We start from the raw sequence: 72,089 nt of genomic DNA, 5'->3' as shown, positions 1-72,089 counted from the left end.
ATTTATAAGCTCTAATATTTTTTGGGCAATTTTTGCTTTGGCGTGGTTGGTTTAAGGCCATTAAGTTGATATTGATCTGGCTTAGTAATCCTTATTCTTTAATAAACAAAATTAGAAAAGGTTTACTACTACTAACAGTTAATCTGATATAAAGCCTAATATGTCATTTGGAACATATATTTTTGTAATATTTAAAAAGTATTACTAACTAATATTACTTTAAGTTGACACTTCTAGTCATATTATGGCAAACAACGTCTCTATTCGGTATGATTATACTATTAATGATGATCACATTTGGTTATAACAGATTGCCATGATTTCTATTTTCATTGTTCATATTTAATAGGAACACTATCTTAGATTTGATCACAATAAAAAACAACCTTAACATCCCAAAATGCGCAAAAAAAAAAACCATACCTAGTTTTATCACAATAAGTGTTGGTTATAATAAGAAAACAATTTTCAATACTTAGGAACATGTTGATTCATCATAATTATCAAGAGTAGTTTGGTCTGCATGATTCTTACTTCCACCAAAACCTTGAGATCTTAGGTCCTCCTTTTGCTTTTTAATCCATTCAATTAACATTGTTTGTGGTGCAGATTATGTAATAATTATCTTAGCATTTTCAATTGTTGATCTATGTGCAATTGTCTTTGCACCTAACTAATAATACCAATGCGTTTAATTATCAGTCATAAGTGCCAGCTTTGTAACAAATGCAGTATAATAATGGACAATAATTAATAGACCTCTTGTGCTACAGTTAAGTACTCCTTGGTATGAAACATTCTTAGTACTTGCTTGTCATGACAAATTTGATGTACCATATATCCATGATGATAGTTACCAACATCTCCAAGACACCTTCGTTCACCACAATATCTTTCAATTAAAAACAATAGGTGTTTGCCTATGAACAACATGACTTATGTTGGATAGACTGTTGTATCTAAATCCTAAAGAAGTCAGAAGAGCAATGTTATCCAAATTTGCTCATACTATGAAAACCATTTAAGCTAGATGACAAATATACAAGTACCTGAGTGGAAAAAATAAGGTTATGGCATTCCTCATTGAGTAACTTTGTGACATTAGCATTTGGTAATTTTAACCATGCAGTTCCATATTCATCATATACTTGAGCTATTAATGAATAATTGTAAGTTAATGGTGTGTTAGTACTAACAAGTTCAATATGGTTGTAAAACAACACATATTAATGTATTATGTATACCTAGGAATGATTGAAACACTCATTTCAGTTTGGTAATGTCTAGTACCATTATATTCTACCAATTGTTGGCCATGTTCTAACTCCCACCAAGGTTTATTATCCCTGAATCCAACAATTTTGGCTCAAACTACACATAAACTATCCTTCACAAAAAAAGCACCACATGTACATATTATTAAAGTCCATATTAACCACTTCAACAATCCAACTAAACAGTAAAATATCAAAGAGTAAAAAAAAAAAAAAACTCATCCAAATAAATGCAAATTTGCAGTTCTTTTTTGGCCATTAACAATTATGAATTTGAAATACATGTCCTTTGTCATTAGTGACATATGAATGCCACAGACATTGTCAGGCCTGACTCTGATATAATACATGTAATGCTAATGTTCAACCAATACATATTTGACCAATGATAAAGGCAATACACATTTGCACAAAAGCACAACTAAAGTTTCTACACAATGAAATCTATACCTTATTCCAAAATTAGGCATGGTTGGTAAGTTTGGATTCAATATAATGTTGTTGACATTAGCCACGGTTTCAATATACATTTCACCTGTTTCATTGTCATGTATTTTGTTAATTGCCACTTACATATGTATGTTGTCTAATTCCAAATAAAACCACTTTAAACCTTAATAGTAATCTATATCATGAGTCAAGGCACCACATCCTCCCAGTCTGTTATATTGAATTGCCAAAAGAAGAGGACGAACATTACTATCTCTTACTAAGTCTATGATAACTTTGACATATTCATCATAAAAAACACACTCAATAGTATTTTTGTACAATAATACATAAAATGGACTTCTAGCTAGTATATAAAATGTAACTTTAAGAAAAGTGAATCATACTCTCCATCAGTGAGGTGAGCAAATATTCTTTGAATAGTGGTGTCATTTTTGACAAATTTTTCAACTGGCGATATTGTTGAAATCCACCTAGCTATGTCTTCAATACATAACATATCCAACAAATTAAATCACAAATTTTTTCATAACATATGGACTAAAGCCTATAATACAATAAGACAACTACTATACCTATGTAATACGCAGAAATTTCAAAAGAATCAGTAAAGGCTTCAAATGGAATTGGTTTCAAGCAAGATAGTTGACTTAATGATTCAGAAAGCATTGAGGTAACAACGAAGAATCTTGTTAGTTTAAGCATATATTCATGATTTGCTAATTGGAATTCAACACCATTCCTCATGACACTGAAATTCTATAAAATATAGAGCTTTCCTTCTTCCATATTTAAACACAGTAGATTCCAAATATCTTCTGTTATAGATGTTTCTATTTGATCACCCTTATTCTAGATAAATATGAAAGTTGGTATAAGGCATAAAGTAAATTCTTTGAGATAATTCCTACTTCTAATAATAACAATACCAATAACACTACTTAAATAGATAACCTATAAACTTAATAACTTCATACCTCATTGTCAAACAATATCATTTCAAAATTGTCAATTGTACTTCCATTAATATGGTCAACTGTTTTCCATAGCTTACTGACTTGAGCCTTTACATCCCAACAAGTAATAGAAGGAGTAATAGCCTTGATTGGCATTAATATGAATTTTGAAACCGCCATCAACTAAGCACAAGTGTATCACAAAGACAACTCTGGTGTGTGCTTGCTACATTTCACTTTACATGAGTTGCTGAAATTAGTTGCTAAGATACAAGATTATTGTTTTAGTAATCATTGGTATTAGTGGAATTGTATGGGGAAGGTAGCTTTACTCTATGCTTTCTAGATCTCAATTTCCTTCAGCAATATGTTTTGCAGTCTCGAGAGTGTCAACCTATCATTTCTTAAAGACAAAAGTTAGTAGCTTCTATTAATAGGTACTGTTGCAATATAGACCCATCCAATACAAAAGATTTTCGTCTGCACATGTGTACTTATCAAACCAGTAGTTGTTATTGCCATATATAATCAGTACCATCTGATCAATCTGATTTAAACTATCACGCCAGGTCATTCTTTACCCAATGCCATTACTGCCAACTATAATAAAAAGTATTGGATCCTTCTTGTCAAATTTTATTGTCAACCAATTGATGACATCTTAACTTATCAATTATCAATTGATATATATTACGTTTGCTTACATTATCTTAAGTTATCAAACATTTTAAGCACACCTTAAGTTATCAATTGATACATATGTTGATAGTTTAACCGTGGACCAAATGACAAACAACAGTAAGTTTGACATTATTTTTCAAGATATATTAATTTTTTAAAATCCAACAGACTTGTATATTTTCAAGGTATTTAACACTGTGTTAAACAATGATAGCCTTTTATCACAACACAGTCCTTAACACAGCACTTAACAACACAGGTGTGATAGTGTGCTCAAAATAACCAAAGTACTTAATACATTGATCCAAATACAAAAAAAAAAAGTTAGCAACATCAATAGTGTTTCATGGTCATCACTCAGTATTGATATGTTTGGTCACCCTAGTAGAGGAAAGTTGTATCGATGATAAATCTTCAAATGGTATGTCATCCAATTGAGTATGAGACAGGGGCATGTTACGCTTAATTGGTGTAATGGATCCCAGTAAATATGGATCAGACTCAGCAGTGGTTGAGAAGCATTACTACATCCACATATGATTTGTATTCAATTAGTCATACAACATTCTTGATAGGTTAAATAACAATTAAACCAATGAGTAACACCAAATAATTTACACTATCAATAACATCATTATTCTCATGCATCAACGATATAGATGGCTCAGCTTCATCCTTAATAATATAATAACCAAGGTAGTTAGTAACTAATAGACTGAATATTTAATAGACAACAACTTATTAAACCTTACCTGATGCTCTAAGGTTAGAAGTTTAGCAAGAACAGGGCTGATTAATGTCTCATCTTCAAATAACTGAGAAATGGAATGGCATGTATTGTCAAGGACTACCTTGAATCTAAAGGCTAATCTTTTTCCCTATACATGATCAAGAGCTTCCAGTATATCTCTTGGATCAAAAACTGATTCCTATGTAATTAGATATATGATACCATTAATATGGCACTACAATATTATCCATGTGAGAGGAATACAGACACGTGCTAGTAGATATAATATGTTTTACCTCATCAATAATTTTCTGCTTAATATCAGTTGTAGTCTCATTTATCAGAGAATAACATTCACAATCCTAGAGTGTAAAAATGGCAGATTCGTGAGGTTGAGCTACTCTAACATCTACACAAAACCTATGGTACAACTTGATGAATGGAGACCTATACACAAAAGTAATAAAATTCATTCCATAAAAATTGTTATTTACACATCAGACAAGCTCAACTTACCTTGGTATTGTACTTGCACTTTCGTTACCATAGCTAACACAAATGAAAGACAAAGCCTCTCCATCAACTTTTTTGTTACATCTGGGACAGACATCATAAATCCAGCCACTGTCTACCAACAACTTGGTTATAGTAGCCCCAATCACACACATACACTTCTACAACAAAGTCAAGACATTAAAAAAATTGAAACCCAAAGAATGCATTAAATATTAATTCAAACCTTTTTCACTTGGCTAACTTCATCAAAACATTTGACACGTGCATTATGCAAAAAGTGATCTACAATAGAATATAGTGAAGATCCAAAAATCTGACTTCCTCTTTGGGTACAGGGAATCGTTGTTAGTTGACTTGGATCCTTTCTGAAATAAGGAAAGATATGTACTGATAAGTAAACTTTAAGTACTAATAAATACATCATAACAAAGATTTCATCAGTAAGAAGTAGCCAACCGAGCCTTGAATTCTAGAATTTCCTTGATGTCGTTATTCACAAATATTTGGGAACCATACATTAAATTTTGTATTGCTATGGGATAAGTGCTTGTATGAAACGAATCAATATTTACATTAATCATTGAATACTTAGAAAAATGGCTCCAAATTGGTAGGTCAAAATGAAATCTATGTTTAGAAAACTCAAAGTTTGGGCAAAAATAAAGTACTACTCCACAAATAAAGTACATGTACTCACAATTTTTTTTTGCCACAAAGGGTAGTCCAGTATAAATAAAATAGAGCAATTTCACAAGGCTAGACAAAAAAAAAGTTTAGAAAACTCAAAGTTTATTTGGGCATTTTATCAAACACAACTTGCAACCCATCTGGCAAAAAAAAAAAACTAGAAAATGCATATTGAAAGGTAGAACAAAGAAAAATACAAGATACTAAAAATTAGAGAGAAAACATGAGTGAGAGAAGTAAAGAATAACCTCTAGCTTCTTTGATTTTAGTCATACTCAACAACAACACTACCGGCCCAACAACATGCCTATCCAAACACTCCTTAAGCTCCATAGCCAGTCCCTCCCACAAAGTACAACTGATGATACTTTCACTGTGTCACATTAGGAATGAAACATAAATGCAGGTAACATTAAACAACGACTTTGGTTTCTCTTATTGTAACATTAAACTAATGAATACCATTCATTTATCATTGTAAAAACCACTTTCTTTGGCTTGCCATGCAGATTCCAGTGACCAATTTCAACAACCTCACCAATAACATCTTCAAGGAAAAACCAAAATTAAACAACATAACGACATTAACATGTTAAGATTATCCTTTTTCAAATATTAAAAAATTGTACCTATTAAATAGTCAATGTTGGCAAAGCCATTTACCATGTCATCAAACATTGTGAAGTTGTACATTGTTCAGGTATTTCAGGTAATTCGTGTGGCATAGTTTTAGTTGCTTTCACAAAGTTAATTTTAAAAGCATGGTGTGTAGCCTTATACTGACCACTATTCTTCTCTACTTCAAAGTTCTAAATAACATAAGTTTGACCAACTTGAAAAAATAAATTCTCCATGTGAACATAAACATTCTTGATTTGAGCTAGAATTTTATCAACCTAGACAATCAACATACGAAGTGATAGTTCACAAAAATATTTGTTATAAACAACTAACAACAACCAATGGATACAACATAGCCAGAAAAAAATAGTTAACCTGACCTTCTTGTCAACTAAAATTTGTAGAAGCAAGGCTTCATGGTGAATGTGATTCAAAGGTGTTTTGATGATAACAATGATGACAACAAAAGATAATGACAAAGGTGATGAAAAAAAAGCTCAAAGATCAAAGAACAACTCAAGTGAATCAAAGAACATCTCAAGTGAATCAAGATTCAAGATCTCAAGAATCAAGATCAAGATTCAAGACTCAAGATTCAAGAATGAAGAAAAGACCCAATCAAGATAAGTGTTAAAAAGTTTTTTCAAAACTTTGAATAGCACATGAGTTTTTGACAAAACCTTTACCAAAGAGTTTTTACTCTCTGGTAATCGATTACCATATTGTTGTAATCGATTACCAGTAGCAAAATGAGTTTGAAAAAGTTTTCAAATTGAATTTACAACGTTCCAATTATTTTCAAAAGGCTGTACTCGATTACAATGTTTTGGTAATCGATTACCAGTGCCCTTGAACGTTGAAATTCAAATTTAAATGTGAAGAGTCACATCCTTTCACTCAAAAGCTTTGTGTAATCGATTACACTGATTTGGTAATCGATTACCAGTAACTATTTCTGAAAAAATCAAAAGATGTAACTCTTCAAAAAGGTTTTGACTTTTTCAAATGGGTTTTAAGTTTTTCTAAAAGTTATAACTCTTCTGAATAGTCTTCTTGACCAGACATGGAGAGTCTATAAAAGCAAGGCTTTGTTTTACATTTCAAACATCTTGAACACTTATTTCATACAATCCTTTACAAGCCTTGAATCTCTTTGAACTTCTTCTTCTTCTTTGTACCAAAAGCTTTCTGAAGTTTTCTAGTTTTCCAAACCTTGAAAACTTGTGTTATTCATCTTTTCATTCCCTTCTCCCTTTGCCAAAAAGAATTCGCCAAGGACTAACCGCCTGAATTCTTTTTGTGTCTCTCTTCTCCCTTTTCCAAAAGAACAAAGGACTAACTGCCTGAATTCTTTTGTGTCTCCCTTCTCCCTTGTCAAAGAATTCAAAACGACACAGTCTGAGAATTCTTTTGATTCTTCCCATTCCCTAATACAAAAGTATTCAAAGGACTAACCGCCTGAGAATTCTTTTGTATCCCCATTCACAAAGTATCAAAGGTTTAACCGCCTGAGATCTTTGTCTTAACACATTGGAAGGTACATCCTTTGTGGTACAAGTAGATGGTACATCTACTTGGGTTGTTGACTAAGAACAAGAGAGGGTACATCTCTTGTGAATCAGTTTTAGTTGAGGGTACATCCACTAGGTTCAAAGAGAACAAGGAAGGGTACATCCCTTGTGGATCTTTGCTTGTAAATGGATTTTTACAAGGTTGAAAGAAATCTCAAGGACCACAGGTCGCTTGGGGACTGGATGTAGGCACGGGTTGTTGCCGAACCAGTATAAAAACTTTTGTGTGTTTGTTTCCTTCTTCCCTACTCTTTTACTTTCCGCTGTGCATTTAATTTCCGCTTTTACTTTCTGTTAAGATTCTCTTCTACTCCTCATTCTCTTAACAATTTAGTAAAAGCATTAAAAGAGTAATTTTTTAATTAGTAAAGGTTTAGGAATAATTAATTCAACCCCCCCCTTCTTAATTATTCTGAGGCCACTCGATCCAACAAAATTAGCTCAATAATAAACTTAGCTAATCTTGGTATAGTCCACATGTTTATAAGTCGAACAACAACCTTCCAAGTTTCCTTGTGGTCATTTATTTTGGCTATGGAATTCAATCTACGAAACAGTGCTAAACAAATACACAAATGACAATTATTTGTAAATTTCACAATGGTTTCTATTATGAAATATATTAATGGCAGTTATTTGCAAAAATAAGAACCACTACATTACAAAAAATAAAAAATTAACAGGTTTAAATCCTTACCAATGGTCATTAATCTTTGCTCCACAATTGCAAAGCTTAAAAAAAGTTTAAATACTTAAAAAAACAGAGAAATGCAGAAAGAAGGTTGTTAACAGTCATTAAAACGCCATTAATCTAACTATAAAACAAAGCATGAGACGATAGATAGAAAAAATGTTTACCAAGTGAGGTGGGGTTGTTGAATTTGCATAGGTGTAGAAGCTTCCTAGAACGGAGAATGAAAATGCAGAAATGAGGTGAGCTTGCTTAACATGCAGTTGGAATGGTGATGCAAAAATCAACTGAGCTTGGAATGAAAATGCAAAAATGATATTTGGTTGGGATTTTTTGTTATACCGTGCAGAAGCTGAGCTCGGGGACGTGACCTCATAGGTCTGGAGATGTAGAGCTAGGTACCGTAATGAGTGGTTTTTTAAATTGGAATTAAAAAAAAAAAGAGTAAGGAAATAGAGGAAGAAAGTTGAAGCAGAACTGAAGCACAGTTACTGAAGAGAAGGATTATTTTATTGCCGAAAAATCTACTTATCTTAGTAATAAAACAATTGTTTCATTACTAAGATATAGATAAAATGCAAATTTTTTCGTCGTCACGACATCAAAGCCGACAATGACATCACCATAATCAACCTACTCTTCCATTAATAATGTTGTGTTCTCCCCTTTTCTCCTTCATTTTTTCTCAAAAACTTGTGACGTTAAAACAAAAAAAATAAAGAAAAGGGAGAGAAAATGATGAAGTCATGAATGCTCATATATCTTTACTCGATCCACCACAACTTGCAATGTCTTTCACCTCTCTCTCCATGGATACAACACCAAGGAAGTGTTGGAGTGCAAGGTTGCAATTCTTGATGTCATCGGTGGGATCAGACAACCCATTTCACTTCTGATGAAGTTGAACTCTCTCATTCTGAATCTCTCCCTTTATGATATTGTCGAAATCCCCGACATAGTTGTCAATGTCAACCAACCAAATCCGCCAAATTTGAGGTACACCATATCCACCCTCGTAACCCACTTTTTTTTATCTTTTCTTTTTATAGTTTTTTTTCTCAAATGTGTAAGATTTATTGTGTTTTTTTTTCATCTGGCCATTTGTGAGGTCTATGTAAAGTTGCAAACTCTATGGAGTGTGCATGGTTTCCTATTGGTATCAAAAGCCTCATTATTATAGCACTTTACCATTTTGTTCTTCAAACTTGGCGGAGGAAAAGGGTTTGTAAAGGGTTGGAATTTTGGTCGAGTTTGATTAGGTGTTAATATTGTTGGTGCAATTCGACTTCGACGGATTTAGTGGGTTCAGGGTCAGACGATCAAAGCTTTCACTCCTTTGTCATTGTGATGAAGAGGTGGGGTTAGGGTTTCAAAGTAGGGAAAAGGGAAAATTTCAAGTGAAACGATCACAAGGGAGCTGGAAAAAGAGGGTAAATTGAAAAAGAAAAAAAAATATTAACTTTTAGTTTAAAAAAAAATTGGTGTATGTAATTGTAATTTCTTTCCCACGATAGGAGACTTACAAAAATCTCCCACACTAGAATTCATCTGCATGCCAGTTGGTAGAACATAAAGTTAAAACCAACCCATGCATCACGCTAGTAATTAAACCATTATTTTAGGCCTTCAAAATAAATATTTTTATTTACAAATAATATTTTAAAAATAAAAACTAATCATTACATGATACATACACTAATTTATTAAGAATGATTAAATATTTTTCTAAAAAAAACAACCACATTATTATATTTTTCTTCAATGTATTCATGTCCACATCTGTCCCATTAGCACTCGGCTTTTCACCTTGCTATCTAGAACTGAGAAAAATAACAAATTGCGCGTATCATCTCACATCTCTAAAATTTTACCCTTGCCCTATATCAAAAAAATAAATCTATAATACTTTTAATAAATTATTTTATTACTTTTTAAAAAATCTCATCTCTGAATATTTTATGCATAAATAAACATTAGGCCGACCTTGATATAAACACGGGATATTGATGAAGTAACGTGCATGTTAAGCTCTTAAAAAGGGAGAAAGTATAACTTAAAAGAAAATAGAATTAATTAGTGAAAGTGATATAAGTGAAAATCCTTGAAGACAAGGAAAAGAGAATGAAGATAATCTCCATGAAGTAGATTAGTCCAACTTTTGAATGCCATAGCTATGGGGAACACAACTAATCTGATAAGAACCATTATTGCCTAAAAGCTACAGCATGTGGACCAAAAAAATGAAGATATGATGTGGAAAAAGATCAAGAATTAATGTGATGAAATTTAATTTGAAGATTATACAGTTGAAACTTAGCAGGTATATATATTTATCAGTTCCTCCCTTGGGTATTTGAACTTTCTGAAGTTATAACTACTCCTCCTGCTGTCTCGGAGGAGGCACGCTGCTGAGTCTGTGAATCTGATCATAATCAACCATAATAAACAATAGTCACATTGTTGTGAAGAATATATATCAATATAATCAACTAATCTCTATGCATTAAGCTACAGATTGATCCCACTCTATACATGAATTTGTTTGACATTTAAGCAAATCATATTGAGAGGACCTTCCATTAGTGTTTGTTTGTGGGAGGAAGTGAAAATGAAAATTCCAAAAATTGATACAATACAGTGAGATAGTAACAGTTTTGATTTTCACTAGTTGTTTGATAAAACACAAATTTAACTTTAACTCATTTTCATATGGTAATAGCAAACAAAATTTATAAAGTACATGTGAGTGGTAATCTATTTTCATCTGTGATGTATATTTTACGACTAATTATATAAAAAAATCATCCAAAACTTTTTCTTTCTCCTATGTATACAGAATATACATGGGATTTTGTAGCACAAGTTGTACTCAAACAGGGTAAGAAATTCGAAAACAATTAGAGGTTGATATAGCTGAAGAAAAATCAAGTAATTTGTTTTGGTTACTACATTTGTTTAACATTAAAAACTTACAGCAGTGGTAGTATGAAACATGCACTGTGGGCCAATGCAAGTATGCAAGACCATTTGACTGGTTCTTTAAACAATTTAACCACCACAATATTATTTTTTTCCTACTGAAACCACATGCATTCACTGTTACTTTACATGATGACCTCTCCCTCTGTCATGACTTTCTTCCACATTGACCGATACATTATACGGTTCATGGCACAACCGGGACAGCTCATTCACATGGGGCTGGGGTTGCCCATGTGGACCCCTATGGCCACATGTTACAGCCAAATCATAATATATATTGTGTGTCAGTAAGTGCATCACAATTCATAAATCTCTGTGCACCCCTCTTTCACCCCACTCTCCTGGCCATGTGTGTATGCATATATTTAAGTGACACACACAAATTAAAAATCATGAATATTCACTACCGAAAGGGTAATTGAACTTAGAATCAACATGCATTAACAATGTAACTTTTTTTTTACATTTTTGTTTAATTTCTTTTACTAATGAAAAAAGTTAAACTTTAAAAAACTTCGTACCCCATTGCCCGGAGGCTCTTCGCTATGCGAAGATATGGGGGAGGGATATTGTACGCAGCCTTACCCTTACATATGCAAAGTTAAACTTTAATATAAAAAAATTACAATAACTAAATTCAACTAATTGAACTAATATTTGTAGACATATCGTCTAATTATAAATCATACAAAAAATTTATTGATTTCTATAATAATTTTCTTAAAAATTATTCTAAGAATAGTTTCTGATTGGATGGAGTAACATGCAAAAACTTTAACATGGACCATATATGATATATGTCAACTAAACTTTTAAATTTGAATTAAATCAGCTTATTAGAGAAGAGAAAAGAAAAACTACCACTAGGGGAAGGAGGGGGTTGCCTTATTGGAAGTTGTTGCAATTGAGGTGGTGGACGATAAGCAGAGAAAGAGCTTTCCATGGGTGTAGGGTAGTATAGATAGGAGGGTCCAGCTGGTATGCGATGTGGTTGGGTTGAAGAGAATGTGCCCCTTGGTGCTTGCACAGAATAGCCATAGTAATAAGGGGAACCCATGGTGGAAGATGATGGTCCGTAGAGTTGTTGGTGGTAGTATTGTGGTTGCTGAATTTGTGGGTTATACAATGAGGCCTGTGCTCAACACAAAATTTGCACAATCAATCATTAAGCCAATGTTACACAACTGTTCTCCATTATAATTAGTAACCAGCCCTGACATCATTAAAAGAAAAAATACATGTTCTAATTAATTGATTGATTGGAGGGAGAAAAAAAAAAGATGCTTACTTGGTGGTACCCATAATCAGGGGTGTAGGTAGGGTAGCTGCAAAGAGAGTTAAAAACAATTTAATCACTAAGCAAATATGGAAGGAAAATACATTAATGCTTTGGTGCATTTGTTTCTTTGAGAAGAAATGGCTCAAAATGGAAGACTCCTATTGTTGTGGATTGGCACTGAACTTAATATATGTAGGGTTTTTTTTCTCGGTAATAAATTAAATATGTGAGGAAAAAGAACATTAATATCACTAGCTTTAGTTGTCATGTGGGACCCCCAAATTGATCAGTGTGTAATGAGAGTTAGTGCTTGCTTTGTGGTATGGTATGGTGTGCAATGCATGGTCCTTAAGATTGAATTAGTCATGAGTGATTCAGTGATAGGGGTCCTTTTTTGTGGCTCGGGCATTATGAACATGTTGTTGCCCCCATCAAGCAGAAAAAGGAAGGAATAAAGCGATGTATATAAAGAATGGTCAAGGTGGCATCCAATGATATGAAATTTTGCATGCACATAAAAGTATCAACTATGCAGTCCGGTTGCAACTGACAGAGTGGAGTTTAAGGAAGGAAATTTCTGATAGAACGTATAAAGAATTATCAACTGTGATAATTGGTAGAAGTTTCTAGGCGATTCAACAAGTTGAATGACCAGTTCAAAATCTTAATATTTTATTATTTTGCAATAATATCTTTATAGCTTTACGGTAAAGAAGAGACAAAATATCTCTCTATAGTAAAATTTAATATCCTACAATATTGTATAAACTTAGCAGAGAAAAGATTCGGCTAATGTTGATAAATCCCATTCAAATAAACGTAATTAACTTTAAAAAAAATGGTAAGTTTTTTACGATAGAAGAAAAAAGGTTGAAACACCTGAGAGTTTATATATAAGGATAAAAGTTGTAAATAGAAACAAATAAAGTAACACCGTTTATCTTCTACACTTCTTTGTATTAGCTTTCTGCGGTTCCATTGTATACAAAACTAAAATTTATATTATGCCTTCTACATCCCTCAGAAAATAAGCCTATTTTGAAAAAAAAAATATATAAGAGTAATTTCCACTCTGTTCTTTTTTATACGTTCATCATATTCTGAGAGTACGTTTCAATTTACCAACTAATACAACTCATAAGGCAACAATAACATTGCTGGTGAGAAAATGACTTGATGGTACAGGACATGCAAAAGTACCGAGAGATGAGGGATTTTATTATGTACAAGATTATAAAACAAATTTATTAACGCAGGACCACTAATATATGACACATAAAAAAATTTACATCGACGGATTAAATATTCATTGATCTTTACCTATTGTCACCAGCATTTCTACTATTACCATAGTTGTATACATCAATTACATAAGTTACAAAGGTAATGTTTCTCATCGATAGGTAAAATCTAAGGGTACCCTATCTTCTTAGGCCTCTTTAACTTATGACATTAATAACTCAACAATTTCCCTCACTCCTTCTCCTTACCGCACAAAAATAAAACAGAGAAACCTAATCTATCTCCATCTCTTTTTTTTCCCTATGTAAAGTTAGTTTTATTTTGTTCTTTGAGGTTTCAACATAAAAAGAAAAGTTCAAATTACCACATTCATTAAACAATACTATTTGACTTTTTTAACCATCTAATGTGAAATATATTTTGATTTTATCGATAATTAATCTATTATAACCTTGACTCTGTATAATGGTCAGAAGTTTTTCTTTTGATCACCTTTTTCAATGTAATAAATATTTTTGTTTTTATTGTATTTACACGTTCATGTATAAATATGCAATGCAGTGGTTGATCAACAACTCATAAGAATGGAGGAAATGCAATTGATTAAGCTTTATGGGGGGGTAGTAGTTAAAAAACAAGATGAAGCAAACTATAGGGGGAAGGAAATGCACATGATGGCTGTTGAAAATTTGGCCTTGTGTGTACTTTTAATGGTGATATGATACGTGAGGACTTTCACGCTGTCACCAAGACCTACTGTAATTGGAGGGGGGAGCAGTCAAGCGACATATGTAGACAGCAATGTGTGCGTCTATATGCAGTTCTCAATTAATGCCATGGACCAGTTCCCCTTTGACTGTGAGTGACAGACATGGGTAATAATAAATGCCCACAGTAAATGAACAAAGCTAAGTCACTTACCCATATGGCGGGTACACTAGCGGCGGTGGCGGCGGCGCCAGTGCCGGCGGCCCAGCCGCCGGCACTCCACCGTAAGACGCTGCTGCCGTCACTGGTGCTCCTCCTTGGAATGTACCTCTTCCTGCATTACGACCCCACAAGACACAACCTCAAATTTGATAAAGGAATTAACAAAACATTATGTTACACTTATTATATACACATATCCTAAATATAATAATTTATGATGTGATGGTAATGATTATGTTTGTTCATAACATTGTAAGATACAAAATGCAAATAAAATAAAAGAAAGTGAAATTAATTAACCTCTAGGTGGTGATGGTCTAGGTCTTCCTAGAGAAGCAATGTTACAATTTGCTCTTCTTCCATCTATAACTGGGTTTGGATCAGCACATGCCCTTCTAGCTGATTCTGGATCACGGAATGTTACCTGTTGTTTATTGTGTTTATATATAGGACACGTTTTTGTGTAATGAGGATCAAATCAAACAACACAACACACGTTGAGGTGAAAAAAGAATCAAAGGCAAAGTGTGTGTGTGGGTGAGAGAGAGAGAGAGAGAGAGAAACATACGAATCCGTAGCCTTTAGATTTTCCTGTGCTCTTATCAGTGATAATGACAGCTTCAAGAATGTCGCCAAACTGCTCAAAATATTTGCGCATTTCTTCGGTTGGAGTCTCCCAAGCTAGGCCTCCAACGAAGACCTTAGTGAACGTTGTGTCTCCGAACTGTGATCGGTAATGCGGGTAAGCCATAGTGTCTCAAAGGAAGAAATAAAGGGTGCCCTTGTTCATGCATGAAAAAAGCTAGTTAAGCTCAAAAGGGTGTGTCTGTGTGTGTCCTTGTTTCTTCTTCTGATCTCTAATTATAATTAACTTGTCTCTGCCATTTTCTTCTTCTTGTGTCTTGTAGTTGTAGTTGTGCTCCACCATTCAACAACACCCCCTTCTTCTTCTTCTTCTTCTTCTTCTTGTGCCTTGTAGTTGTAGTTGTGCTCCTCCACCATTCACCACAGAAGAATCATTGAATTTGAGAAGAGGGGCTAAGGGGAAAAGGGTGGTGGATGGTTTATGATGGTGTGTGGTATCGTTATTATTTGATGGTTGTTTGTGACAGAGAAGTTGGTTAATTAAAAAAATGTAGAAAGGAAAATAAAAGGAGTTGTTAATTTTTAAAGTATTTTAAGAGAAAAGGAAAAGGGAGTGAGAAAAAGGGTGGTGGTGGTGGAGGAGAGAGAAAGAAATCTTACAGCTGCAAACTCTAATTTGCTGGCCAAAGAGAGAAGAGGAGGGTTGTGGGCTTTGTAGTTGTAGGATATCACACAAGTGACAGCTGCGTTACTATCTCACTTGAAGTGTTTCCCCTCTGTCTCTGCATTAATATACTCTCCCACCATCCAATCAATTTTCCGTTTTGACTTAAACTAGTCTTATTTCCTTGTACTTTTCCTTCTTCTCAACCCCATTTCTCATTCCCTAACACATTACACCCCAGCCTAGCCTATGCTCATTTTTAAACAAGCATATTATTCTCTTCTTTGAGAAAAAAAAAATGATTATCCATGCTAAGAAACAAAAGGGTAGGAAGGACAAGTCATAACAATAATATCACAAATTAAGGTTTGAGTTTCAATTAAGAGAAATATTTATATGTAGTAGTGACTAAAAGTTTTTTTTATGATTAAAATGGTAAAATGAAAAAACACTTCCAATATTATTGAGTATGCATGGCACCAATGACATGGTGGGCTGCCAATAAAAGTCCACCTAGAAGATTATTGCACAAGCCGAACTGAACTGCAACCGGTTTCACCCAGTTGTAACCACTCAACTAGTCCTTGGGCATAAAAGGATCTTCCTTAAGAAGGTTGCCCACCAAGTAGCGAAAGTGGTACCAAGGAGATTTGAACTCACATCCATGGAAAAGATGAAAGTTTTTTCTTAATCCTTAACCACTTATACCAACACATATTAATGTCTTATAGTATTTCAATCCGTATTGTTTAAAATAAAACAAGAGGATAATTGCTAGGACACTAATATGCTAAAAGGAACTAAAAATTATTTGATAAACTTATATGCCTTATTTTATTCATTCTTGTGGTATGTATAGTGAATTACAAAGGATAATTCGATTTAGAGAATTATAATAACAGATTTTGTAATATGTTTCTAGGTGGTTATAACAAAATTGTGGTCAAGGTAGTGGGGAATCTTCCTCAACAGAATAGTGAGGAATCTTCTTCAACGGAATTAGCAATTCTATCCTCATCCCTTTTACACATAATCATTGAGGTGAGCTAGTCTGTTGATGGATTTTTTGGGCCTGCTAGCTTGAGTGGTGTTGTTGCTATCAACACCCCCAGCCAGAAGAATAACCTTGTTCTCAAGGTTATAGGTTTTTTGCAGATCATTCCAATTTTCCTGAGTCTTTAGGGGCCAAGCCTAGCCACTAAACAAGCATCAGTTTGGAGAAAGGTGATGTAGTGGAGTCTCATTTCCAATCCAGGATAGTAATGGGTTCAACCACTAGATTGTTGTCTGAGGAAAGGGGGGGCAAGGGTCCAGGAGAATCTGATGGTGTTCCTTGGTGCAATTTCAATAAAGAAACATGAAAAACAGGATGGATTTTGGAAGATTTTGATAATTAGAGGTGATAGGCCACTGAACTAATGTGTTCTGTGATTCGAAAGGGTCCAAAATAACGTTTGGATAGTTTGGTATATGTTGGAGAAGAGATGTTTGGTGGTATGGATGGAGACAGATATACACCTAGTCACCAGCATTATAGGAAACATCACGATCATGAGCATCAACAGAATGCTTCATAGTTGTTTGAGCCTTAAGGAGAAGACGTTCTAGAGTAAAGTGAATAGTAGTGTGGGCAGCCATTAATGAATCAACAACTTCTATTGGGGAAAAGCCCTGCAAGTAAGTAGAAATTGACGGGGGAGGTTTGCAATAAATCACTTCAAATGGTGATACACTAGTGCCGAAAATGGACCGAAGTATTATACGACCATTCTACCAAAGCTAGGAACTTGAACCAGAGGGTTGGCCTGTCATGGATGAAGGAACGAAGATATTGTTCCAAGGTTCAATTGAGAACCTCAATCTACTCGTCAGTTTCTAGGTGATAAGAGGTACTCATCCATAACTTGGTGCCACTCAGGCAAAATAATTCATGCTAGAATTTGCTAATGAACAAGGGGTCCGTGTCAGACACCAAGCTTCGTGGAAAGTCGTGGAGCTTGCAAACCAAATTCAAAAAAAGTAAAGCGATAGTGTGGGCAGTATATTGGAAGGAAGGACTCCCAAGTGAATGCCCTTGGAAAAACGATCAGCAATCACCAAAATAACAGTGTGCTTGTGTGATTGCGATGACCCGGTAATAAAATCTAAAGAAAGGTCCTTCCATGGAGAAGTTGGAATGGGCAGGGGTTGAAGCAACCTTTGTTGGCTTCCTGGTCTGATACTTTGTCTGTTGACAGATGAAAATTTGAGACACGTAGCGGCAAACGTCACAACGCATATGTGGCCAGAAGAAGTTGGTTTGAAGCCTATGAAGGGTTTTGGAAACCCCATGTGACTGCTCAGGGGGGGTGGTGTGAAACTCGGCCAGGAGATTTGAAATGAATGGACTATCTGAAGGAATCCATATCCTTTCCTGAAAAAAGACAAGCTTGCGGTTTACCTTGAAACCTGAATATTGCGCAAGGTGTTGTTGAATATTCTGCAACAAATCCAAATAAATAGCAGAAGAATGAAGTGATTTGTGTAACTGCTCCAAGAAGTCGAAATTGAGCATCGACAGAATGAAGAGTTGACCATCCAATAGTGGGACAACACGGGACAAGGCATCTACCATAACATTACTAATGCCTAACTTGTATTGGGTGGTGTAGTCATAACCAAGAAACTTGTATAAATAAATTTTCTATTCAAGATTTTGGATAACCTGCGACATGATTTCCTTTAAACTCTTGTGATTAGTGAGTATGGTGAAGGGGTGGCCAAGCAAGTAATGGCGCCATTTGTGAACTGGAGATGTTATGGCGTGTAATTCATAGACATGTATGGAAGCCCATTAGAGGCAGGGGCAAAACAACTTGCTATAGAAAGCGATTAGGTGTGAGCTCTGAATAAGGACAACTCTTATGGCAGAACCAAAGGTGTCGGTTTCCAGAACAAACGGAATAGCAAAGTCCGGGGTAGCAAGCACTGGTGCCTCGTTCATGAGTTGCTTGAGTTGTGTAAATGCTAACTCAACATCTGAGTTCCAAAGAAATTGATCCTTGCGAAGCAAAGTAGTCAACAGGCCAGCAATGGACGCATATCCCCTGACAAATTTGTGATAAAAGCCGGTTAAACCCAGAAATCTGCGCAGTTCTGTGGGAGAGGAAGGGTGCGGCCAATCAAGCATAGCTTGAATCTTATCAGGGTCAAGAGCAACACCTTGATCTGAAACGATGTGGCCAAGGTAATGGAACTGGTTCCTGGCAAATAGACACTTTGAGTGATGTAAGTAAAATTCACCCTAAGAAAGGGTGATGACCATTGCTTCCAGATGGCACATGTGGGAGGATAAGCAAGGGCTATAGACCAAAATTTCATAAAAAAATACAACGACAAATTTGTGAAGGAACGATTTCAACAGCTCATTCATAGTTACTTGAAATGTAAAGGATGCGTTGCAAAGGCCAAATGACATTACCTTCATCTTGTAATGGCCTTGGTGAGTTTGAAAGGTGGTCTTGGGGATGTCTTCCTTAGCCATACGGATTTGATGAAATCCCTGGCGGAGGTCAAGTTTCAAGAACCACGATGCGCGGCCTAATTTGTTAAGTAACTCATCAATGGTGGGCATGGGAAACCTGTCCTTCACCATGATTGAATTCAAAGCACGATAATCAATACAGCGGCGCCAACTACAATCCTTTTGCTTGACTTATAGCACTAGAGAAGAAAATCAGCTCTGGCTTAACTGAATCAAGCTCGCGTCCAGCATTGTAGCGACATGTTTTTCCAATTCGGTTTTTTGACAATAGGGGTAACGGTAAGGGTGAACATTGAATAGGCTGGAATTGGGAAGAAGGTGGATATGGTGAGTGATGTTACAATGAAGGGGGAAATGGGTTGGCTCGAGGAAAATGTATGCTAAACGGGTAAGCAAATTAGTAAAGGATGGTGGTGCAGGGTGGTCAAAAGTGGTGTGTGTAGAAAAAATGGAAGATTGCCCGATTCACGGGTGAAAGACAACTAGAACAAGGTTGATACACTTTGCATATGGAAGATGGGTTTAACTTGTTGGGTTGAAGTGGGAATGGATTGTAATGAGACATCAGCGTGAAGGGTAATAGGGTGGCCTGAATGTGAAAGGATATGGTGAGGGTATTATAAACCATGGCAATAGGCCCAACTCCTTAAGCCATTGGACCCCTAGTACCAAATCCGCGTCGCTGAGGGGTAGGGCAAATAGTTTAAGGGGGTGAAACGATGGAAACCTGAGAGCAAGAGGTGTCACACTCCATGGTGGTTTTGTTTCTCTCCACGACCTGCAACAACGACGTCGGGGAGGAAGGGAGGTTCAAATACTTTGCTACACAGGATTGGATGAAGTTGTGGGTGCTCCCACCATCCACGAGGATCATGACATTGTGGAGGTGAATGCCACCGTAGACACGAGAGGTTTTTGGTGTGGGCATCCTGGCTAGCAAGTTGAGGCTGAGTTGAGGTGTGATGCAAGCAGTGGAATCCAAAAAGGGACAATTTTGTCAGAGGCTAAAAAACATTGACATGGGGACAGAGGCTAGACCTCGTCATCTTCATCTACGATAAATAGATGGAGGCGTGGTTTACAACGATGGCCTTGGACCCACTTGTCATCACAATGGCAGCAAAGTTCACGATCCCTATAAATCGCCAATTCTTAAGGTGAGAGGAGCTTAAGAGGAAATCGGGAAGTAGGAGTTGCAATGGTGGGCAAGGCTATGGGAGGGGAATGAAATCGAGCACCACGACGACGGTCAGAAAGTTTGTCTTCTTGTAATTTGGCCAAGGCTACGGCCTACAGAAGGGACATGGGTTGTGGGGCCTAGACTTTGTGGTGCAACTCGGGGTTTAGTCCAAAAATGAAGCAGTTGAGGAGAAATGGTGTTGTGAGGCCCACAATTCTATTGGCAAGCCACTCAAACTCCGTGAGATAATCATTCACAGACCCGTGCTGTTGGAGTTTGAAAAAGCGTCGTGAGAATCGTCGTAAAAGGATGGCGAGATCAAGGTAATGGGGAATCTCCCTCAACAGAGTAGTGATGAATCTTCTCCAACGGAATTAACAATTATATCCTCATCCCTTTTACACATAATTGTTGAGGTGAGCGAGTATGTTGGTGGATCTTTTGGGCCTACTAGCTCGAGTGATGTTGTTGCTATCAACAATTGTGAAAAAAAATGTTTATTCATCCTAAGAAACAAAAGGGTACAAAGGATAACTCCTAACAATAACATCACAAACTAAGATTTGAATTTCTATTAAGAAAAATATTTATATTTAATATTCAGTAATATTTTGAATAAAATTATCTCTAAAAAAACATAAGGATATATATATTTGTAAAAATATTAATTTTCCCATTACAAAAGATATGAACCCTCTTGATCATGATCAGATTGTTCCTTTTACCTGAAAAGAAGTTGTGTGATGTATATAATAAGAAAGGGTGCGTGCTGTAGTTGGCAGCTTTGGTTTACAGACATGGAATGAGGCAGATGAAATTTTTACTCAGTCCTCTTCCTTTTTCCAAGGTTTTGTGACAGCGAAAGTTATGCGCATATGATATGAGGTACAAAGAAACAACAATAATATATTTTTTAAATTTGACCTGCCTTTTGTAGGTTAATTAATATTTGATCATATGCTCGGGTAATTAACTGGGCCAATCATGGTTACACCTTTTTTTATGTTGGGACCAAAGTACATCCCTACATGACCCCAAATCCGCTAATCACAGGCAATTACACAGCAAATCAACCAAAATGAATGGGAACAGTTACAGATAGGTTTGAAAGAAAGGATATACTTTTGGTCTTTATTTATTAATTTATCTATTTATTTAATTTTTGGTTGAGACATGGAATTGTTGATTATTGCTGGATAGGAAGCCATTATGCGGCTACGATGAAAACAAAATTCAAGACTGTTACGAGCTATTATATAGATCCATCACCGCCGTATCATTCCCTCATCAATCGCATCATTAGCAGCTGTTAATATCAAGTTAATAACCCTCTTATTTTATTACTAATGGTAGACCATTTTCTTGTCCACACGCCACAGCACAAAGTCACACCTCTCCCTGACACCCAATTAACAAGTTTATTCAATTCATGATTTTGTTTTATCTTATTTTATTTAATCCTCCCCTCAAAGTATTAGTTGGATCATACATGTTTAGCACTCCCCTATTATTGTAGAGCTTGGCATTAATGATCATATACAGTATCAATGGTATAATATGATTGATAACTAATTTCTTTTTTTCTTAAATATATGAATAGGGTTTTAATCTAAGTCCATGTGTAAGAAAAAAAACTAAAAAGATTAATTCTTTAAATAAATATTAATATTTGAGATATTAGTCTTTAATTCTCCATAAAAAGTATTTTAATTCATTTAATTTTTTTAGTTAATTAAGTGTGAAGTATTCATTAATTTTATCAATATCGATTAACATTTCTCAGAAAATTTGACTATTTAGTATTCTAGTCATCTTTAATAAGTTATTTCTCTCAAATCATTAGTTTTTGTCAAAGATAATAATGACTAATTTTATTGGAAAACCTAAATATATTATTTTTAATAGAATATCTTATCTTATATAAATTTTATTCATTTATAATATTTGAATTTTAAGATCTTATTAAGAAATAAAACATAATTCCACTCGAATCAAGAATCAGCCAAAATGATCATGCATAGTTTTTGCTGGTGAGAGCCAAGGGAAGCATGAGCACACCACCCCGTAGAGAAAGAAAGAGGCAGAAAGAGTCATTATCTAGCTTGTTGCCAGCGTTAGGGACGAGGAGACAGCTACAAGGACCCTGTGGTTTTTATGTTAAAAAAACCCTGCAAAACAAACTAGTCTGTGAACTGGCAGTCCTCTCCACGTGGGGTCCTATCAGTGCTGAAGAACTATTATGAGCTGGATTTCCATCTACTCTCTTTTATACTCAAGGGCTTTTGGAACGAACCCTTTCACACATTATTATTTATAAACCATGACCCCCCACCCCCAACCTGGCCTAATTCATCAACCAATACCCACCAATCAATCATCTTCATTTAACCCCTTCCATCATCACTTGTTTGTTTCCCATATATATTGTTTTATCTTAGCATATAAACCATGCATTCATATATATATATATCCTCTTAATTCTATTCTTCCTTATACACTTCCCCTTTGGGGGTCTCATTTCATTTCTTCACTCACACATGATGGTTTAATTTCTTCTTTTGGCCACCATTGACTCACATAGTGAATGCCAGGAACAGGAATTTATAACTACCACAATGTTCAACTTCAGTCATCCACAATTGTCAACTGGACTACTTCAGACATAATAATTATTATAAATATAAATATATATTTATTCTATTTCTCCCCTTTCGTTGTCATTTTGGCTCTAAATAGATTCAAACACTTAACATCGTTACCTTTTTGTCACAAATTTAGATAAAGACCTCTCGCAATCTAATCACCTAAAGATAGAAGCTTCCGTAATAATTTCTAAGAATTGATTATACCTAATGACAAATTTTGCTGTGAGAGAATTCAGCTAGATAGAGGACACAGATTCCGATTAGTAGCATTTGTGAGGCTGGGAAGTTAGTAGTGCTCCTAGCAATTGAGGTTCTCATTTCCATGATTGCAACTGTAAAACTAAAAAATGTAGAGAGAGGGTTTTTAATTATTGCAAAGTTATTATTTGGTTGCACAACTCAATTCAACCTCACACAGTCCCATGCTTGTCCCTTAATGCACAGTGACTTGTATAGTATAGTGCTGCAACATCAACATCACAATGCAATTTAAATGAATAGCAGGGGATCCAGATATATTTGATGTGTCTCAATCTCATTTGCCTATAAAAAAAAACCAAAAATTAGCAGGAACTGTGGGAAATTATACTGTGAAAATCGACCCTCTTTTTATGTCTTTGGTCATCAAATAATATATATGAAGATGTGTGGAAGTTATTCTTGGCAATTGTAAAACCATTTCAAAACAGTTATTGGAAATTATAAACCCTTTGTAAACAATTTTCATTGTTCTTTTAATTGGCAGACCAAAAGTAAAAGGAAATAAATGAAAGCTTGAATTATTGAGGCATCATCCATGTTACCAACTTACAATCTCAATGGTCCTCTCGTGAAGTGAGGCTGGTTAAGTCCTAGCTAGTCCCCAAGATGTCATGTACAACTTTTCTAGCCCAAAAAGGAAAAGGGCAAGAAAAAAAGATGTCATATACTTCCAGATTTACTTATATACAGTTGTTCCTCACCGAGTATGATGATGTATTTATAGTTAATGCAATTATCATTCTATGACAAGCTCAATGTTTTTTTCATAATCGAATAGAAATTGATTTTTTTTTTTCATGATATTGGTAAGATTTTCTCTCAATTATATTTTTTCTATCCACAAATTTAAATATGAAATCTTATTTAAAGAGATTAAATTTAAAATTATTCAAATTAACAATTTATTGTTACTAAGATTGATTCTGAATCAAAATTTAGTGTCACATGTTCATATTAACTTTTGTGAACATGATTGATTTTGAATATATATATATATATATATATATATGTATATATATTATGATTAATAATGAAAATGATAATACATTTTAAACTTTTTTTTTCTGTTTTTGAGAATTTCTTCAGTTAATAATGAAAACAACGAATAAATTTTCTATTTGTCTAAGAGTATTTTTAAATTTAGACAAAATTTAAAATACATTAATTCAACATATAGATAATAACATTAATTAATTAATTATGAAACAATGTGTCTTAAGAAATAAAGTGTAATTTTTGTAAAATAAAAAATAAAAAAGTGTAAAGGGACATGTATTTATTGTAAAAAAACAAATATTTTATTTGGCCAAAATAAATTAAAGAGATAAATTTAAACAATAAATAATATCTTAAAAATAAAAAAAATAATTTAAGATATGAAATATTTGGTGTGGACAAAGTCATGTGGCGCATTGAAAATATATTGAAAAGAAGTATTCTCTCATAGTGATATGGTGCATTGGAGAAAAAAAAAAAGTAGATGAAGAAATTTTTTTTCTTTTTTAAAGAGCATATGAAGAAAGTTAATCACTTTAAAGAGTGATGGCTTGAAAGTTGAGAAAATTTCCGGTATGATCAATAAAATTAACTAATAAACTAACTTAAAACTTATAAATTAACTTAAAGTTTAAAGGCTTATAAACTAATGGTTTAATTATTTGATAAGACTAACTAAGACGTAAAAAGACTTATTTAATATTTTATACATTTAAATTTATTTTTAATAACTTATATTCTTAAAAAGTAAGATAATAATTTTTAAATTTTGTATTATAAGAAAATGATAAGGATTTTTTTTATTTTACTCATATGGTTTAAACTCAATTTTTTTTCAAAAAAGTAAAATGGAATTTTTTTTAAAATTGAATAAAATGGTAAAATAGAATTTCAAATAAAATAGTATGATAAATTTGAGAATAAAAAAAAAGCTAATAGCTTTTAAGCTAACTTATTTTCCAAAATTACTTCAAGTATTATCAAAATAAGTTACTTAGGCTATGTTTGATAAAACTAACTTAAACTCAGAAAGCTAGTTGATAGTTGAAAAATTAGTTTATTAAATTATAAGTATTCGATAAAATTATATGTTGAAATAGTTAAAAATTATAAAATAATATAAAAATAATAAAATCATAATTTATTTAAAAAGATAATAAGAAAATTAAATAAATGTATTGAAGATAAAAATAAAAAATATAAAAAACTAAAAATTAGAAGCTAACGTCTCAAAAAAATACTAAAAATTATTAAAAAAAATCTTATTTATCAAACAGCAAAACAAACTTAAAATTAATAAAAAATATTCTAAACTAATTGAAATGTCTTACCATAAATAACTTTAAAAAATAAATTATTATAATAAACTCGTGTACCAAATTATTTTGGTCAAAATAGCTTATAAACTATTCAATAAAGCTTATAAGCTACTCAAAGTTCTTACCAAAACATAATCTAATATTTTGGCATTTTCATCATTATTATTAAAAAATTAAACATTAAAAATAAAACTAAAATGTATGCTATATTGCAATTATTAGTAGGAATAAAACAGTCAAAAACTTTTTTTTTCTAAAAGGCAAATAGTTTCCAAATTTTTAATTTTAGCTTTTAGTTTTTTTCTGGGGTAAAAAATGTTATATGATGACATAGACATATTTTCTGAACATTAATTGTATGTAGAGTGTACGATGTGTGAAGTGTAGGAATCTAAAAGAAAAGTTTTTAGAGGCGTAATTAAGAATTGTCAAAATAGTTTAAGAACTGTAAATTAATTTAACCTACTTTTAATAAATACATTCTTCTAAATGAGAGATTCACTTACAATAAAATAATATTAGTATATATGTGTATGTAATCATAATCTTAACTACTATTTATATATATATAAACTCTAGTTTATAACATCTTCAAGGTATTGTCGGCAAGTGTAAAAGGAAACACAATTGAGTATTTGTAATCAGAGTTTAATGAACTTTTTATATTGTGAATTAATTAAAAATTATCGTTTATAAAAACTCTAGTTTACAAAATGTTTTATTATTGAATTGAATGACAATGTAACATTACATATTTTTTTTGTATTTTTGTGAAATTAAACATAATTTCGATTTTTTTGTTTTGGGCGGGGGGTTGCAATTGGCAGAGAGGATGCTGATGGTTCATAAAGTGAACTGTTCAAGATGCGGGCTTTTGATTTGATTTAAGGACCCAACAAGTTTGATCATTTTTACTTTCCTCTTTTTTTTTTTTTTTTTTTGTCCAGAATAAATTGGGATCCTGAACCAGTGTTGTGAATTCTGATGCCCCTAAAAACATTTTAAAATGGGCATGCCTACAAACTGGGTGTGCCACATTGTTCTTGGGCTAAAACCAGTGCTTTATGCGTTGTCCATTTTAGCCACTAATACAATTGAAAACACAATAAGGAAATAATAAAGACTCTAGTTAGAAAATGAATACTAATTATGCCAAAACTTATAATATGGGGTGGTGGCGCAGTTGGCTAGCGCGTAGGTCTCATAGCTTCTGAGTTATCCTGAGGTCGAGAGTTCGAGCCTCTCTCACCCCAATATGTTACATTTTTAATTTATTTTATTTAAATCATTCAGTTTAACGGTATCGATTTGAGTAATGTCATTTACTCAATAACACACCCAAAAGAAAATAATATAATACTGTATAAAAAAGTGCTTACTGACTTATAAAAAGTCGTCCGTATGTCCTATACCATTATTATTACCATATATTCAAATTCTCGACTTGTCACTTGTTATGCTTATAAGAAGCGTGAATGATTTTAATGGTCGTTAACATGTACAAATGGCCCAAGAATTTTCAGTATCTACGGTTACATTTGCACACTCTTTGGGTCACACCCACTATTTAGAATTCAGTAGCAACTAAGTCCTATGGTGAGCTTAATAATTGATAAATTAACGAAGACGACAGTAACCAACACCTCAATTGCCAACTGGTCAATGATATCAAAGGTTCGTTGTGCAAGAAACAAATTTCGTTGATAGTTCATTCAAATTGACTATAGGTAGAAGGGTTGACTTCTAAAGTGCAATATATCTCTCTATCTTCACATTTTCTCTTCGACAATAATGAAAAATACGCCAAAATTTGAGGCCAGATTTTTAGTGAACATCAATAAAAGCATCCTTTCAGTTCAGAGAATTTGGTCTTTATAATTATCTAATTTGAGATTCCAAAGTAAATTCATCAACTGCTGACACAAAAAATGGGAAACATTCTAAATCCAACATGTCAAAACAACTGTTGAAACAAAATCCCCTTTATTTAATAGATTAAAATTAGTATTGAAACTTGTATCCTAAAAGTCATAAAGCTCGGTAGGTACTCGGACACATGTCCTATACTCGAGCAAGACCTAGACACACCATCCTTATTAAAGGAGTACAGCACAAACCGATGAGGAGCAGTTACCGAGTTGAAACCTCCTCCCTTGCCCTATATATACTTCGACAAACAGAAGAAAAAGTATGTTTTATTAATCCTCATACACATAAATATTTCATACTTAAATGACTTGATTGTTGAAGTTCTTTTGCAGGTATTCCCATGGAGATCGAAGATTATATCAATACTAGACAAAGGAGATCATATCAACACACTGAGTGAACTTGGTAACAAAATTAATTTAAGGATGAGACTGATGTATGCTTGATCCCCAAAACTAAAAAACCAGAATTTGTGAATAAATTTCGGTTTATTTCTCTCTGTAATGTTAGTTATAAAATACTAACAAGGTTCATAGTGAATAGACTGAAACCTTTGATGCCTACTATTATTTCTCCTTATCAAACTGGATTTGTTCCAACTAGGATTATTCATGGAAATATCATTGTGGCTCAAGAAATGCTTCATAGTATGCGCAACATTAAGAGAAAGCCAGGTTTTTTGTCATGAAGGTGAATCTAGCAAAAGCTTATGATAGGATGAGATAGAATTTTATTTCTAATGTTCTTCAAGAAGTGGGCCTTCCCCAACAGCTAATTTCAATCATTATGCATTGTATTAATTCAGTCCAATCTAATCTATTGTGGAATGGTCATAGGGTTGCCCCTTTCTTACCTCAATGTGGCTTGAGACAAGGAGATCCCATGTCTCCGTATATTTTTGTGACGTGTATGGATAAGTCATCTCATCTAATACTTTAAGCTCTTCATGCAGGTCAATGGAAGCCTATGAGAGCTGGTCGAAATGGACCATTCATTTCACACTTAATGTTTGTGGATGATCTTTTACTTTTTGGAAAAGCATCAATAAGTCAAATTAAATGTATTCAACATGGTTTGACGACTTTCTGTGATATGTCAGGACAATTGGTTAGTGTGGAAAAATCCAATATTTACTTTTCAAAGTGTGTTGATCAAGATACTAGACGTAAGTTGGTCCAATTATCTTGTTTTAAGGAAGTAAATGTCTTGGGTCGTTATCTTGGAGTTCCTTTGCTAGGCAAAACACCCAAATGTAAGGATTTCCAGTATTTGGTAGAAAAGGTCTATCAAAGACTCGGGTTGGGCCTCTCAACAGTTGTCTTTGGCAAGTCGCATAACTTAAGCTAAGTCAGTTTTTGAGACCCTGCCCATATATCCAATGATGACTACCTATATGCCAAAGATTATCTTGGAGTATATTCAAAAAGTTCAAAGAGCCTTTATATGGGTTGATCAAGGTACTACAAGGAAATTGCATGTAGTAGGATGGAAAAGTATGATGCTTCCAAAAAATAATGGAGGTATGGCTATGTGTAACGTAACTACCATGAATACAGCTTGTTTGATGAAAATGAGATGGGCTCTTAAGTCGTGTGATTACGGATTATGGGGGGAAGTTATTTAAGGGAAATATGGTAGAGGTGGGAACTTCAACCAACATGTGTTGCAAGTAAAGATATCAGATTCCTACATATGGAAAACTATGGCTAGTATTTGGCCTAAGCTTTTGGAATCAGAAGTGTGGTCAGTTGGGGATGGTACTTCAATTAATGCTTGGCATGACAGATGGATCGATTCTAGTATGAAATTGATTGATGTTAACTCAAAATTCCTCCTCATATGCTAAATATGTGTATCAAGGATTTGGTGGATGACCAAGGTGAGTGGAATAGAAACATGTTAGAGTCTCTTTTCCCTCATAATATTGTTCAAAGAATTGTGACTATTCTTCCTCCTAATCTAGAGGCTGGTAATGATCGAAGATTATGGCCAGGCAACAAATTGGGCCAATTTTCGGTGTCTAGTGCTTATAAACATATAAATGATTTTCATAATTTAGAAACTACAGGTATGTGGAAAAGAATTTGGAAACTAGTCGTGCCTTAGAGAATTCGAGTATTCATATGGCAAGTAGCTCATGGAAGATTGAAAACAAAAAGTAGGCTTGCAAAATGGGGAATTGGTTCTCCTTACTGCAGTCATTGTCCCTTAGTTCAAGAAACTTCTATGCATGTCTTAAGAGACTGTTCACAGACCCTATGGAGTTGGAATCACCTTGTTGCTATAGAATTTAAAAGTGATTTTGGTAGTGCTTGGTATTCGAGGGCCAAGCAACCTCCGAGAACGAAGAGGGAAAGAGAAACTAGAGCTCAAGGAAGAGAATGGAAGTTCTTTCTTGCATTCATCAAGGCTGGTGTGAACATTTATAGCCACTAAGTGGCGGTTACAACAGAATCTAACGGCCTAACAGAAAGCCTACTGGTCCTACTGCACAATTATTCCTTCTAGAATATTCTAGCGCCTTCCTATGAACTTGCATGCTTATGGCTCATGATCAGCTTCTCACGTAGTCCTTCAGATGCATGGGTGTGATGCTTTGCCTTTTGGGCCTTGCTGCTTGCACCCCTGCTCTACTATTCGTATCATTCCCGCGGGCTTCAAATAACACCTTGTCCTCAAGGTGATGCATTGCTTGGAGAGTTGTCCATTCTTCCCAAGATGTTTTGTCAGGATGAAGGCCTCTCCATTGAACCAACACGAGATGTTTCGGTCCTGTATCCGAAGCAATGGTTTTATGAGCTAAAATAGCTAATGGAGTCGGGACAGGTTGATTATCCACGGCCAACTGGGGAAGCTCTGCCATTACGTCTGAGGTGGGTGAACCTACAAAGGGTTTTAAATTTGAACAATGGAACACTGGGTGGACTTTTGTGTTTTTCAGGCAAGGCTAGCTTATAAGCCACAGGTCCCATCTTTTCGGTGATTTGAAATGGCCCATAGAAACGCTTCGCAAGTTTAGACTGAACTGCACCCGAAGCTGTGGTCTGACGATATGGTCTTAATTTAACTAAAACCCATTCACCTACATGAAACTCGTGATCCCGACGATGCCCATCAGCAATAGCTTTCATATGTGTTTAAGCCTTGAGCAACTTTTGGCAGAGTAAGGTGAATACGACCTCTCGTTGACTGAGCAAATCATCAATAGTGTCCACCGTGGTCGTGCCCGTCATGTATTGAGGAAAGGTGGGAGGTTTGCGGCCAAACGTGACTTTGAAGGGTGTCATTCCCATGGAGGAGTGGGTCGAGGTGTTATATGACCACTCAGCCCATAACAAGAAATGACCCCACGAATTTGGCTTACAGTGAATGAAGGCTCTTAAGTATTGTTCAATGATCCTATTTGCCACCTCCGTTTGACCATCTGTTTGAGGATGGTATGCGGAACTCATTTTGAGTTTAGTGACACTCAGATGAAACAAGGCTTGCCAGAATTTGCTAATGAATAGCGGATCCCGATCAAAGATAATACTCCTGGGCATGCCGTGGAGTTTGCCTACGAGTTCCATGAAAAGCTGAGCAACACTTTGTGCTGTGTGATGGGAAGAAAGCATACTGAGGTGTAGCCCTTTGGAAAAATGATCAACAATCACAAGGATACAAGTGTTGTCGCGATATGCTGGAAGTCCCACGATGAAATCCATGGAGAGATCCTCCCATGACTGTGATGGAACTGGTAGCGGACATAATAAACCCCAAGGTTTGGCAGGTTCGTACTTCACTAATTGACAATCCACACATTGGGCCATAAACTTACGAATGTCACTACTCATAGTCTGCCATGTGAAGTTTTCCGCTACTCGATTCAAGGTTTTTCGAAAACCTATATGACCTCCTGTTGGTGTTTGATGAAATTCCGTAAGCAAAGCTTTGATGAAAGTGCAGTCTGAAGGTAGCCAAATACGCCTTCAATGCAAAACGAAGTTGGGCGTTAACACATGATCAGGGTAGTCTGCTGGGTTCGCATGAACCTTCTCCCTTAAAGTGATGAAGTCGTTATGCGACTGCAACTCCTTATAGAGATCTTCAAGAAACACAAAATGAGGCATTGAGAGGATGAAACATGAGGTACTAGGTAATTCTGAACATCGCGATAACGCGTCTGCAACCATATTAGTTTTGCCTATTCGATATTGTATAGAGTAATCAAATCCCAGCAATCGTGCCAAATATCAGTGCTGCTCCAGCGTTTGAATGGCCTGGCTCATCAATTCTTTCAAGCTTCTATGATCAGTCAGGATTATAAAGTGGTGCCCCAAAAGGTACTGCCTCCATTTCTTAACAGCAGTGGTAATCGCAGTGAGTTCACGAACATAAGTGGAGGAGCTAAGTAACCTAGGGCAAAACTGTTTGCTAAAAAAATCTATTGGGTGTCTTCCTTAGGACACCACCGCGCCCATACCCGAACCCGAGGCGTTTGTCTCTACCATGAAGGATTTAGTGAAGTCAGGAAGTGCTAAGACTGGAGAATGTGTCATAGCATGCTTCAAGTTTTTGAAGGCAACGTCAACTTCAAGAGTCCAGTTGAACTCTTCTTTGGTTAACAGGCGTGAGAGTGGTGCTGCCAAAGTAGCGTAGCTCCTTATAAATCTTTGATAAAAGCCAGCGAGGCCAAGGAACCCACAGAGGGCTCGTGCCGTGCGTGGCTGAGGCCATTGTTGAATGGCTTGCACCTTGTCCGATAAGGGCTGAACCCATTCGTCGGAGACCACATGACCCAGGTATTCAATCTGTTTCTGAGCAAAGGAACATTTAGAAAATTTAAGTGTAAACTCGCCTTCTCTTAAGACTTGGAATGCAATTTCCAAGTGTTCCAAGTGATCCTTGAAGGAGCGATTGTAAATCAAGATATCATCGAAGAAGACGATGATATATCTGTGTAGATGCAGCTGGAACAAGCAGTTCATCGTTGCCTGAAATGAAGAAGGTGCGTTACAAAGTCCAAAAGGCATTACTCGAAACTCATAGTGGCCATGGTGAGCGCGGAAGGCTGTTTTGCTTGTATAGGATTCTTTCATCAAGATCTGATGATATCCTTGCATTAGATCGAGCTTGGAAAACCAGGTTGCGCCTCCAAGTTCATCTAATAACTCATCCACCGTAGGGATAGGAAATCGATCACGCACCATGATAGCATTCAATGCCCTATAGTCCATGCAAAACCTCCACGTCCCATTGCGTTTCTTTATTAATAAAACTGATGACGAGAAGGGACTAGAGTTGTGTTGTATGTGACCACTGCGAAGCATCGAGGCCACTTGTCTTTCAATCTCTTGTTTTTGAAAGTATGGGTAACGGTAGGGTCTTACGTTTACTGGTGTTGAGTTAGGAAGAAGGGTGATGGCGTGATCCGTGGCTCGTGATGGAGGAAGGTTCGATAATGGCTGGAAGAGGGAGGAATATTTGGTGAGTAAGGTTTGGATTGCTGGTATCGGGTGTGTCACAGGTAAGGGTTCGGGTGTGTGTGGGTCAAGCTGAATATGGAAGTAGGTACTAGTGTTACCTGTGTTTACAAGGCGTCGGAGCTGTGACGGAGAAATTTGATCAATATTTGCATCACGATCCCCCTTGAGTTCAATCAACTTATCATTAGAAATGAATTTCATAGTGAGAGTTGCATAGTCAGTGAAGACAGGTCCCAATGACTTGAGCCACTGCACTCCTAGCACTACATCAACCCCGCAAATTGGAAGAACATGGAAATCAACCAAGAAAGTGTGTGCCTGAATGTGTACCAAAACCTCCTGGCAAACCTGGTTAAATTGTAGCTCCTCGCCATTCCCTACTGTAACTCGAAGGGTTGAAGTTGTTTGTGGCTGCAAGCTCAATTTTGTAACCAACTCCTGCTGTAAAAAAATTATGTGTGCTTCCTCCATCAATGAGGATATGTACACGGTGGTTTCCGATGACGCCCGTGACTCGCAAGGTTTCAGGGGCTCCTTGACCTGAAAGTGCATGAAGACTTATCTGAGCAGGAGATGTTTCCTGCGTAGATGTAGGAGACATTGGTGACGCCGGGATAGGCTCAGAATCCTGTAGGCATTCATCCTCTTCTGTGACAAACAGAAACAAGGACGGGGTGCACTTATGTCCCTGTGAGTACTTTTCATCACAATTAAAACATAATCCATTCTCCCTTCAAATCGCTAATTCGGTTGGGGAGAGACGTTTGAAAGGAATGGTGGTTGGAGGGGGTTTTACTGGTGAAGGAAATAAGAGGGACTCAACTAGTTTGGAGACCACCGGCGGTGAGGCTTGGGAAGGAGAGCCATACGACGGATTCGTGGATCCCCTAGCAGCAAATCGTCGCCCATCCAACATCTTTTCCTCATGTAATCTAGTGAAGGAGATCGCCTGAACCAACAAATGAGGTTGCATAACTTGCACCTCCCGCCGAATCGCTGGATTCAGTCCTGATACAAAGCATAAATGGTGTCGGCAATCCGATGATACGATTTGCCAGAGCTTCAAATTCCGAAAGGTACACCGAGACCGCGGATTTTTGCGTTAACTTACAAAGTAAACCTGTTGGATCTTCATAGGTTGAAGACGAGAATTGTGCATGAATGGCGTGTAAAAAAGCGGACCATGATGACAGCTGACCACTCCGATGCATCCATTGTAACCAAGCTAATGCTGAGCCTTCCATGTAAAAAGATGTTATGGTGAGCCGTTCATGATCTAGAGTTGAATGATATTCAAAGAACTGCATGAATTTGAATATCCATCCCTCTGGATCAAGCCATCAAAATGCGGAACTTCGAGCTTCATACGGTAAGTAGGGTTTGTGGTCGTCGTACCAGCAACTGGTGACGGTGCTTGCGGCGGTGTATATGTTGTTTCCAATTGAGTCATACGATGCAGAAGCTCGTCGATCTTGGAAGACATTGAAGACGAGAGTCGCGCGAACGCCTCTTCCTAACGATCAGCATTTGCTTTCAAACGAGTAGCTTCAGCCATGGCGTAAGCAATGAAAGCACCAATGGTAGTGCTTGGTATTCGAGGCCCAAGCAACCTCCGAGAACAAAGAGGGAAAGAGAAACTAGAGCTCAAGGAAGAGAATGGAAGTTCTTTCTTGCATTCATCAAGGCTAGTGTGAACATTTATAGCCACTAAGTGGTGGTTACAACAGAATCTAACGGCCTAACAGAAAGCCTACTAGTCCTACTGCAATTTATTCCTTCTAGAATATTCTAGCGCCTTCCTACGAACTTGCATGCTTATGGCTCATGATCAGCTTCTCACGTAGTCCTTCAGATGCATGGGCGTGATGCTTTGCCTTTTGGGCCTTGTTGCTTGCACCCCTGCTCTACTATTCGTATCAAATTTCGTTGGTACGCAATTTCAAGATTGGATAGAATTTAATCTTAACAGTGATGTTTGTCTTCAAGGATATTCTCCTTGGCCTGAATTATGGGCCACAACTTGCTATTATTTTTGGTATTGGAGGAACATACAACAACATGATGATTCATTTGTTTATACATGTAAACCTTGGGAATAAATCTGTCATCATTGGAAGAAATACAAATCTGCCCACTTTCAATTTAGTCCCTCTAGAAATTATGTCAAAGAGGAAATTCATATGAAATGGAACTCTCCTCCTGGTAGTTGGTTTTGCTTAAATACAGGTGGATCTTTGAAGTCATCACAAGGTCTGGTTACTTGTGGAGGCCTCCTGCGAGATCATCATGGCAGATGGAAAATAGGATTTGCGAAAAAAGTAGGGTGCACTTCAACCTTTGTTGCTGAGTTATGGGGAATTTTACAGGGCTTGTGTATTGCTAGAGATCAAGGTATGCAAAATATCTTGTTGCATGTAGATTCAGAATCTGATGTTAAAAGCATTAAAGGAGGCAAAGTTGGATGCATGTCTAGAGCACCCTTGGTTCGAGCAATAACAAAATTGATGAAACAATTGAGGTGAGTTTATGTTATTCATATATATAGGGAGAATAGGTGTGCTTATTGTTAGCAATCAGGGAACATCCCAAAGGCAGAGGCCCAAGAGGGCACACAACAAGCCAGCACACCTCAAGGATTTTGTCTGAGGAAAAAGACAAAAGCAGGAAATCACCAAATCACAAGAGGAATCTTTTCATAACATCCCATTTGCTATTTGTTATAACTACCTAGAAGATATTTTCTACAATTCTGTTATTTCATAGCTTGTACGACTGACCATTGATTAGTTGCAGCTTATGCCATGAATTTTTATATATATTCTTCTAGGAATGAATAAAAATTGCAGACCATTATCTCATTGCTTCTTTTATTTTAGCATAGCATAGGAGTAAGACTTAACAAAGTGGTCCGACCTGCCTTTCCGATGCCGGAGCACAATACATGATAGGCCATCATAGACCGCTTGGAAGATGTTGTTTCGCATCTCACACAGAACCATGGCTCCCTTTCCCAAACCCAGTCCACCTTGAATAGCAAGATCAACTCCATCCTGAAGTGACTTGCGACCATTACAGTCCAGCCCTCTTCCCCCAAATTGCCACCAACACCCCCCACCCTCGTTCCCATATGAAATTGGAAGTTCCCAGGTTCGATGGACAAGATCCCATAGGCTAGATTTTTAAAATTACGTAGTTCTTTGATTATTAAGGAATTCCAAAGAATGAAAGACTCATCATGGTCTCATTTTATATGGAGGGCTCGACTCTCAGCTGGTATCAATGGATGTCCCGAAACAGCTTCCTCTCCTCCTGGCCAGCAATGCTTCAAGCGCTAGGGTCCCGCTTCGCTTCGTCTTTCTACGATGACCCCCACAGAGCACTTTTCAAAATACACCAGCGAGGCACCGTTAATGAGTACCTTGCCGAGTTTGAATGCCTTGCTAACTGTATTGTCGGGCTCACACCCCCTTTTCTTCTTGGCTGCTTCATCTCCGACTTGAACCCTAAGTTGTGTCGGGAAGTACAGGCCCTGCAGCCTTTATCTCTGCCTCAGGCTATGGCCTTAGTGAAACTTCAAGAAGACAAGTTGCAGGAACGCCGTCGTGGTGCGCGTTCCTCCTATTTTCCCTCGACTCTCCAAACTTTGGCTCCAGGTCCTTCTTCACCTCATCCAAACCCCAGAACACCAATCAAACGTCAGTCGTCAAAAGAACTGGCCATTTCTCGAGATAAAGGGTTGTGCTACCATTGTAAAGATAAATGGTATCAAGGCCACCGTGTCTCAAATTTTTTATCACCGATGACAATGACGACGACCCTCCTTCTCAAAGTTCCCCGGACACTGCCACCCGCATTGACTCCGCCTCCTTTGAACCATTCACCGGGACCACACCACAATTGAGTCTAAATGCCCTTGTTGGCATGCCCGCCCCAGAGACTTTTCAAGTGTACGGCTCCATTAATCGACATCGGGTCTTGATTCTCATGGATGGCGACAACACCCATAATTTTATACAAACCAGAGTTACAAACTTTCTACGCCTCACTTTGTTCCCCACCCCACCTATGTAGGTCATGGTTGGTAATGGCAGTACCATGCGTTGCGTTACTGTTAAACTATTGGCAAGTGCATCAAATTGTCTCAAGTAGTAAAGTTATAACAGAAGTCCGAATATCGAATCCATAGACTTTGTTTGTACTTAGTTGGTGAATATATAATTTTTCAAGCAATAAATAAATTGGTTTAAAAGATTGTGAAGAAAACAGTAAAATAAATTGATAGAAAATTAAATTAAAATAAACAAGAAAATAAATTAAAGATGAATTTAAATTAATTAATTAAAAATAGAAAAGATAAGAAAAGCCAATATAATAGAAGTTAAATTTAGAAGATGAGAATGTTGAAAACTTAGTCTATCAGAGCTATTTTTTTATGTAAGATTAATTTTTTTCTCTATTTATAATTATTTCAATTTACACTTGCATCTACTTATATACTCTAATCAAGATCCCTCGAGTGAGAGAGCCTAATTTATATATTTTATCTCCCAAATTTCTTTGTAGAGATAAAACAGTAAATTGCATTAAGAATTAAGAATAGAAATGTATAACAGGCTAAACAAAATCAACCTATCTCTAGCGATGACTTTATTTAGATACACTTTCCCAGTTCTATTAGAGAATAATGCTTCCCAATGTTACCCCTAAAACTTATCATGCAAATGGGTGATCAAGTCATAAACAATAACATTAAGCACAAGAAAGGATAATGCAAAAGGTAATAATATTAAATAGATAAGAAGAGAAATTACATCAAAAGTAGTTGATTGCCAAGTTCCCAACAAAAGGGGTTTAACCTCTCATTGTTATATGAGGCCTTATAATTGCAAGAGGATTATGAATATAAAAGGTAATAGATAAGAAAGGGAATGAATGATTCTTAATGATTGCTCCTCTAACTTCTAGCCTTTGTCTTTTATAAGGAATTGTATTCTCTTGGAAGTTATGTGTAGCAGTGTGTTTTTTCCTTCTTCTCTCTACTTCTTTTATAGGTGCAGATCAGCTTAGTTTTCACGCAACCTCCACGCTAAGCGCACTAAGCACGTGTCTAGCGGTATTACGCTCAGCACGTGTCTCGCACTAAGCGTGCCTTCACTTTCTAGGATTATCCTTCACTTTCCAGAATTATCCTGGTGCTAAGCGTGTGTTGCCCGCTTAGTTTGTGCATCACGCTAAGCACCTGAGACACGCTAAGCGAGCAGCTTCAGATCTTCAATTTGCTTCTTGGGTTTTACTTTGTTTTTTTCCCTACCAATTATTCACTCAACATCATGAATTCATCAACTTTTAATATTTTCTGCACAAAAACTTAAATGATGTTAAAATTTCAATTATTTGCACAAAAAAGAAGAAATAAGAGAGAAAAATTATCAATTCCTATATAATTTAATCCCAAAATATACCTATACATAATAGTTATCAATTAACACTTGCCCCCAAATCCCCTTGGATATCCAAGGCCATCGATTCACTCTGGATATGTACGTGTTACCCCTGAGTGGCGTCGATATCATCTTGGGGGTACAATGGCTCAAGGATTTGGGCCCGATTACCATTGACTATAACGCACTTACGATGTATTTTTCCCAATTGGGCCAACCCGCGACCATTCAGGCCAATATGTCATTACACCGTCCTCACACCTCAGCCCAACAACTAAAGCGCCTTTTCACCACTGAAGCAGTTGATGTCTTGTTTCAATTAGCCATCATTCCTGGACTAGCCCAACCCAATTCATCACCCACACCCATTGATGACCAATAGCTACCATCAACTTTCACTCTCCTTCTCAACCGTTTTTACAATTTGTTCCAAGAGCCCACTACCCTTTCCCCTCACCGTACCATAGCCCACCATATACACCTCCACCCAAATTTGAAACCAATCAACGTTAAACATTACTGATACCCTTATTGCCAGAAAACAAAATTGGAAAACTAAGTGGCCACAATGCTCGTGACAAGTTTGATACAGCTAAGCCAGGGCTCATTCTCATCACCTGTGTTGCTTATTAAGAAAAAAGATGGCAGTTGGCATTGTTGCATAGATTATCGCACCTTAAATGCCATTACAATTAAGGATAAGTTTCTGATGCCCACTATCGACGAGCTTCTGGTGGAATTAGGTCGTGCTTCTTGCTTCTCCAAACTCGACCTCCGACAGGGCTTTCATCAAATTCGAATGGCCGAGGATGATATTCCTAAGACTACATTCCGTACACTTCAGGGCCACTACGAATTCAAGATGATGTCATTTGGCCTTTGCAATGCCTCTTCGATGTTTCAGGCCACCATGAACGAACTCTTTCGGCTATACCTCCATCCATTTGTGGTTGTATTTTTTGATGATATTCTGGTATACAGCTCGTCTCTCACAACTCATTTGCTTCATTTGGAAGAGGTTTTCTCCAAGCTTTCTCAGAACAAATTTCATCTCTACGGTTAAAATGTCTATTCGCTAAAAGTCAGTGTGACACTCTCTACCCCATACATATATGTACTAATAAAAGGAAAAGAAATCATAACTAATTTAAAGTTTTTAAAACACATTTAAATAAAATCCTTTCAACAGGGTAAAAAGCTCACATTCACTTTCTTTTACATCATATTCAAACTTGTCCAAATAAATAATAAAGTCATCTCATCTCAAACAAGGCCGCCTAAGACTTCATACAATTAATATAGAAACCTATACCCCAATGTCACATCCTATCAGAATATTGTGTCCCGATGTCCTGTGGCATAAGGTTCCTTAAAGCAATTCACCTAGTCATATGCTCCCCTGAACACAAAGTTCAAGATCATCACAGGATCCAAACACAAACAACACACAGGGAGTGAGTTATCACATTCCTAACTAATAGAGAAACAAGACAACTAGATATACATATCATATAAATGAGATACAACTTACTTAAACATAAATCACGTAATTCCACCACTTTGTCATTTAAAATTCACTTTTCAATCATCAATCACATTACACATGAATCACACACTCTGATCAAGACATAATAACACATCAGTTTCATAATAAACAATTAGCAAGTGTATGCAATAGTTATGCTAAGACTCGAGCCTATATGCAATATGGTACCATGTCAGTGAAAAACCACCCTGGGGCACTTAGGAGTACATAACAAGACACACCACAACATGGATATGTTAGGTTACTCTTATTAAGTAAAATCATAGGGAGACCAGTCAGGGTCACGCTGTTTTGCGAGAATGCTCCAACCATGTGGGATCGGCACAGGCTTAAAGGAGCACTCAAATCGGGTGTATTTACCCCCAAGGCCTACACTCCAAAGAGTCTGTCAGGGTCTCTCCCTCCTGATTCAGGTCCAACCCCTAAAATAATTTTTTTGCATGCAGACACTGCTCATGAATTATGCAATACCCACGACCTCACACTCGTGTTTTAAACACATTTAACACATTGCGCTACAATTTAACACTGATTCCGAAATAGGAAACCTATACTTTCTCTTTAAAACTGGTTCCTAAATAGGAAACCTACACTTTTTCTTTAACATTGCGCATCAACACTTTTCTCAATATAACACTGGTCGAGTTATTGTATAATTCACAGCTCACAACACAAGTAATGTCACATCAAGTGTTAACCACACACTTATTTACAACTAAAACTTGTTCACAATTTCACATCTCATAATGTCACAATCCACCATCACATGTTTACTTGTATATCACAGATTAACACATATTCAATTTTGCACTTATACTCAATCTCAATAACAATATTATATTCTCAAAGCAACATGTTATTCCACAATTCATCACAAATTCAATTTATAGACACTGCTCATGAATTATACAATACTCACGACCGCACACTCGTGTTTTAAACACGTTCAACACATTGTGCTACAATTAGGGGTGGGAATAGGCCAGGCCAAGCTAGGCTTTAAAGGGCCTGAGCCTAGCCTACGATGAATTTTTGAGGCCTGAGTCTGGCCTATAGCCTATCAAAGGTTTTTATTTTGGCTCGGCCTGGCCTTTTTAAAAGCCTAGTCTGGCCTGATAGCTTTTTTAAAAGTTTTCTTCACATTAAATTTTAATATTCATTTACTATGGAGTAGGAACGTAATAGGAAAGTTAAAGGAAAATGAAATGTTAACAAGAATAGGAAAGCCAATAAAAATAAAATAATGAGGAATATAAATGGGCACATGATTCACACCTAAATTATAATTAAAGTCTTACTTGATTATAGGAATGGAAGTTATGGAGCAGTAATGTGTAATCAAAGTCTGCTAGTTTCAAAAAAAAAATTAATAGTACCAAAAAAATAATATAAGTATATATTGGTACCCAAAAAATAATATAAGTATATATACATATATATAGGCCGGCCTATCAGGTTTATAAGGCTTTTTAATAAGCCTAAGCCTGGTTTATTATATTTAATAGGCTTTTAAAAAAGTCTAAGCCTAACCTTTTAATTAAATATGCTAGTTCAGGCCAGACTTTATGTAGGTCAGGTCGTAGGCCCCTGTAGGCCGGCTTGGCCTATTCCAACCCCTAGCTACAATTTAACACTGGTTCCTAAATAGGAAACCTATACTTTCTCTTTAACACTATGATCGAGGCCGTACCCGAATCAAATAAACATGAAAATGCAGTAACTAGGAAGTGATCCTAGGTCGTTTCCCAACGAGCAATGACAAACCAAATGTTCATAATATACTTGCGCAGTAACAGTAACGATTGGGGGGGGGGGTTTGTTTGTTTTGTGATTAAAGAGCAGAACAAGTAAACTGGAATATGAAACTACTAATATTAAAAACGGGCTGTTTCCTCTGATTCAGAAGCCATTCTCTTATCCTGGGTTATGGAGAATTTGTCTCTAACAGTCAACCACTTAATCCAACCCTATTTCAATTTACTAAGCGAAAATCAACTTAGGGTTGTCAATACGTGATTAGGCACCACATACACCAGTTAGCCCTTCGTCCATTAAGCATGAACACAAGTTAGGCTCAGAGGCAATTAATCGAACACGAAGCGTGCACTGATTAATGTTCACGAATTTGGGATAACTGGTGAAGGGAAAACTGCCAGGAAACCACATTATAAACGAAACCTCAAAGAGAGTTGGGCTTCGTCCTCAAAAGGAAACAACACTAGAAAAACTAGCCTTCCATAGATTCAAACAGAAAACGCAAATGAAACATGAAGCAGAAACGTAAATGAACAGAAACGTAAATGCACAGAAACGTAAATGAACATAAATGTAAATGAAACAGAAACATAAATGAAAGTAGAAGAAGAAGCAAGAACGAAATTGTAATTAGAAGCAGAAAATGGAAAATTGCATTAAGAACGAAAACAGTAGCCTTAGAACAGAAAAACGTAGAAACCTAAAACAAAAGCTCTGAATAATAAAATAGCATAACAAAATAGCCTTGCATGAATCACAAGGCTGCTATTTAAAAAGAGTCACTCAAAGTCACTGGGTCCTATTACAATACTCTGGCCCAAAACGAAATAAACACTGAACAACATAAAATAAAATTGCAAAATTCCCTAATTAGAAATTAACTAAGGTAAGCGCTGCTTTATTTGCCCTCTTCAAGTCCATAACCAAAATCCGGATTAAGCCCAATGTTTCATTAATTCCTGAAATTAGATTAAAAACATCAAATTAGCTAAATGAGCCCAAATAATAAAACTGCCTGATTAATTGACAATTAAGACTAATCAGTAATTAAAATGGTGCAAAAAGGGTTTAGAAAATAGAAGAAAATGATGGCACATCAAAACCCCCCCATACTTAGCCTTTTGCACTCCTGGGCAAAATGAAACAAAGAACAAAATCCAAGGATATCAAAGAGAGACAAACAAAAACATTCACATATTTCTCAATGAACATCAAGGAATGAAAGGAATGGGTAACATCTAACATAAGGAGATCCAAAAAGTCAAGACATTCATGAAAATCATCCAAGCAACCCAATCATGGCAAAATAGTTAATCAGCTCAAGAATGAAAAGTGATAAAGCCTCACAAGATATACACTTTATCTCTCAAGTGTCTAGGCTACTATTTACCCTCAAAGCACCCATGAAAACAAACACCACATAAACTTGGCAAGATTCTAAAATTGACAATCAACCCATAAACACAAGCACATGAGAATCAAAAGGCCTTTTAAGGTTGTAATGGGGCCAAGGACAAGGTATGGAAAAATATGGAATAAGTGGCTGAATCCCAAAGGAATAGAGGAGCAATGGGAAATAAGTGCATATTAAGAAAACATATGAAAATAAAAAGAAGTAAAGATAAAATTTAAACATAAAGAGTAGAACCAAGAGTCTCATCATTCTTTTGTCATTTATTATCTTATTCACACAACTTTACTGCTTTTCTTTTTCTTTTTCGATTTTTTTTTTAATAATTTTTTTTTGTACTCTGTAGCCTTTGAGAAACAGCATCATATTCAGCATGTCCAACATTTAACCAATATGCAATGTACATCAAGTATGGCCCAAAATACATCATGAAGCATAGCCAAGAAAACAAGTTATCCAATGAAACAAACCCCCCCCCCCCCCCCCCCCACACACTTATTCCCAAAACAATTCCAAAGCTCCAAAATTCCTTAAGGATATAGTGATATCATGGTTTTTCATTTAAGGCTTGTAGTGAGCTTCAAAACAAGGAAAGGGAAACAAGGCTCAAAAGGGCTATCAAAGGAATTAATTCAAGGTAAGTCCATTTGGCTAGAAGCTTATAAGAACAAAATTGCCTCAATCATTTCCAAACATGCATGTGAATTAGGAAGCATCAACAAGAATCAAGCCAAGGCTATTGTGCAAGCAATCAATGGGGCAAAACACACCAAATGATTATGATGATGGATGGCTCAAATTCTCACAAAGGTAAACTCATCACTTTCAAATTGAGCTTTCAAAACTATCATGACATGTAGAGGAGAATCAAGGATTTCAAGTCACAAAATGTCAAGAACTTTTATTTTCAAAACAATTACCCATTTCTTGAACATATCCTATAATTCAAAGAAAAACATGCAAAGTCGTACATGCACACAAAATTGACCCAAAATATTAAACTAAAAATCCGACGAAACTAACAACATTAACAAATTAACACAACTAACAAATTAACAAAACCAACAAAACTAACAAAACCAAAGAACACTTCCCCCCCCCCCCCCATACTTAAACAACACATTGTCCTCAATGTAGCACAATTAAAATATTAAAACAATTAAACCATCAAATAGAATTGGACAAGTGTAATAAAAGCAAAGAAAGAGATAGGAAAAGAAGAACTCCCTAAGTCATGGTGGAGGAAGAGTAGGGTGGAGTAAGGAAGTCTCTTCCACCACTACGTCCACTAAAGAAGGGTTCGTGAGGAATGGCTTAAGTCGATGTCCGTTGACCTTGAAGCTCTTGTTTGTGGAGTCCCTTTTGATCTCAACTATACCATAAGGAAAAACATTAGTAACAACAAAAGGACCAATCCACTTAGACCTCAACTTACCACTCATGAGTCCAAGCCTAGAATTATACAATAACACTTTTTGCCCAACCATGAAGTCCTTCTTAACTATCATGCTATCATGGAGCTTCTTGGTCTTTTCTTTGTAGAACTTGGCATTCTCGTAGGCTTCTAGGCGGATTTCATCTAACTCACTCAATTGCAACTTTCTTTCCTCACCAGCTTGATCCATAGAGAAGTTGCAAGTCTTCACTGCCCAGTATGCTTTGTGCTCAATTTCCACTGGAAGATGACATGCCTTTCCAAAGACAACCCGATAAGGAGACATTCCTATGGGTGCTTTGTAGGCAGTCCGATGTGCCCAGAGAGCATCATCAAGCCTGGTACTCCAATCTTTCCTGCTTGGCTGCACAATCTTCTCTAAAATTCTCTTGATTTCCCGGTTAGAAATTTCTGCCTGTCCATTGGTTTGGGGGTGGTATGGTGTGGATACCCTGTGTACCACCCCGTACTTTTTAAGCAGGGCATGCATTGTTCTGTTGCAAAAATGGGTTCCTTGATCACTAACAATTGCTTTAGGTACTCCAAACCTGCAAAACAGATTAGACCTGACAAAGTCTGCAACAACTTTAGCATCATTAGTTTTAGTGGGCTTGGCTTCCACCCATTTTGAAACATAGTCAACTGCAAGGAGAATGTAAACATAACCAAAAGAGACAGGAAAATGGCCCATGAAATCTATACCCCAGACATCAAACACCTCACAGAATAGCATAGGTTGCTGAGGCATTTGTTGTCGCCATGTAAGTGTATTTCCTGCTCTCTGACACTGCTCACAAGTGCTGCAGATCTTCCACGCATCTTTAAAGATGGTGGGCCAATAAAAACCACAATCAAGCACTTTGCGAGCTGTCCTTTGAACACCCAGATGATCTCCCGGTGCGGAAGAATGACAGAACTGCAGGATTGAGTTAGTCTCATGATTTGGAATGCATCGTCTAATTACCTGATCACTGCACAATTTCCACAAGTAGGGGTCATCCCAAATAAAATGCTTAGCATCACTTTTAATTTTATCTTTTTGGGCCTTAGATGCTAAGGGAGGAAAAACAGAGGCAACTAAATAATTGACAATGTTAGCAAACCAGGGAGTAGAAAGAGAGTCAGAAATACTATACAGTATATACAAATGATCATCCGGGAAATCATCCCGAATGGGTGAATCCGCATCTGATACACGTTCGATCCGACTCAAATGATCAGCAACTAGATTTTGTGCTCCGCTCCTATCACGGATCTCCAAGTCAAACTCTTGGAGCCAGAGCATCCATCGGATCAACCTAGGCTTAGAATCAGCCTTCTTCAACAAGTACTTTAGAGCTGCATGGTCAGTATAAACAATAATGCGGGTACCAAGCAAATAAGATCGAAATTTTTCAAGAGCAAAAACTATGGCTAGAAGCTCTTTCTCAGTAGTAGTATAATTCGCTTGGGCAACATCTAAAGTCCTAGAAGCATAATATATCACCCTGGGCAATTTATCAATTTTCTGAGCAAGGATAGCCCCCAATGCATAATTTGATGCATCACACATAAGCTCAAAAGGGGCTGTCCAATCGGGTGCCTGGATGATGGAGGTGGTAGTCAGCGCTCTTTTGAGGCAATCAAAAGCCTCTTTGCATTTGTCATTAAAGTCAAACTCCACCTCCTTTTGCAACAAGTTGGATAGTGGAAGGGCTACTTTGCTAAAATCCCTTATAAAGCACCTGTAGAATCCTGCATGACCAAGAAAAGATCGCACCTCTCGCACACAAGAGGGGTAAGGCAATTGTGAAATAACAGAAAATTTTGCAGGATCTACTTCAATACCCTTATTGGAAATAATGTGGCCTAAAACTATACCTTGCTCAACCATAAAATGACATTTTTCAAAATTTAGAACAAGGTTAGTTTCAATGCATCTATTCAAAACTTTTTCCAAATTATCCAGACAACCATCAAAAGAGGATCCATACACAGTAAAATCATCCATGAACACCTCTATGCAATTTTCTAAGAAGTCACTGAAAATACTAATCATACACCGCTGGAAGGTACCAGGGGCATTGCACAGGCCGAAAGACATCCTCCTATAGGCAAAAGTGCCGAAGGGGCAGGTGAATGTGATCTTTTCCTAATCCTCAGGAGCAATAGTAATTTGCATATAACCAGAAAAACCATCAAGGAAACAGTAGTGAGATTTACCTGCCAAGCGCTCAAGCATCTGGTCAATGAATGGCAGAGGAAAATGGTCCTTTTTGGTAACTTGGTTCAGCCTCCTATAGTCAATGCAGGCTCTCCAACTGTTCTGCACCCGAGTAGGAATCAGCTCCTCCTTCTCATTTTTTATCACTGTGAGGCCGGTCTTCTTCGGGACTACCTAGATGGGACTCACCCATTGGCTGTCGGAGATAGGATAAATGATTCCAGCTTGCAAAAGCTTGGTTATCTCCTTCTTCACTACATCAAGAATCACCGGGTTGAGTCTTCTCTGTGGCTGTCTTACTGGTTTAGCTCCATCCTCTAAATTTATTCGATGCATACATGTGGATGGGCTAATACCAGGAATGTCTGCCAGAGTCCAGCCTATAGCCTTCTTATGCTTCTTGAGAATAGACAACAACTTCTCCTCTTGCTCATCAGCAAGGGAGGCAGATATAATCACTAGAAAACTCTTGCTATCATCCAAGTAAGTGTATTTTAAATTTGATGGCAGAGGCTTCAATTCTGGTGTGATCGGCTGGATAGTGGTAGAAGGAAATGGTTTCTAAGCCTTTACCTCATAAAGAAAGTCAGAGGTATGTGTACTTCCTGAAACATGGTTAGTCCTATCTGAATCTATAAAATCAATCTCGAGAGGTAAAACACCACCACCAGACATGCAATCAATATCACTCTCAGATTCACTCTCAGCATCAAATTCAGACATATGATCAAGTACAATTTCAGACTCAATGCATGAAGAGTGAGAGGCATGCAGATTAGAGTAAAGATCAATCATGTATTCATCAACAACATGGTCAATAATTTCAGCACGAAATACAGAAAGATCTTCAGATGGGTATTTCATAGCATCCATAATATTAAAATGAACAGTTATATCACCAAACTCCATGGATAGTGTGCCTGCATAAACATCTATCTTAGTTCTAGCAGTTTTCATAAAGGGTCTGCCTAGAATAATGGGAACTGATCTTTGAGAAAATCCATCCTCCATATTCAAAATATAAAAATCAACAGGAAAAATCAGTTCACCAACTCTAACTAAGACATATTCTATGAAACCAACAGGATAGGCAACACTTCTATTAGCTAAATGAATTACCACATCAATTGACTGCAAGGGACCTAGAGATAAAGAATTAAAAATAGACAGAGGCATAACACTAACAGAAGCTCCTAAATCTAGCATGGCATTGTCAAACTTACTATTCCCTATAATACAAGGTATGCTGAATGTACCTGGATCTTTGCATTTTTCAGGAATTTGAGGAACAGATTTACTAATCAATGCGGAGACATTTCTGCCCATGCTAATTCGTTCACTTCCTTTAAGCTTCCTTTTATTAGTGCACAACTCCTTTAAGAATTTGGCATATCTTGGAATTTGCTTTATTGCATCCAGCAGAGGTATGTTTACCTCTACTTTTCTGAATGTTTCCAAGATCTCTTTCTCTGCCTCTTCCATTTTTTTGTTGGAAACTGCTCTTGGAGGGAATGGAAGAGGAGGGATGTGCTACTTCTGCAAATTAGAATTACCAGTGGAAGATTCACCTGCACAGAAATTGTTAGGTAAATTTTTGTCATTACCTTTTTCTGGGTTAGAGTGAAGTTGGGCAGGTTCATTTGCAGATGAGGAAGGTGCTACGGGTTGAGGTCCTTGACACTGCTTTCCCGACCTCAATGAAATGGCATTGACATTTTTGGGATTTTGGACAGCTTGAGAAGGCAGCTTGTCAGAATTCTGGGACTGTTGTTGATTCAATTGTGTAGCCAATTGTCCTATCTGATTGGTTAAGCTCTGAATGGAGGCTCTGGTCTCTTGTTGAAACTGCATGTTCTGCATAGTCATTTGCCTCACAAGTTCTTCGAGGGAAGGTTGTGGAGGGGTCTCAACTATTGGCTGTTTCTGGGGCTGTTGTTGTTGTTGGATTGGTGGAGGAATGTATGGTTTGCTTGGGCTAGCAACATTTTGGAAGGAAGGAGCAGGCTGTTGTTGTTGTTGCTGAGGGCTAGACCATCTGAGATTAGGGTGATTCCTCCATCCAGGGTTGTATCTGTTGCTGAAGAGGTCATAATTGTTCTGCTGTGGCTGATTTTGCTGCTGAGGTTGAGGAGGTCTATTGTAAATATTAGCAGCATAAGCTTCGGGCTGCTCAATTGCTCCAGGTTGCTGCATGGAAGGGCAAAGGTCTGTATAGTGGTCAGCAGAGGAGCACAAACCACAGACCCTTGCAACAGGTATAGATTTCTGGTTCAAGGCCAGCTGGGTTACCAAGTTAACCAATGCATCCAATTTTCCTTCAAGCTTCTTAGTTTCAGATGATGCAGCTGAGTTTGTAGCTACCTCATGCACTCCTCTAATGACTATAGCATCATTTCTGGCTCTAAACTGCTGGGTGTTGGAAGCCATCTTCTCAATTAAATTTCTGGCTTCAGCAGGAGTCATGTCTCCAAGGGCTCCACCACTGGCAGCATCTATCATACTTCTCTCCATATTACTGAGTCCTTCATAAAAATATTGGAGAAGCAATTGTTCTGAAATCTGATGGTGAGGGCAACTGGCACATAGTTATTTAAATCTCTCCCAGTATTCATATAGGCTCTCTCCACTGAGTTGTCTAATACCTGAGATATCCTTTCTGATGGTTGTGGTCCTGGAAGCAGGAAAATTTTTTTCTAAGAATACTCTCTTCAAGTCATCCCAGCTCGTGATGGACCTTGGAGCAAGGTAATACAGCCAGTCCTTTGCCACTCCTTCTAATGAATGAGGAAAAGCCTTCAGAAATATGTGATCCTCTTGGACATCTGGGGGTTTCATGGTGGAGCAGACAATATGAAATTCTTTCAAATGTTTGTGCGGGTCTTCACCTGCAAGGCCATGAAACTTTGGAAGCAAATGGATCAGTCCAGTTTTAAGAACATATGGGACATCCTCATTAGGGTATTGGATGCACAAGCTTTCGTAGGTGAAATCAGGTGCAGCCATTTCCCTTACAGTCCTCTCACGGGGTGGAGGTTGTGCCATGTTCTCAGAATGTTCAAAATCAGAATGCTCAGAATCAGAATGCTCAAAATTATAATGCTCAAAATTATAATGTTCAAAATCAGGATGTTCAAAATCACCAATAACAGAATGCACAGATTCACCAGTAATGGAATGCTCAGAATGATCAAAAGGTATAAAATGATGCCTAACTAATCTATGAAATGTCCTATCTATCTCAGGATCAAAGGGTTGTAAGTCAGATGGATTTCCTCTAGTCATACACTACATTCAGTATGCACAACTAGTTGCTTTGTCATGTAAATAAAGGTGCAGGTTTGAACTACAGCTACCCTCAAATGCTATCCAAATGACTTGAAATTTTGTGAGCAACCTTATAAATTGATGAGAAGATAGCACAAAAAATTTCAGGCAAAAATTCAAAGTCTAACTATGGAAGCTAAAAATGGTAGGTTAAGAAAAATAAGTGAATAAAACTTGAAAAATAAAAAACTTTTGACAGAATCACTATTTTTGGACGATGGAGACCCCAGCCGGCCTACAGCGTAGGAAATTTTTTTCTACCCCAAATACATACATAATAATTGCGATTCTGATAATCAGAGCAAAAGTTATGGCCGTTTGAAGTTTCGACAAACACAAAATTTGCTACTTTTCTGGAACTTTCAAATCTGACCAAACTAAAGGCTCTAGCTATTTTTCCCACAAAATATAGATTAAAAGAAGTTACCACAAAAAAATTCAGCCAAAAATAACAACTCTAGCTACTAAAACAAAAAATCTCAAATAATTCAGCATGGGTGGTCGCTAAAATCCGTCTCTACTTGATTTCTACCACTACTCTGTTTTGCCGCAAGCAATAGTGGTCGCTAAGTCCGTCGCAAAACACTATTCACAGCAAAACACCCAAAACTGAAACAGGGGAAGCGCTTAATAGGAAAAATGAAACAGAACACACACTAAACAAAATACCAGGACACTAAACAACACTAACACACATACTAACACAATACTAACAATTAAACATAAAACACGAAGGAATTAAACACACAACACTAGCTAGCTATTATGAACCTTTGGACACTGCTCCCCGGCAATGGCGCCAAATTTGATCGAGGCCGTACCCGAATCAAATAAACATGAAAATGCAATAACTAGGAAGTGATCCTAGGTCGTTTCCCAACAAGCAATGACAAACCAAATGTTCATAATATACTTGCGCAGTAACAGTAACGATTGGGGGGGGGGTTTGTTTGTTTTGTGATTAAAGAGCAGAACAAGTAAACTGGAATATGAAACTACTAATATTAAAAATGGGTTGTTTCCTCTGATTCAGAAGCCATTCTCTTATCCTGGGTTATGGAGAACTCGTCCCTAACAGTCAACCACTTAATCCAACCCTATTTCAATTTACTAAGCGAAAATCAACTTAGGGTTGTCAATACGTGATTAGGCACCACATACACCAGTTAGCCCTTCGTCCATTAAGCATGAACGCAAGTTAGGCTCAGAGGCAATTAATTGAACACGAAGCGTGCACTGATTAATGTTCACGAATTTGGGATAACTGGTGAAGGGAAAACTGTCAGGAAACCACATTACAAACGAAACCTCAAAGAGAGTTGGGCTTCGTCCTCAAAAGGAAACAACACCAGAAAAACTAGCCTTCCATAGATTCAAACAGAAAACACAAATGAAACATGAAGCAGAAACGTAAATGAACAGAAACGTAAATGCACAGAAACGTAAATGAACATAAATGTAAATGAAACAGAAACATAAATGAAAGTAGAAGAAGAAGCAAGAACGAAATTGTAATTAGAAGCAGAAAACGGAAAATTGCATTAAGAACGAAACAGTAGCCTTAGAATAGAAAAACGTAGAAACCTAAAACAAAAGCTCTGAATAATAAAATAGTATAACATAATAGCCTTGCACGAATCCCGAGGCTACTATTTAAAAAGAGTCACTCAAAGTCACTGGGCCCTATTACAATACTCTGGCCCAAAACGAAATAAACACTGAACAACATAAAATAAAATTGCAAAATTTCCTAATTAGAAATTAACTAAGGTAAGCGCTGCTTTATTTGCCCTTTTCAAGTCCATAACCAAAATCCGGATTAAGCTCAATGTTTCATTAATTCCTGAAATTAGATTAAAAAAATCAAATTAGCTAAATGAGCCCAAATAATAAAACTGCCTGATTAATTGACAATTAAGACCAATCAGTAATTAAAATGGTGCAAAAAGGGTTTCGAAAATAGAAGAAAATGATGGCACATCACACTACACATAAACATTTTCTTAATATCAACATTGGTCGGGTTATTGTATAATTCACAGCTCTCAATATAATTATTGTCACATAAGTGTTAAACACACACTCTTATTCACAACCAAATATCATGCCCACAATTTAACATTTCATAATGTCACAATCAATCATCTCATGTTTACATGTACCTCGCAAATTGACACATTCCACTTTGTACTACTCAATCTCCATAATAATATTATAATGTCATTATAATAATTTATTACACCTCATAACTCATATACACATCACACAGTAATCATATTTGCATGACACAAAACATATATATATATATATATATATATATATATATATATATATATATATATATATATATAGTAAATCAAGCTACATTATTTTTAATCAAAAGAGTTTTTATAACAATTAATTTAATATTACATCAAAAGAAATTACCACTAGGCATTAACCTTACAACTTTATTTAATTTATTATTTTAGTATTACAATAAATATATACGCATAACATGTTGATCATCGTCGTGGAAAAAATTTGAATAAGATAATAATTTGTATAAAATAACTCATTGAATAATATTATTTAGAATATAATTCACATTAATAAAAAGGGCTCAATTTTTTTAAGGGTTCACACTCAACACAAGAACACATCAATTTCACAGCAATTTCTCATTGGGACTGGTTCATCAAACATATATAATTCATATTTATAATTATAAGGATAAAATAAAGAATTACGGAAACACCCCAAAACTCATTCCATGTTCTCACTAATCCTCAATTGTGAATAACTCATCCCTTACCTCGATGTAGTCACTCAAGTGTTCTACGTTCTCTGTTATCAATTGTGGCATTCTTGGTGCTCTCTAGAGCTCCTCCTCCGGTTGCTCTGTTAGGGTTTTCAAACGTTAGAGAGAACGAGAAGGGATTGAAGCCTTCATTCCATGATCCTATGTGCGATGCCTCTTTCTCCATTCATAGGCATTCTTTTGTAAATCTCAACTGTGAAGGTGTGTGCAATTAAATCGCAAACCAAATATCACATTTTCATGACAATCCAACGGTTAACGAGTTCGGGATCATAGTTTTACCGAGATAGTTCTGGGTTTCTACGGGAAAGAAAAAGTTACAATGCGAAGGATATTTCTATCATATCCGATATCTTTTCGTAATTACCAATGGTGAGAAGGCTCAAAATTGAGTTGCAGACCTGATGCTCAAATTTCACGATGATCCAACGGTGAATAATTCCAAGATCGTCATTTTTCTTAAATAGGTTTGGTGGTACGTGAGAAAAATATAGGGTTTTAAGGGGAGGGGAGGGAAAAACGAAACTAAGAGTAAGAGGAGGTAGAAAAGTTGCCTAACACGTCTATATTTATAGCTAGGGTACAACTTATTATTTACTATATTTATTTATTTTTATTATTTTATAAAAAAAAAAGAACTCTATTTTATTCCCTAAAATAAATAAAATACCTTTTTTTCTCTCACACTATTATTTTAATTAATAAAATTATTTCTGCTCATTTATTTAATCACAAAAGTCTCATCATTTTTTTAAAACTCTATTTATTTTAAATGAAAAACCTTTTTAATTTAATTCACGAAAAATAAAATGTTATAATCAGCTTCACTACATGGGCCACATTGTATCTGCTCAAGGCATAGCGCCTGACCCCACAAAATTACAAGTCGTGGTTAATTGGCCTCAACCTTCTACAGTCACTGACCTTCGAGGTTTCCTAGTACTAGTTTACGTTCCGTGCATTCCATGCTAGGTCTTCGACTTGCTTGGTGATGTTTCAATAACGTATGAGTATATTTTGTGAATGACATGCTGAGTCTCCGACTTGCTTGAGTTCACAAAGTTTACCACAAAACTAAAATCTTTTCCAAAAGGTAACATTCTCAAATAAATGATCACTCAATTCTCCTTTTTCATGTTACAAACACTCCATGCCGGGTCTCCAACTTGTTTGACTTCACAAAGTTTACCACAAAATCAAAACCTTTCAAAATAAAATAAAATCAACTCAACACAACCTTTTTTTCTATAAAGAACTATGTAAGTCTGATTTCCTTATTGCACTTGGGGATACGTAGGAGCGAGGATAAATCCATTGTCGACCAAAAAAAAACTAAAAAAAAAAATCCTTTTAAAAAAAAAAAAAAAAAAAATTGATTTCTTTTTCTAAATAAAAATAATAATATAATAATATTATTCATGTATTCAAGGGAAGACAAATAATTAAAAGTCACATTATTTTTAACACACTCGATTAAAGGTTGTCGTTTTCATGACGGACGCATGGGGTGCTAACACCTTCCCTACGCGTATACGACTTTTGAATCCTTTTTCTCAAACCGTAGACCATTTCTTATCCTTTTTTGTTTTTCCGACGTTTTTCTTAAATAAACGTTGGTGGCAACTCTCCAAGTTTTTCATTTTTTTTGGAAAATAATTTATTTATTTATCTGAATGATTTTTATTTCGTTGTCCCGTCGTGGCCCATGTTGTGACACTTGGTCTCTGATCGCAACCCTCTCTTTATCAGCAATTTCTGGCACGAGCTTTTTCGTTTGGCCGGCACCAATTTACATATGAGCAATTCATACCACCCAAAAATAGATGGATAGACCAAGGTATTCAATTGAGTCCTCAAGCAATATCTTTGCTCCTTCGTTCATGACAAGCCCTCTCAATGGTAAAAGTTTCTATCATTGGCTGAATGGTCATACAATACTTTTGTTCACTCAGCCACCAGAATGTCACCTTACAAGGCTACCTATGGTAAGCCTCCACCATCTATTCCCCAATATTTGTAGGGGTCTTCTCAGGTGGAGGTCGTCGATTCTCTACTAACAAACTATGTCGTGCTCCATGATACATTATGCCGGTGCCTCATAAAGGCTCAAGCCACTATGAAGAAATTTGCAGATGCCTAATATCGCGGCGTTCATTTTTCCATCGGAGAGTGGGTCTATATTCGCCTTTGGCCGTATCGCTAGACTTCTATGGTTGCCACATATACCAAACTCACTAAACGACACTATGGCCCATTCTTGATAGTGGAACGCATAGGTCCAATTGTCTATCACCTCCAATTGCCAGATTCCTCCAAAATTCATTTGATTTTTCACGTATCCATATTGAAGCCACATCATGGTCCACCACCGGCAACTTCTATTCCTTTACCTCATGCCAACACAGAGAATCACCCATCGTTGAACCTTTAACTATACTTTATTGGAAATGGGACACAAAATCTTCTCTGCCGTCCAAATTGGTCTTGGTTCAGTGGTCAAGATTGGCCCCTGAGGACACTACCTAGGAACATTGGAAGACTTTGAAGACTCAATACCACCTCGAGGACAAGGTAGTTCTCCCAAAAGAGGGTGATGTTAGCAATCAAGGTGATAACAACAATTAGGGAACAACCCAAAGGCAGAGGCCCAAGAGGACACACAACAAGCCAGCACACCTTAAGGATTTTGTCTAAGGAAAAAGACAAATGCAGGAAATCACCAAATCACATAGAATCTTTTCATACATCCTATTTGCTATTTGTTATAACTACCTGGAAGATATTTTCTACAATTCTGTTATTTCATAGCTTGAACGGCTAACCATTGATTGGTTGCAGCTTATGCCATGAATGTTTATATATATTCTTCCAGGAATGAATAAAAATAGCAGACCATTATCTCATTGCTTCTATTATTTTAGCATAGCATAGGAGTAGGACCTAGCACATATGCTATGGCTAGTCTTGCATGTGATATGGAGGCTGATTATATGATTTACGAGGAACCATCAGCTCCTTAATTGCAGCTGATTAGTTTTGATGTAAAGGGGCTCTCTACCCCTAACAGTGTAATCTCCTCTTTTGGGCTTTAAGCCCCTTTAAATACCAAGAAAAAAACGTAAAGTAAAAATAATATATGGCGACAGAATTCGATTACGGTTGGACCTTAAAAAGCTTTGCTTAAGTCCATTGTTTAACAACTACTTAGTAGTTTACCCAAAACAAAACTACTTATTTTAATATATATTTTTCAAATAACTAACATATTATTTTAAGTACTTTTATATGGGCCCAATCTCTTCTTTTTTAAGGAGAAAAAAAAATTAAATCGGGTGAATCACACTCTAACTATATCTACTAACATGAGCTTTCTACGAATATTTTTCTAACTTTCTTTTTGACGTAATATTTTTCTAACTTGATCTGATTGCGGTTGATATTCCTACAAGCAGTCTTCTGGGGGCATTTTATAATCCTACCAGGCTACCATTAAATTTTATATTCCTGAATGTCTACCAGAATGCGTTGGACATTTTAAATTTAAACCATACAGAAGAGACGTGCCAATGCATAAATATGGTGGGTGGAAATTAGCCATATGATCATAAAATGACAATATCTCTGTTGGAATGTTACTTACCCTCTTACATTTAATCTTTGTTGAAATTCTATACCAAATTCATAGTATGAATCCCTTAAAATTGTTTTCTAAATTCAACTAAAGTATTAGTACACTTTTAAAAAAAAGAATAAAGTATAATTGCAATCGTTGACTAAAATATTAATAGCTAAATTATTATTAAACGTATATATTATAACAATTTATAAAATTATTAAAATCTTAATTATTGATTATTTAATCAACAATTATATTGTACTTTTGTTAATCATGAAAATTGTAAATAAGTTTAAAAAAAATTATACTTCTAAGAAGTCAATTTTCACTAGTCATTTTATTAATAAATAAATTTTTAAGAATGAGACATAAAATCTATTTTCAATAATAAGTTCTTTTTAGTCGAACAAGCAATTATATTTTTTAACTTAGAAGAATTGTCTAAGTATTGATGAAAATAGTTATAATGATCTCAATAGTGATATTCATAATAAAGGGTTTTATATAAATATTTTTTCTAACAATTCTTGTAATCACAATTTTTGTTGATAGTGTTTTTATAGTAATAGTTTTTATAATAATTATAATAATGTAATTCCTTATGAATTCAATAATAACAAGCAACTGGGGATTGGATAAAAGTAGAATTCAGAGAAAAATAAAAACTGAAAAGAGACCAAGTTCAAAAAAATGTAAAAAAATAAACAAAACAAAAATTCATTAAAAGTGAGATGAATAGATACATTATGACATTTGAACCAGGAGTCATTTTAAGTACGAGTTGGTGGTATTTGAGAATTTGAATGATAGTGATTTAATCCAACAAAAATGGTTGAGATATCTTTATCAATAAACTTCTACTAGTAGTAATTAAATTATAGATTTTATATATATATATATATATATATATATATATATATATATATATATATATATATATATATATATATATAACAAGTTCTTAATTACTTAGATCCAACAACGTCTAATATCTTCAAGTAATTTTCTTCTTCTTCTAATTGTTGTAACTTATTTCAACAGAAATCAAGTCACTTTGATCTTGTGAAAATGTTAGTCATCAAAATTTTAATTAACTTGTAATTTAGAAATTTTTTCAACGAGAGATAACAAATTTATAACAATTTTCGGAGTTTATTTGGGGCATTGTAAGCACCAGCAAGATTGCCCATTCACATTAAAACATGCGTCACCACAAATGAGCCATTGGTTTTTATCAATTTTGAATGGATGTGGTTATTTGGTTCGAGAAATAATTACACTCTAACAATAATATTTTCAATTTGAAAAATGAGGGAGGAAGTTCTATAGATAAATGGCTGATCGATTACTAATTGTGGAAGGCAAAAAATAAAATTCAAACATAGGAGAGAAGATTGTAATGGAATTCTTGAAGGTGGGAAATTCTAATATGGAAGTGGCCCCTTTAACGTCTGAAAAATCATTTAATGCATAGTATTTATTTAGGAAAGGCTACCATATGCAACTGTCAGAATGAGTTTTAGCTTTTTGTTTTATGTTCTTGCCCTGTTGGGTCCTTGAAAATTGAAATTCCAAGGAGAATTAACCGAAAGTTTGCAGTTTAGAAGAGTACACCATGTACAGACTATGAAGATAGTTTTCTTTTTTCTTTTCCAAAAGAACTATTAACAGTCAAGAATTTATTGATTGAGTAAAGTTTTTGAATATTCGTAAACTTTTTGATAGTGTTATCGATTCCTATAAACAAACAAAAATAAAAAAAAGTATCAGATTATTTTTAATATAATTTTTATTATTGAAAAAATTTTAAATGTTGCTTTGCTCTTCAAAAAAATATTGAATAAAATTTATTTAAAAATACAAAATTATCATTAGAGCTCATTAAATAAAAAAAATATGGCCAACACAATTTTTAATTTTTAATAAATTTTAACTAATACCAAAAAATATTTAAAAGAGTATATATATTGTTTAAAAAATTATGTTTCCCCATGCTTGTTGATGAGCACGCATTTATGGACCCGTGTTTCCTTCATGAAAACTTAACGAGTAACATTAGTCCCCATTCTAAACCGTTTGTGGACGTACAATAATTTAATGTAGCGTTGATCGAGTTTTGTGATTCATTATGACATACAACGACATGTGAATCATATGGTATGATCCAAAGATGGAGAACAAAACAATAACTAGCCATCTCTCTCTCTCTCTGTCGGTCACATTCTTCAGAATTTCTCAGTTAACAGTACAAACACTCTGAAACATATGCCCAAAGCTCTAATGCATGTTTAGGGTATTTTTTGAATCCTTTTAAAAGTAAGTTGAGAGTAAAAAATACATTAGATTTCCTTTTCCAAAAGTATGTTTGCTATCCTTCAAATTTTCAATGGTTATCTGAAGATAGTGTGTGTTTGAATAGATAGAGTTGAATTCACCATGATTTTTAAAAGCAATAAATAACCAGTTTTCGGTGAACTTATCATGATTTTACACTCACCATAATTTTCTATCACCTAACTAAACGCACTAATACCTCTAATATATTTGGATAGACAAGGAATCCTGCCTACAGAAACTAAAATTGTATAAAATATTTTTGTTCCTAAATTCATGATTCTTCATGCGTGAAATTTTCTTTAGTCTAAGACCCAGCCCCAAAATTATCAAATTTGATATCTGACTAATTCAGTTCAGATCTAGTAAAATTATTGTAGTTAAGTAACAACTTTCTAACCAAATTTTAACTTAATTGACTCAAAACCATTGATTAAATAAGAATAATTTTGTCACAATTTATTTACCCACTCTATACTTATATGATGAGTAGAGGAATGCAAAACCTTTTTTATATCAAAAATAATTTATTTTGAATGTAAGATTCACAAAAATTTATATAGATTTATACTTCAAAACTAATTTTACTACTCATTCGTAGAAATAAAATCAATTCTTTTAAACTTATTTTAAAATGTCACTCTTAAACACATTAAAAAAATTACTTTAATTTTTTCAAAATAAATTATTTCAATATCAATTCTTTCAAATTAATTATACTAAAATATAAAGTGCTTCCATGTTTTGAGAGGCCATGGATTAAGACTACCACTAAACACCATCAAATCAATTACAATTAGTGATCTTTAAGCCCGTCACATGCAAATATGCAATGCTGGGACCTAGTGCTCTTTGATAACCAAATTAAGCTGACATATCATGCTTGTTTGTCATGCAATGAGTCATTTGTTGAACAACGACACACGCAACTCTTATAGTGACGTTTACAAAGCATCACTCTCTTGAGTAATGGAAGTAGTTGAAGGAATTGTTGCTTAAGATTATATGTGTTGGTGTGGAAGTGAATGAATCTTAAGGGGAAGGTAGGCCTTGTGTTTGTGTCAATTGTGTGTGGCCACCATTTGGGCCAAGCAATAAATGAAATTGATCCACAAGTGTTGTTGATTTTTTTTATATATAAAGATCCACATGTGTTGTTGTAATATCTTACTCTGTGTTTGGATGGAAGATTTAAAATTTTTTAGGAAATTTAAATATACAGCATTTTGATTATCTTGATTTAAATTCCTTTCATTTTGTAAATATTTTATTTGGATAAGGCAATTCAATTTCTTGTATTTTAATTTCCTTGTTTGGATAAAATAATTCAATTTCCAAGTAATTCAATTTCAATGAAATTCAAATTTTCATTTTTAAATATTTATTTAAAAATTAAAATTTTAATATTGAATGAAAATAAATATGAATCATTTTTTAAATAGTGAAATATTTAAAATAAATTTAATGCTATACAATATATAATAATAAATTTTTTAATATTTAATAATTAAATAATCAAAATTGTCTAAGGTTTTTAATATATAAAAAAATTTAGTTCTAATTAATTAGATGGGTAAATGCCTACATTTTACACTTCTTTAAATTTAGTTAATAATGTGTATTTATATTAACAATTTAATCATATTTTTAAGTGATTTTGTTTCATACTAAATTCACATAGAGAGTATAAAGATGAAATTGATCATTTATTTATTCTAAGGTGTAAAATGTTATTTTTGAGTTTGTAACACATGTGACCTTATCCGATTGTTATTTTTGAGTGGTTGAGTTGAGACTTGAGATGTTGAGTCCGGTTTGGCAGGGACAAAGATGGTTGTTGCTACAGCTACTTCTTCTTCAATCTCAGCGTGGTTCACTCCTCACGCTTTCACTTTCGTAAAATTCAGAAACCAGTCCTCCTAGTCCCTGGCGGCGGCAAAGCCACCACCTACACTCGCCTCCCGCTCAAGCACGACTATTCCGCTCCCTCCCCTCTCTCCTCTCCCGAAATCAAGCTCTCCGAAACAGCCCCACCGATCACCCGCCTCCTTCGTAATCGCAAACCACAAAATATAAAACAAGACGACGTCGTGTTCGAGTATTCCGATTCCGAACCTGAAAGTGATGACAAGTATGAAGCCTTTGACTTTTCGGGATACGAGAATGTGGACGAAGGCGAGGAAGAGACTCCGAGCGTGAAGGAGAAGGGGGTCCCAACAGTGATGCGATGTTTTGACAGGGTGAAGATATACGTGAAGTTGGGGGACAGTGGGAACGACATGGTGGCGTTCCTCTCCCTCTTCAAATCCCACGGAGAAAGGAGGAGTGAGTACAAGCACGGAGTGAGTAGGAGCACGTCTTGAGAAATTGAAATTCTTAGGCTTTTAGGAGAATTTCATATGACTCGATTTTAGTTAATTAAAATTCTCTATTAAAATTCTAGATATTTAATTTCTCCTTCAATCATTATCCAAACACTAAATTTAAAATGACAGCAATTCAATATCTCATTTAAAATGAATTACTCAGATGAAAGTATCCATCCAAACACATTCTTAGACTTTCAACACGTAATAGATTGTCAATTATGGTGTATGTAATATAACAAGTCTTCTTCGGGATAAGACCGGTAATTGATGTAGGAACATATATAATACCAGGTTTAATTACTTACGGTTATTGATGTAGGAACATATATAATATCAGGTTTAATTACTTTGCTATAATTACAAAAACTTTCACTTTGAATCTCATTTCACTGCTAAAATACCTAAATGGTAGCCAGCAAATTTCACTTGTACCTACATTTGGTGTTTATGGCAAATGCGAAATGAGAAAGTGTTGGACAACATAGAAAAGCCAGTATTCATCTCCTTATCTCACAATATTGGGCGTGCTGCTGGACAGAGTTCATCATGTAGTGTATGGTTGAACAACTAAACATTGTAACTCAATTTTAAAGTTTTACATTCACTACTAGAAAATACGTTTTTAACATTGATTATTAAGGACTTTCAACATCGGTTATAAATAAATGTTGAAATTATCGACATTAATTTATCAACATTAATATCAGTTGTTTAAAAATCGATGTTATTATAACAAACAACATCGGTTTTTTGAATAACCGATGTTGTCAGTAAACAACAACATCAATTTTTCCCGATGTTGGTAAGAAGAAAACAACATCAGTTTTGCTTTTCATAAAAACCGATGTTGTTTTATGATTTAATTTTAAATATCGTATTTATTTTTTAATTAGTAATATGTAGTAATTAATTCAGATCACAACTTATCATTCAAAGTTGTATAAAAATGGATAAATCAGTCATGTACCAAGGATAGTTATAAACATTTCTAAGCAAAATAACATATTATAAACAAAAATTTACAAATTGATAATATATTAGAGTAGTAATGTACTTTAATTACAAATAAAGCCAGAATAAAACAAAGTTAGAAGTTGCATACGGGAAATTTGAGTTCCAAGAAGCAAATTTTGTATTTGTGCAAAAGTTCTACATCCATTTCCAATTTTTGCAGTCTTCCTATGATGATTATAAACTATTCTACACTTTGTCCCTTCCAAGTTCATATGGGTGAATCTTACAGCTTTCATAAATGAGTACATGCTATTTGGCACATCCTGAAATGCAAAAGAAATTCATATTAGATAACTATATGATATCAAAATTTGACATACAGATAAGAGTGCTTAATTACTCACCAAATTGTTGCAAGTCACTTTGTACTCAATGAGTAGGACTTCAAAAGTGACTGAGTTAGGAACTTGGTGGTACAAGGAGTGTCATTTAGGGAAAGTTTTTGGCTCAGAACTGCTTTTGAAGATGGTGAAGAGGAAAACACTCTGTCCATAATGGGTCTAGGTGACCTAATGATTTTCAGTGAGCTTATAGAACTCTTTAAGTTCCGTCCATCGAGCAAGTAGAGCTCGACTCACCAAATCTTGATTATATGTGACAGAGCACATGTTGCCACTAGAGTGTAGCATATGCCACATAGGCTCTAGTTAATCTTTCCACCTTATAGCAAATGACCTACTCACTTCACCATAAGGCTACATTTAACAAACAAATTAATATAAGCAAAAGTACTATTATATATCAAGTCATGTTTATTTTAGAATAGTCTTGAAATAATTTCTAACCTGATCAATAACATGAAAAGTGTTGAACATTTCATCTGATTCTTTGTTAATCTTCATCATTATATTAGCCATTTCCTTCCAGTTTTGTTGATGTTCATTCATGGTTTCTAAACTCTATTTACAATATAAACATAACATTAATATGCATGATACATTTGACATACCAATATGATATTCCTATTTTGGGGGCCTAAGGCTGTGGCAGAATTCTCACATCAGCACAAAGTCCCATTAACAAGCACATACACACGGAACCATGCAATTCAGAAACAAAATTGTGCAACCAAAGCCTATTTTCTAGCAGTGTGTACATGAAGCTAATACCATATACATGACTTAGACGACCACATCTATATACAACAGGATGCACTACCATAGCTTAAAAACACATGTATAATTTAACTTCCGTGGTAATAACCGCAATCCAAGAAAAAATAAAAAAACAAACAACAACACTACCATAGCTTACGAACACAAGCTTCATTAGAGAATCGCAATAACATCAACACTAACATATACACCATTATCAATTTCAAAGAGCACATTTTCAGACATAAAGCAAATGTGTTGCGATATCGTCAGCACCTCACCCATGTTTCGTCTTCTCAAGACCAAATAGGGCTTATTTTTCGCAAGGTATGGAGAAGACAAAACACGGCTAAGGTGGTGATGACAGAATGGTGTAATGCGAGGAAGAGGATGTGCTAACGAACTTACCTGCTAACGGAGCAAACGCAGCGAAGAGGCATGAGGAGGCGAACAGACAAGAACACGAGGAAAAGTCCGTGCAAGAGAAAATATGGCTTGTAGAGACACTTCAAATATTTTTAAATGTAGGTTTTAACTTTGGTTTTTAGTAAAAACCGATGTTAACTAAGTGATGTTAACGATAACAATGGTTTTTTTATAACATATCATTTATTAACATCGGTTTTTAATAAAAACCAATGTTAACTGAGTCACATTAAACATCGGTTTTTCGAAAAACCGATGTTAAAGAAGTCACATTATTTACAATTTTACCATTGTGTTTTTGTTAACATCAGTTTTATCGAAAATCGATGTTAAGGTAACGATGTTAAATGTATATTTTGTAGTAGTGATTGGATCATATAGCATAGCTTTAATGGATGAGTTGGGAGATTATAAAATTACTTTAGATCCTAGACTAATTTCTTCAAGTGTCTTCTCGTGTCTTTAAATCCTTTAGCTTTTGGCTTTGAGTTTGACTTTATGGTAGAGATTAGAGAATGCTTCAATATTAGGCTTTGTCATTATATCAAAATAATCCTCCAAGCATCTTCATTGACTGAGATCTTCAACTGAGGAGTTCATGGATGCTCTTGTGTTTATGACAACCATTTTGTTCCTTTTTATTTTCTATTAGTAAATTCTGAATAATGTCGAGTCCATAGTGGAAGGGTTTATAAGGTAACTATTTTGTTCCTTTTAATTAATAGTTAATTCATGAAAGTTTAATTTTCCATAATTATTAATTATATAAAAATGTTAACACATTAATTGCTTTATATATATATATATATATATATATATATATATATATATATATATATATATATATATATATATATATAAGTTCAATTGGTTTAAACTTATTTGTTAAAATAGGTGTTTATTTTAATCAAATAAGCAACTTTCTACTTTTTAGTATGCTTATCTAAAATATTTTTGCTTAAAAAAGTAGTTTTTTTTACTTATTTTAAGAAAAAAATCTTATCTGTTTCTTAAAGAAGTATTTATATAAAAAAACACTTGTTTATTTTATTTAAGTTTAAACAAACTCACTTGTGTGTGTGTGTGTGTGTGTGTGTATTGGAAAGAGTATCAAATCATTTAAGTAACACAATGATAACTAAGTCATCATCTCTACAAGGACTTGTGTGATAAATGAGTAATTTCTAGTAAATTAAATAGACTACAAAAATTCAAAATTTAAGAAACTAAAATTAAAGATCAATGCATAAAAATAAAAGGCGAAAACAAGACAAATTTGGGTTTTGGAATATTATCAAGCATTTTGAGTGTGTTGAAACTTGGAGTAACATCAATGAGAGAAATTGTTGGATTTAACTTCATTGGACTTCCTAACATGCAAACACTATAAATTCTTATTCAATCAAACTTATATTATCATCAATCCATAATTTTATTTCAATCTTAATTCCTTAAGTGAAAAGACTTAAACCCCTTAATTATATCATCAATCCCTTGAATTAGCATAACCAAACAATTTGCATAAAAAAAAAGGGTCTATTGATGTCCAATCCTTTTTATCCTATTCCTAAGCATAAAAATTATTGGGTGTTCTCTGTAGTTCACAATTCAAAAGAACTTTCCCATTACAATTGATTACATAGAACCATGCAAAAGGGTGATCAAGGAAAAAACAAGCATTAAGCATAGAAAAAGATCAATAAAAATGCTTTATTGAATAAAAACAAGATAACAATTACATGAAAGTAGGACCAATAATTAAACCCCAACAAAAAAGAAGATTTAGCTATTGGCCATGGAGGAAGAAGCACTTGATGAAGAAATAATGGAGAATGAATCCCTCAACATCCAAAGTCGTCAAGAACGTCCTAGTGTCTCTTCATCTTTCAAATGTAAAACTATCGAAACCTTTGACTGGGCAAAAAAATTCCTATTTGAAGCTATGAGCTAAATAGAATCTAAGCTCCCCCCCCCCCCCCCAAAAAAAAGGTAAAATTCTCATAGGGATTGTTGAAAAATGTGTGAGATCTATTGCACGGGTGTGGAATTTTCACACATTCAAAATTAACCTTGCACAAGTGTGCAATTATGTTGCACGGATATGCAATGTTTATAGACTTCAACCAATGGGATCCTTGATGCATCAAAATCATTCTTGGAGCACCTCCATTGTTTGGTCCTTACTTCCACAAAGCTCCTACAAAATAGAAGAAAACAAACCAGAAATCAAGCATACAAGGCATAAACTAGAAAATATTAATTAAACCAAGTTTTTTGTTCAAACTTATTTCAAATGAACATGAATAAAGTTCAAAAACATAGAAGATATCAAATAATTGTCCCAAAATATAGGAACATATGACAATTATCAATATATTCATACCTTTTATTTAATTCTTTTTCTTTTTTATCACTTCATTTATTATATTTGTTAACTTTTCTTTTGTCTTTCTACCTCTCATTTCTTTCTATCTATTCTTCTAACACCCCCAGAATGCAATGGAAGTTTTATTATATTTTGTACATGCAATACTATTATCATCTAGATGAATCTTTCTATGGGCAAAAAAAAGGTGCAAGATGCCATAGAACAATATTAGAGGGTAATTGTGTCTGACACTTAGATCAACAAGTAATACATGTATATATATGTAATTGATTTTTATGATTTATGCATGCACTTTATCAACTTGTGTTGAAGGAAATATTTTTTTATTTTTAACATATCTTTGCATTGTACTCTTACTGCTAGGAGTAAGTTTTAATTAACTTCTATGGAATTTTTTTTACTTAACCATTAATGATAAGTAGAGGTGGGTTTGTGGATAATCCCACCGGTTTAAGCATACACCCACAACTCGCAACCCATATGACTCATTCATTAAGTTTGCATTTTAAACAAACTTCAATTTTTGAAGCCCACAACCACACCATTTATCTCGTGGGCTAAATAGGATAATCCACATCTATAAATTAAAAAAAAAAACATAAAAGCAATTTTTAAAAAAAATCTGAAAATTGACAAATTTTTTATAACCATTTTAGAAACAATGATCTAAAAAAAATTCAAAAATTGAGTAAAATAGGAAATGAGTGTAGGATAAAATTAGTTTTAAATTAAATTCATGACTTGATTAACATAATATTAAAATCAGTTTGAGTGGAACTCGTTTTAATATTAAAAGCAAAGTATCATGCAATGGTCTCAAAGTTTTAATAACAATAAGTAGTTTTAACATGAGTTTTATTTTATCATTCAGAAAGGAAACAAAGAAAACTACTGACAAAGGTACAAAGTACTTATAGCATCAGTTGTAACAAAATCATTCAAAGAATTTGAACAAGTATCCAACAAAACTAAAGAGTGAGGAGAATGAGATCCCATCTCTTAGATAGACCATCCACACAAGTATTCCTTCCCGGTAACTATGATTAAACTTCAACACCTAAGGGTAAGAGGTAAAGGCTCTTATCCTCGAAATAATAATAGGAAAGGGATGATGATCAATAGACCATGTTGAATCAAATGAATAGCCATCAATGAATCTGACTCACAAATGATGTGAGACAAATTAGCTTCCCACACAATACGCAGTCCCTGATAAATCACAAGGAGCCTCGCATGCATGCATGCATGCATGATGGTAGTGTGATCATAATTTCCATAATAGCTAGTTAACCATCCTCCATGAGCATTATGAATGATACCTCCAAAACCTGAAATTCCAGGATTACCCAGGGAGCTACTGTCAGTGTGATCATGCATGATGGTTCTTGCTTAGCGCATCAGGCTTGCTTAGCGATCTGTAGCCACTTAGCGGGAAGATCCCGCTTAGCGTGAGGAAGCTGCTTGGAGAGCTTGAAGTCGTGAAGATGCGTTAGACGTGTGTTGCACACTTAGCCCCAGTCACATACTCATGCTTAACGCGCATCCACACTTAGCGCAAAAACCATGAAAACATAGATCAGGAGGGTTTTTAAGTGAGAAACATAGGGAAAAGAAAGACACTTCTGTGGGGGAATAACGCAGAAAACCTAGATCTTGAAGGAGAAGAAGAAGACAACCATTGGGAGCCACCAACTTCCTCCACGCCTATCTTCTTTCCATTCCTCCACATAGTATTATTCCTTTTGTATAGTTAAGCCTCTCATGACAATGAGAGGCTAAACCACCCATTGTTGGGGAGCTTTCCACCAAACTCTCTTGATGTAATAACTCTCACTATCTATTTAATGTTATTCATAGTTTTCATTGTATCTTTCTGTGCTTATTCACATATATTTGGTTTGATCACCCATATATATGTTATGTTTAGGTTTTAGGCATTGGGAAATATCTTTTTTATCCTTAGAATTGGAAAGAACATCTAAATGCTTTAGTGCTAGGGATAGTGTGAAGTTGTTTAGCCTGTTGATGCATCTTCGTTAATCATACAGTTCAACTAATTTAATTCTTGAAGGATTAAGAAAGATATTAAGGGAATTAGGCTCTTTCATGTGAGAAATCACAGTTAGGGTACATTAATAAATGTAGGTGATAACTTGGGTAATATTGAAAAAGGAAAAATTACTTATATCGCATCAAGAGTAGTTTCAGTAGGAAAGCCCCCAACATATTCAAATTATGCGTTCACGACACTTCGCCACTCTCAGTGTTTGTTTTTCTTACTCAATCATAGCTTAGATTAGTATAGTTTGGTTACTTCACAAAAATGCCTCAAATTACTCTTCATAAATTTATTCATTAATTGTACAAAAATTGGATATACATCATCTTAAGTACAAATGAAATCCCTGTGGAAGCAATACTCAGACTTACCATTTTAAATTACTACTTGGATGAATTGGTGCACTTGCCAAGGAGTTAACGTCCACACCTACAACAAGAAGGTAAAAAAGGAAAATGTCGCATGAAGCGAAAAAAGTTAATAGGCAGACAACCCTATAAGTGAGTTGGATGAAGTGTTTTAGATTTGGTAAGTGAGCCTAGGCCCGACTTTCTTCACGGGTATTTAGAATGGTGTTGTCATGGTCTAACCACTTAATGAAAGTTTTGGTAGAATAAACTCCAATTGAGGAAGGTTTCCAAATGAAAGTATCTGGAATATCCTCATGCAAACATATATTCTGGAACATATCTATCACCCCTTAAGGAATCACAATAGATAAAGCATTCCAATTCCAAGAAACATTATCATGAATGTCACATAGGCGCAATTGAGAATCACGAATATGACTAGATCACACTTTCTTCCCCTACAAACAATTCTGGTACCATAAAGAATAATTCCCACTCCCCACATGGAAATTGAATCTATTAGTGATACTGTGACTATAGACAGCAACACAACAAACCTAAGGGAGGAAGAGACCAATGTCAGCAGGCCCAAGAGAACCATTATCAAGCCTATGCATTTCAGAGAATAAGAATAAAAGTTTGTTAGTAGATTCCATATGAATATAAGTTTTTTAGTGAATTTTGAGTTTTTTAGTATAGACCATGTGTTGTCATGGCCGTTAGCTTGTCCTTTCCTAATATTCCTTCATTGTAGTGATAGAGAACCAATATACACACATTGGGTACTCTTGCTATATATAGTGAATGAATGAATAAAATGGAGAGCAGAATTTCAATACCTTTACTCTAAGAGGTCCCTTGTCCTCAAATTCAAGGAAATATTGTAGTGACCCTATCAATTGGTGCTCTCGTTGTCTTTCATCATGGCCGATCAAACCTGCGACACGTCCATTGAACGCTTGGAGGAATCTATGAAACTCCTCTCCATGTCACAATCTGACCTTGCTTCCAAAGTCGATTCTATCCTCACCCAACTTGCCAACCTTACTCCCATGCCTTCTTCTTTACCCCGTAAACACCACCTGAAACTAGATGTTCCCCATTTTAACGATACTAATCCCATAGGATGGATCTTCAAAATTTCTCAATTTTGAGTTTCATGACACACCTGAGCACCAGTGCCTATCTGTTGCCTCCTTTTATATGGATGGCCCCACCTTCAGTTGGTACCAGTGGATGTACCATAATGGGCTCATCACCTCTTGGCTGGCCTTATTAAGCTTTGAAGTCTCGTTTTGCTCCTTCATTTTACGATCGCCCTTGCGGTGCTCTTTTCAAGCTCACCCAGCATGGCACAGTGACAAAGTACCTTATCAACTTCGAATGTCTCACAAATCACATTGTTGGCCTCCCTCACCCTTTTCTACTTAGCTGCTTCATTTCTGGTCTTCAACCAAAAATCCGCTGCAAGGTTCAAGCCTTACAACCAGTGGCCTTACCACAGGCAATGGCCCTTGCAAAGTTGCAAGAGAACGAGTTGGAGGATTTTTGTCATTTCAATTGCCCTAAACCTCTCAGCAATGCCCTTCCACCACCTTTGCCACCAGCAAACCCACAACCTCAACTCGTACCATCCACAATTGCCCCAATCCGCTCTGTTGCTCCATCTTCTTTGGCAAAACCTCGACCCCACTATCATCGTTTATCCCTGAACAAAATAACAGACTGTCATGAGAAAGGTTTGTGCTATAACTATGATGAGAAGTTCAACCCCAAACATCACTGCATGGCCCATTTCTTCTTGCTCATCACCGAGAACGAGGATGCTCATGCTCCTCCGAGGAGCCCAGCCAAGAACCGCTACCTCCACAAATCAGTTTTAATGTGTTGTCCTACCATCCCACCTACGAGGCTTTTTGTTTGCAAGGCTCTATCAACTACAACCTTGTTATGATTCTCAATGATGGAGAAAGCACACATAACTTCCTCCAGACCAGGGTCGTTAAGTTATTGGGTCTTTCTTCGCAAACAAATAGGGCCTTGTGGGTCATGGTGGGTGACGGCTTCATCATCAATTGCCTGAACCGTTGTTCTAACATTCCCCCTTCCATTCAAGGGCACCATTTTGTGGTCGACCTCCATGATCTGCCCATCAGTGGAGCTTGTGTGGTCTTGGACGTCCAATGTCTTAAGGAACTGGGCTCAATTGTGATAGATTACAGGGCTCATACTATGTCATTTATTAGGGACGGTACCCTCGTTGAACTTCATTCCCCCCTACTCACCATCATTGGATATTTCAGCCCAACAAGTTAACATTCTGGTCCAGACCCACGCTGCCTCGGCTTTCTTCCACATCCAGCTACTTCCAACACCCAAGTTCCCTATCACCGACTGTCCTGACCACCGCAACCCCCACTCATCCTCCTTGCTACACAAATTTCATCACATGTTCACTACTCCCCAAGATCTTCCACCTGATCGTCCTACTAACCACCAAATTCACCTTCACCCCAATTCCTCTCCAACCAATGTTCATCCTTACTAGAACCCACATTTTTAGAAATGTGAAATTGAACGTCAGGTTGATGAATTACTGCGTCCAGGCCTTATCCAGCCAAGTCAGAGCCCCTATTCTTCTCCATTGCTCTTGGTGAAGAAGAAAGATGGCACCTGGCACTGTTGTTTAGACTTCTGAGCCTTGAATGCAATAACGATCCGTGACAGATTTCTCATTCCCACCATTGACGAATTGATTGATGAATTGGGTGGTGCTTCATGGTTTTCCAAGCTTGATTTGCACCAAGGATTTCACCAGATACGCATGCATTCGGATGATGTACCCAAGACCGCCTTTCAAACTCACCACAGACACTATGAATATAGGGTGATGCCGTTTGGGCTTTGTAATACCCCGTCCACATTTCAAGCTACCAAGAACAAGACCCAGGCTCTATTCCTTCGATAGTTCGTTGTTGTTTTCTCCGACGATATCCTTGTCCATAATTGTTCCTTAGTGGAACATCTCAAACATTTGGCCAGTGTCTTCACTTGTCTTTAGGAGAACAAATTCTATCTACGAGGTTCCAAATGTATAATTAGCCAACGTCACCTCGAGTACCTTGGTCATATTATATCATAGTCTGGAGTTGCATCAGAACCATCCAAAATTAAAGCGATGAATGATTAGGCCACTCCCTCTTCTATTTGAGCTCTTCACGGATTCTTGGAACTCACAGGATTTTATTGCAAGTTCATTAAAGGGTATGCTGCTATTTCCAATCCTCTGAACCAATTACTCTAGAGGGGCTCTTTCCAATGGTCATCCAGTGCTCAACAGGCTTTT

At 35.6% G+C, this 72,089-nt stretch overlaps 4 protein-coding genes and 2 non-coding genes across 7 annotated transcripts; 3 read left to right on the top strand and 3 right to left on the bottom strand.

Annotated features, from left to right (window-relative positions):
- Nucleotides 1-10,241: 10,241 nt before the first annotated feature.
- Nucleotides 10,242-15,965, bottom strand: LOC114383417 (RNA-binding protein 38-like). 2 transcript variants are annotated; one of them, XR_003660503.1, is made up of 7 exons: nucleotides 15,179-15,965; nucleotides 14,911-15,034; nucleotides 14,602-14,722; nucleotides 12,448-12,484; nucleotides 12,021-12,291; nucleotides 11,151-11,400; nucleotides 10,242-10,599 (listed from the first exon to the last, which is right to left on the bottom strand). XR_003660503.1 is itself a non-coding variant. In XM_028343092.1 (6 exons), the coding sequence occupies exons 1-6, from the start codon at nucleotides 15,359-15,361 to the stop codon at nucleotides 10,511-10,513; spliced, it is 825 nt and encodes a 274-aa protein (XP_028198893.1). In that variant the 5' UTR covers nucleotides 15,362-15,963; the 3' UTR covers nucleotides 10,266-10,510. The 2 variants fall into 2 exon arrangements, 1 of the variants encoding a protein (XP_028198893.1); XM_028343092.1 differs by lacking the exon at nucleotides 11,151-11,400 and having other exon boundaries at nucleotides 10,266-10,599; nucleotides 15,179-15,963.
- A 1,412-nt stretch (nucleotides 15,966-17,377) lies between these two features.
- Nucleotides 17,378-18,473, bottom strand: LOC114384131. The gene is made up of 2 exons (XM_028343795.1): nucleotides 18,057-18,473; nucleotides 17,378-17,530 (listed from the first exon to the last, which is right to left on the bottom strand). The coding sequence occupies exons 1-2, from the start codon at nucleotides 18,471-18,473 to the stop codon at nucleotides 17,378-17,380; spliced, it is 570 nt and encodes a 189-aa protein (XP_028199596.1).
- Nucleotides 18,474-26,951: 8,478 nt separating this feature from the next.
- Nucleotides 26,952-27,036, top strand: TRNAM-CAU. The gene is given in 2 exon segments: nucleotides 26,952-26,989; nucleotides 27,001-27,036. It is a non-coding gene; the product is annotated as a tRNA-Met (tRNA).
- Nucleotides 27,037-31,680: 4,644 nt separating this feature from the next.
- On the bottom strand, nucleotides 31,681-34,660 carry LOC114384129. Its single transcript, XM_028343794.1, has 5 exons — nucleotides 34,480-34,660; nucleotides 33,974-34,185; nucleotides 33,665-33,865; nucleotides 32,175-33,588; nucleotides 31,681-31,796 (listed from the first exon to the last, which is right to left on the bottom strand). Exons 1-5 carry the CDS (start codon nucleotides 34,658-34,660, stop codon nucleotides 31,681-31,683), a joined length of 2,124 nt encoding a protein of 707 aa, XP_028199595.1.
- A 4,526-nt stretch (nucleotides 34,661-39,186) lies between these two features.
- On the top strand, nucleotides 39,187-61,405 carry LOC114384128. Its single transcript, XM_028343793.1, has 2 exons — nucleotides 39,187-39,602; nucleotides 60,865-61,405. Exons 1-2 carry the CDS (start codon nucleotides 39,187-39,189, stop codon nucleotides 61,403-61,405), a joined length of 957 nt encoding a protein of 318 aa, XP_028199594.1.
- Nucleotides 49,526-49,632, top strand: LOC114385575. The gene has a single exon (XR_003660943.1). It is a non-coding gene; the product is annotated as a small nucleolar RNA R71 (small nucleolar RNA).
- Nucleotides 61,406-72,089: the final 10,684 nt, after the last annotated feature.

The sequence above is a fragment of the Glycine soja genome, chromosome 14, assembly GCF_004193775.1.
Source record: "Glycine soja cultivar W05 chromosome 14, ASM419377v2, whole genome shotgun sequence".
NCBI lineage: Eukaryota > Viridiplantae > Streptophyta > Magnoliopsida > Fabales > Fabaceae > Glycine > Glycine soja.
The sequence above is the reverse complement of the archived record's forward strand: the minus strand, read 5'-3'. Positions and strand labels throughout refer to the sequence as shown.

Excerpts from the sequence above, each read along its gene's own strand:
- LOC114383417 (XM_028343092.1), bottom strand. The coding sequence starts at position 15,361 with ATGGCTTACCCGCATTACCGATCACAGTTCGGAGACACAACGTTCACT. Across the intron at positions 14,723-14,910 it reads TAGACCATCACCACCTAGAG|GAAGAGGTACATTCCAAGGA; the intron begins GTTAATTAATTT and ends GTCGTAATGCAG. Across the intron at positions 12,485-14,601 it reads CTAGTGTACCCGCCATATGG|CTACCCTACCTACACCCCTG; the intron begins GTAAGTGACTTA and ends CTCTCTTTGCAG.
- LOC114384131 (XM_028343795.1), bottom strand. The coding sequence starts at position 18,473 with ATGGTAGATGCCTTGTCCCGTGTTGTCCCACTATTGGATGGTCAACTC. Across the intron at positions 17,531-18,056 it reads AGACCAGGAAGCCAACAAAG|GGCTTTTCCCCAATAGAAGT; the intron begins GTTGCTTCAACC and ends ACTTACTTGCAG.
- LOC114384129 (XM_028343794.1), bottom strand. The coding sequence starts at position 34,660 with ATGTCTTCCAAGATCGACGAGCTTCTGCATCGTATGACTCAATTGGAA. Across the intron at positions 33,866-33,973 it reads CCCTCTTATTTCCTTCACCA|GGACATAAGTGCACCCCGTC; the intron begins GTAAAACCCCCT and ends AAGTACTCACAG. Across the intron at positions 31,797-32,174 it reads GACAAACGCCTCGGGTTCGG|ATCTCTATAAGGAGTTGCAG; the intron begins GTATGGGCGCGG and ends TGTTTCTTGAAG.
- LOC114384128 (XM_028343793.1), top strand. The coding sequence starts at position 39,187 with ATGCTCGTGACAAGTTTGATACAGCTAAGCCAGGGCTCATTCTCATCA. Across the intron at positions 39,603-60,864 it reads GATATTCTGGTATACAGCTC|GGACAAAGATGGTTGTTGCT; the intron begins GTCTCTCACAAC and ends CCGGTTTGGCAG.